Source organism: Odocoileus virginianus, chromosome 6 (assembly GCF_023699985.2).
Source record: "Odocoileus virginianus isolate 20LAN1187 ecotype Illinois chromosome 6, Ovbor_1.2, whole genome shotgun sequence".
Lineage (NCBI taxonomy): Eukaryota > Metazoa > Chordata > Mammalia > Artiodactyla > Cervidae > Odocoileus > Odocoileus virginianus.
In genome coordinates this window covers 59,035,115-59,107,203 of record NC_069679.1, presented here as the reverse complement: position 1 = coordinate 59,107,203, position 72,089 = coordinate 59,035,115, and the positions used below count along the sequence as shown (strand labels likewise).

The 72,089-nt window shown below is 40.4% G+C and overlaps 1 protein-coding gene across 2 annotated transcripts; it reads left to right on the top strand.

Annotated features, from left to right (window-relative positions):
- The first annotated feature begins 33,302 nt into the window (after positions 1 to 33,302).
- On the top strand, positions 33,303 to 54,648 carry LOC110137373 (potassium channel subfamily K member 16-like). 2 transcript variants are annotated; one of them, XM_070469418.1, is made up of 6 exons: positions 33,303 to 33,388; positions 37,484 to 37,655; positions 47,276 to 47,390; positions 49,038 to 49,204; positions 50,843 to 51,011; positions 54,060 to 54,648. In XM_070469418.1, the coding sequence occupies exons 2-6, from the start codon at positions 37,521 to 37,523 to the stop codon at positions 54,269 to 54,271; spliced, it is 798 nt and encodes a 265-aa protein (XP_070325519.1). In that variant the 5' UTR covers positions 33,303 to 33,388; positions 37,484 to 37,520; the 3' UTR covers positions 54,272 to 54,648. The 2 variants fall into 2 exon arrangements, with proteins under 2 accessions (XP_070325519.1, XP_070325518.1); XM_070469417.1 differs by having other exon boundaries at positions 33,306 to 33,388; positions 37,477 to 37,655; positions 54,060 to 54,647.
- Positions 54,649 to 72,089: the final 17,441 nt, after the last annotated feature.

Sequence of the window (72,089 nt, the reverse complement as noted above, 5' to 3'; positions counted from 1 at the left end):
AAGAATACTGGAGTGGGTTGCCATTCCTTTCTCCAGGGGATCTTTCTGACTCGGATCAAACCCAGGTCTCCTGCAATGCAGGAAGATTTATTACATCTGAGCCACTAGGGAAGCCCATAGAATTTATGTGAGATTATTATATTAACTATAATAATTTGGGGCACTAAGTCTAAACAGAGAAAATCATAATAAATTTCTATTTTATAAAGTTCCTTTAAACGGTTACTAGCACCATGGGGATGGATGAAAATTGGAAAGAGAAAAAACAACCAGATACTAGACAAAATCTAAAGATCAAAGGCCAGTCACTTTTCTCCCACTTCTGGGTGCTGCCTTGTGTGGTGTTAGCTTTCTTTCAAGGCTAAATCTTTTTGCAGCCTCAGAATAGCTCCCAGTGGTTTCCGAGGCTACATGCCTCTTTTCCACAATGAAAAAGGAGGGTAGGTTTGTTATTTTCTCAGAGAAAGGGGAGGCTTTTCCCTCTGAAGTCCATGGTAAAAGCTCTTCCTTCATTGTCTGGTGTTGGGCCAAATGCCTATCTCTGAGTTAAAATTTGGTAAACCTCGTTTGAGTAAACTGCAGGAGTTGGTGATGAACAGGGAGGCCTGACATGCTGCAGTCCATGGGGCTGCAAAGAGTCGGAACAGACACAACTGAGCGACTGAACCGAACTGAACTGAACTCTCAGTTTTTTTCAGCTGACATGTATGGATGTGAGGGTTGGGCTATAAAGAAGGCTGAGCACCGAAGAATCGATGCTTTTGAACTGTGGTGTTGGAGAAGACTCTGGAGAGCCCCTTGGACAGTGAGGAGATCAAACTGGTCAATCCTAAAGGAAATCAATCCTGAATATTCATTAGAAGGACTGATGCTGAAGCTGAAGCTCCAATATTTTGGCCACCTGATGCGAAGAGCTAATTCACTGTAAAAGACCCTAATGCTGGGAAAGATTGAAGGCAGGAGGAGAAGGGGATGACAGAGACAAGATGGTTGCATGGCATCACCAACTCAGTGGACTTGTGTTTGAGCAAGCTCTGGGAGATGGTGAAGGACAGAGAAGCCTGGCGTGCTGCAGTCCATGGGGTTGCAAAGAGTCAGACAGGACTGAGTGACTGAACAACAACAACGGAATGGGATTATGGTGCTTAATCTGAACCATGTACAAGGCACATAAATGTTAAGAATGAAATCCAGTTCTCTATCGCACAGTAGTTGTGAGCCTGAAGCTTGAATATCTTGATTCAATACTGATTCAATTATCAAAACAAAGGAGTCTTAGACTTTCCTGGTGGTCCAGTGGTTAAGAATCCACCTGCCAATTCATGGGACATGGGTTTGATCTCTGGTTCGGGAAGATTCCGCATGCCTCAGGGCAACTATGCCCATGAGTCACAACTACTGAGCCTGCAGGTCCTAGAGCCCAGGTGTGTGAAGAGTTCAAGAATCCCATGTGTAAACAGAGACACAGATGTACAGAACAGACTTTTGGACTTTGTGGGAGAAGGCGAGGGTGGGATGTTTAGAGAGAACAGCATCAAAACATGTATATTATCAAGGGTGAAACAGATCACCAGCCCAGGTTGGATGCATGAGACAAGTGCTTGGGGCTGGTGCACTGGGAAGACCCAGAGGGATCGGGTGGAGAGGGAGGTGGGAGGGGGGATCGGGATGGGGAATACATGCAAATCCATGGCTGATTCATGTCAATGTATGGCAAAAACCACTACAATATTGTAAAGTAATTAGCCTCCAACTAATAAAAATAAATGAAAAAAAAAAAAAAAGAATCCCATGTGTGCTGTGGCATACTATGAGAGAGATCCCTATGTAGGCTATTCAGGAGGTGAGGGGGTTCCTAGCATGGGTGAAGAACTTGACTTTGGAAGGGAGGCATGCCTCCTCCATTTTAATGGGAGGAGAAGAAAATGAGTTTGATCATGTAAAGTTGGGGAGTTCTCTCCTGGTGATTTATATTTTATCTAAACAAGGAGGTAACTGCTATTGAGAGATGAGGGAGAAAGGGATTTAGAGGTTTGAGGAGCTTGAACAAGGTTTGAGAAGATGAGAATGAGATGAGCAGAGAAACTGAGTAGGATTCTTGGGCTATGGTGCCTTTCTCTTCAAGAAACTAGAGACCCTGAATTTATAAAGGGGCAGATTTTCCTGGTTATATGATTTTTTCAGCAATATTCATTTGCCCATGTTCAGGAATGGGAAAATCGAAGAGTTAGTCATCCCAGGTCGTTTAGTTAGGGACTAATGAACAGAGAAGGCAATGGCACCCCACTCCAGTACTCTTGCCTGGAAAATCACATGGATGGAGGAGCCTGGTAGGCTGCAGTCCATGGGGTCACTAGGAGTCGGACACGACTGAGCGACTTCACTTTCACTTTTCACTTTCATGCATTGGAGAAGGAAATGGCAACCCACTCCAGGGTTCTTGCCCGGAGAATCCCAGGGATGGGGGAGCCTGGTGGGCTGCCATCTATGGGGTCGCACAGAGTCGGACACGACTGAAGTGACTTAGCTTAGCAATGAAAGGATGAAGGGTCAGTAGGATTAGGGGAATAAATAAGAAGAAGGATCGAAATGAAGGACCCTGGAATCTAAGCTTGATGTTCAGAAAGTGAAAAGATGGAGGAGAAACTAGAGAGCCATTTGACGGAGGTCTCAGAGGTTAAAAAATAGTTGCAGTGGCAGTGATTTATGAGCAAGCAGGAAGGATGGGCAAGAGGATAAGAGGAAAGTAAAAATGCTTAAGTGAGATGGTGGCAAAGGTTCATTGGAGATGTGGAAAGTTAGAAAACACCCGGTTGCTACAGGGGCATCTTTGGATGCTGAAGTCCCTCAAGAGGATGGGAGGAGACAGAGACAAAGATTTCACATGCCTGTGACTAAGACTGACTCTGAATAGCGTAACAATAAAGGAAGGATCAGACTCCAAACTACAGAGGACTGAATTTTCATCCCATCATGGTCACTATCTAAGTAACTTTGGGCAAAAAGCTTAATGCCTCCAGGTGTTCATTTGCTCATAGAACATTAAGGAGTGATGACCCCTAAAGTTCCTTCCAGATGTAAATATATTACTGTTCCAAGATTTCATTATAACAGTCTGCTGGGATTGAGCGAATCATACTCTTCTCTGAAGTTCTGAGCAGATTAAGAAATCAATATAGGAATAAGAAACCAAAATAAGCATGATTACTGGTAAAGCTAGACTGGAGAATGTAGCTTGGACCAGGAGCCAAGAGATCATTTTTACCTAGTGCCTTGAATTGCACTTTCCCACCTGGTCCTGGCAGAGCAACTGGGCAAACATTGGCCTTTGCCTGTAAGGACAGGTCCTTTCTTCCCCAGAGGGCTCACAGCATGGAGGGGAGGTGGGCACCAGCAGGGCGAACAAGAGACCACACGTGGACAATGGTTGCTGCCCAACAGGGGGCAGGTCTGTTCATTAGTTTTGATCACTTTCCTCCCTGGAAAGAATGAATATAGGAAACGAAGGTGAAAGGTTTCTTTCCAATGCCACAAATTCAGTGCAATTGTCTCTTTTATCATCTGAGATAGGAACCAGGGAAAAGAAGAAAATGTTTTCCCCTTTGTAACACATGGATTAACAACCAAAATTATAGTTTTAAGTTTCCTCTATGCAGTTGTACATATGTATAATAAATATGCAGGGTTAACATGGAAAAAAAAGTTTCTTGAATGATGCTAGGGTTCCAAGAACATTCTTCTATAGTTTTCCAAATGTTCCATGTGGAACTTGGAGTCAAGTCAGACTTATGAGGTTTCTAAGCAACATAACCAGAGACAGTAAATAGGGCTTGAGTCATTATAAAATAAATAACTCTCCTGTCTTCCTAGCTTTACCCAGGTCAGCTGAGGTGTGGATTTCATTTCTGTGACCCACTCTGGTGATATTAACAACTGCAATAAGCATGATAAAAAGCAGGCTGCAAGCCAGTGAGAAAAATATAATGAATGTTCAGTCACAGCTCTTGGGCCACCACTTCCCTTACATGGTATTCTGTTGAGCTGACAACCTTGCTACTCCTGATTCTGAGATTTTAGTAGGGGGGCACTGGAAAACAAGTAGCTGAATGGGCCACAAATCCCAGAACAATGGTAGCTACCTCCGTACAATGTGGGGTGCAGCCCAGGCCCTGTCTTGCTCATAGAAGTCAGAAGGCTCTTTCAAGGTGACCACAGAGGGCTGTCAGGAAAGTTCTATTTTTCCTTCACACTTCTTCCCTATTGATATTTCTAGAAGTCCACCATCAGACGCTTATATAGGAGTGTTGACGGGAAGTTAAAACACTGTTGGAGGAACTCTAGCTTCAATTTGAATTTGTTATGTGGGAGAAGTTATATACTAAGTTGTTAATTTCTAAAACTTGAGTGTGAATTCACCTTGGCAATTCAAATGGGTATATCTTTCCTTTTCTCCTTTGCCTTTTGCTTCTCTTCTTTTCACAGCTATTTGTAAGGCTTCCTCAGACAACTATTTTGCCTTTTTGCATTTTTTTTCCTTGGGGATGGTCTTGATCACTGTCTCCTGTACAATGTCACAAACCTCCATCCATAGTTCTTCAGGCATTCTGTCTATCAGATTTAATCCCTTGAATCTATTTGTCACTTTCACTGACAATAATCTCTGGAGAAGGAAATGGCATCCCACTCCAGTTCTCTTGCCTGGAAAATCCCATGGACGGAGGAGCCTGGTAGGCTACAGTCCATGGGGTAACAAAGAGTCGGACATGACTGAGTGACTTTACTTTCACTTTCACTGTATAATTATAAGGGATTTGATTTAGGTCATACCTGAATGGTCTAGTGGTTTTCCATACTTTCTTCAATTTAAGTCTGAATTTGACAACAAGTAGTTCATGATCTGAGCCACAGTCAGCTCCCTGTCTTGTGTTTGCTGACTGTACAGAGCTTCTCCATCTTTGGCTGCAAAGAACATAACCAATCTGATGTCAGTGTTGACCATGTGGTGATGTCCATGTGTATAGTCTTCTCTTGTGTTGTTGGAAGAGGGTGTTTGCTATTACCAGTGTGTTCTCTTGGCAAAACTCTGTTAGCCTTTGTCCTGCTTCATTCTGTTCTCCAAGGCCAAACTTGCCTGTTACTTCAGGCATTTCGTGATTTCCTACGCATTCCAGTCCCCTATAACGAAAAGTACATCTTTTTTGGGTGTTAGTTCTAGAAGATTTTGTAGGTCTTCAGAGAACCCTTCAACTTCTTCAGCATTACTGGTTGGGGCATAGACTTGGATTATTGTGATGTTGAATGGTTTACCTTGGAAACAAACAGAGATCTTTCTGTTGTTATTGAGACTGCACCCAAGTACTACATTTTGAACTCTTTTGTTGACTGTGATGGCTATTCCAATTCTTCTAAGGTATTCTTGCCCACAGTAGTAAATATAATGGTCATCTGAGTTAAATTCACCCATTCCAGTCTATTTCAGTTCTCTGACTCCTAAAATGTCAATGTTCACTCTTGCCATGTTCTGTTTGACCACTTCCTATTTGCCTTGATACATGGACCTAACATCATTCCAGGTTCCTATGTAATATTGCTCTTTACAGCATCAGACTTACTTCCATCACCAGTCGCATCCACAACTGGGTGTTCTTATTTTGGCTTGGTCTCTTCATTCTTACTGGGGTGATTTCTCCACTGATCTTCAGTAGCAACAGTGACTCAAGCCCTGTTTACTGTCTCTGGTTATGTTGCTTAGAAACCTCATAGAATAGCAAGAAAAGATAAGAAAGCCTTCCTCAGCAATCAATGCAAAGAAATAGAGGAAAACAATAGAATAGGAAAGACTAGAGGTCTCTTCAAGAAAATTAAAGATACCAAGGGAACATTTCATGCAAAGGTGGGCACAATTAAGGATAGAAATGATATGGACCTAACAGAAGCAGAAGATATTAAGAACAGGTGGCAAGAATACACAGAGTAAAGTGAAGTCTCTCAGTCGTGTCTGACTCTTTGCGACCCCATGGACTGTAGCCTATCAGGCTTCTCCGTCCATGGGATTTTCCAGGCAAGGGTACTGGAGTGGGTTGCTAAAGAACTATACAAAAAAGATCTTCATGACCCAGATAATCATGATGGTGTGACCACTCACCTAGAGTCAGACATCCTGGAATATGAAGTCAAGTGGGCCTTAGGAAGCATTACTATGAACAAAGCTAGTGGAGGTGATGGAATTCAAGTTGAGCTATTTCAAATCCTAAAAGATAATGCTGTGAAAGTGCTGTACTCAATTTGCTGGCAAATTTGGAAAACTCAGCAATGACCCCAGGAATGGGAAAAGTCAGTTTTCATTCCAATCCCAAAGAAAGGCAATGCCAAATAATGTTCAAACTACCACACAGTTGCACTCATCTCACATGCTAGCAAAGTAATGCTCAAAATTGTCTAAGTCAGGTTTCAATAGAAGTGAACTGTGAACTTCCAGATGTTTAAGCTGGATTTAGAAAAGGCAGAGGAACCAGAGATCAAATTGCCAACATCTGTTGGATTATTGAGAAAGCAACAGAGTTCCAGAAATACATCTACTGCTGTTTATTGACTATGCCAAAGCCTTTGACTTCCACAATAAACTGTGGAGAATTCTTCAAGAGATGGAAATACCAGACCACCTGTCCTGCCTCCTAAGAAATCTGAATGCAGGTTAAGAAGCAACAGTTAGAACTGGACATGGAACAACAGACTGGTTCCAAATCGGGAAAGAAGTATGTAAAGGCTGTATATTGTCACCCTGCTTATTTAACTTATATGCAGAGTACATCATTTGAAATATTGGACTGGATGAAGCACAAGCTGGAATCAAGATTGCTGGGAGAAATATCAATAACCTCAGATATGCAGATGACACCACCCTGAAAGCAGAAAGCAAAGAAAAACTAAAAAGCCTCTTGATGAAAGTTGAAAGAGGAGAATGAAAAAGTTGGCTTAAAACTCAACTTTCAGAAAATGAAGATCATGGCATCTGGTTCCATCACTTCATGGCAAATAGATGGGGAAACAGTGGAAATAGTGAGAGACTTTATATTTTGGGGCTCCAAAATCACTACGGATGGTGACTGCAGCCATGAAATTAAAGGATGCTTGCCCCTTGGAAGAAAAGCTATGACCAACCTAGACAGCTTATTAAAAAGCAGAGACATTACTTTGCCAACAAAGGCATCTAGTCAAAGCTTTGGTTTTTCCAGTAGTCATGTATGGATGTGAGAGTTGGACTATAAAGAAAGCTGAGTGCCGAGGAATTGATGCTTTTGAACTGTGGTATTGCAGAAGACTCTTGAGAGTCCCTTGGACTGCAAGGAGATCCAACCAGTCCATCTTAAAGGAAATCAGTCCTGAATATTCATTGGAAGGACTGATGCTGAAGCTGAAACTCCATTACTTTGGCCACCCGTTGTGAAGAACTGATTCATTGGAAAAGAGTCTGATTCTGGGAAAGACTGAAGGCAGAGGAGAAGGGGATGGCAGAGGATGAGATGGTTGAATGGCATCACCAACTCAATGTACATGAGTTTGAGTAAGCTCTGGGAGTTGGTGATGGACAGGGAAGCTTGGTGTGCTGCAGTCCATGGGGTCACAAAGAGTCGGACACGACTGAGCCACTGAACTGAACTGAACTGAACCTTGGCAAATCCCATCCCATAGGGTAACTAGCCAAGAGCAGGCTACCTAAGAAAGGGGGAGGAAAAGATTTATTTTGAGCAGCTGGGGCATGGGAATGGTTGAGGGGAATGAGGATCAGGGCTAAGGAATGACAGTCCTGGGGTGGGGGAAGCCCCAGGGAAACCAGGAGATGGGTGCTGTGTAGGCTGAGTTGCTTCAGTTGTGTCTGACTCTCCGAGAACCCATGGACTATATAGCCCACCAGGCTCCTCCGCCCATGGGATTCTCCAGGCAAGAATACTGGAGTGGATTATCATGCCCTCCTCCAGGGGATCTTCCCGACCCAGGGATCGAAGCCATATCTCTTATATCTTCTGCATTGGAAGGTGGTTCTTTAACACTAGTGCCACCTGGGAAGTCCCAGAAGATGGGTACCAACCAGATAAGGGAAGTGGTGCTGGTTGAGCAGACAGGAGGACATCAGTGATGGCCTCTACTTTTCTCAGTCTCTGTGTAAAGTCAGCAGAGCTCACTGCAAAGGCCCAGCAGACCGCCGCGCCCACCTGTGTCAGGGATGGACAGTTGGCAACGCTGCTCTGTCTGCCAGCAGCTGGCCCCACCTCTCCATCAGTGCTGGCCTCAGCACTGCTCAGGGGCTCAGATTAAACACACACACACACACAGACTCACAGAGCAATTACCACGAGAACAGGTGAAACAGAAATAACAATGATCTCAGTTTAAGTCGTATTGTAAACTAGAAGCTACCTCAGATACCAGGCAGCAGATATGCCAACAGACATTGACTGAGTGATTCCAGAACCAAATCACTAAGTCACTAAATTCATTAAAATCAATGTGTGGCCCCTCTTGGGACTCCGTTCTGATCATAACTTGGGGAAGCTTCCTCTTTGATCTTGTTCTAAAAAGTGAAGTGCTGCCACATGGAGAGAACAGAGAGGCTTGGGACACTGGAAAACTCCAGGTAAATGGAGCTCAAGGAATTAGAATTCTCAAGGAATTATCGAAAAAATTGGATAATTTTTTTGGTAGTTTTCAAAGAAACTAAAAAGGAACCTTGATACATGGATTAGAACATTTCGAAAAACATTCCCAGGGCAAGTAAAAATCTGGTGTGAATGAGTAGATGACTGTGCAACAGAATTTCTGTGGCGTTGGAGGCATGAACCCCATTTTCCCTCAAGACTCCTCTCCAGGCGATGTTCTTGGCTCTGCAGAGAGACCGAGGCAGCAGCAGGGCCAGGCCAGTCCTGCGAGTGCACTGGGACACGACTCAGAGGCCAGAATTTGAGATTCGAGATTTATTGCTAATTGTATTATATATCACATATAATATTAAATTCCTTAAAATGAAAAGGAATTTTAAAAATTCATCATGCTCTGCTTACTGAGGAAGGAAAGTGGTTCCCTGGGTCTAATGATTTTATAAAGTATTCTCCAGCTTTTTATATAAAGTCATGAGAGACAGAGAGGGAAAGAGAAAGAATTCACTATCATTTTCTTTTTTTTTTTTTCAACAAATCAGTTCTTTAAAAAAAAATAATTGTATATATTTATTTATTTTTGGCCGTGCTGCACCTCTTCATTCTGGCACAGGGCTTTTGTCTAGTTGTGGCGAGCAGGGGCTACTCTCAGTTGCGATGCATGGGCTTCCCACTGCGGTGGCTTCTCCTGTTGCAAAGCACAGGCTCTAGGGCTTCAGTAGTTGCGGTTTGTGGCACACGGGCTTACTTGCTCCGTGGCATGTGGAATCCTCCAGGACCAGGGACTGAACCCATATCTTGTGAATTGAAAATCAGATTATCACTGAGCCACAAGGGAAGCCTCTGCTAGTATTTTCTAAAACTTCCTTCAGTTAACCCTGAAGTAACCATGATATTCTATTCTCCAATATTGGAGAATTCTCCAATATTCTATTCTCCAAGCACTTCAGCTAATTGTGGTTTTACTGTACAAATCAAACACAATTTCTTTTGTTCCACTTAGCCTGGCTGCCTCACATGCAGGATATATTCATTTCTAGGACACTAGGAAGTCTCAGGAGACTACGTGGGCAGGCTGCAGAGAAAATTGGTGGTGTTGAATTTCGATGTTACTAAATTTTCTGAGTTATTTAATCTCATCTCTGAAATAGGCAAATCATCACTTTCTTTGGATGACTCATACAGGAAATCAAACCACTTTGCTTCACTTCAGTTTGTATTTTCCTCAATTTAATTATCTTAGTCACATGGAGTCCTACTCACAGACCAGTCTCTGTTGTGTGTGTGTTGTTCAGTTGTGTCTGATTCTTTGCGACCCCATGGACTGTAGCCTGCCAGACTCCTCTGTCCATGGGATTCTCCAGGCAAGAATACTAGAGTGGGTAGCCATTCCCTTCTCCGGGGGATCCTCCTGACCCAGGGATCAAACCCACGTCTCCAGCATTGCAGGCAGATTCTTTACCATCTGAATCACCAGGGAAGCCCGGTCTCTGTCGCAGTATTTAATTAACATGGTCATTGACAAGAAAGGTCCCGGATGTGCTGTAGAGTTTTCTGTTAGATTCCAGGTTTCCTGGAGGACACAGATGGGTTTGAACCAAGTATTTGGGGTTGATTTCCATTTCTTTTTATTTTGACAACTTTGTACACTTATTTATACATACTTAAAGTTTATTAGGGAAATAGGAAGAGGACCTCCAGATACTGGCACACATTGTGGTAGCTTAATTAGATGGAATATTTATTTATGCTTCTCCCCCTGAATTGTTTATCTCCCAGATTTGATGTTACTTAGACCTACTGGAAGTCCAGCCTAGAAATCTTTGTAGTGTAGAAAGCATAAACACCAAAAACTTTTCCTATTTTTCACAAAACTTCAAGTCCATTAATAAGATGATGCTGGGTGTCCAGAAAGAGAGAAGAAAGAGAATGTTCTTGAGAGAGCATGGGGAGACTACTGGGGATTAGGAAGGAGCAGGAAGGAGTCCTGGGGACGGGCAAGGATGAAGGACTGGGTATCTTGCACATTCCTCTCTGCCCATCTGTGGTAGAGTTGCAAGGGGACTGGTATGTGACTTCCAAAAAGGGGTATGGGGAAGCGGCCTCAACTGGGTACGGCTGTGCACCCAGGGGAGGCAGGCCCCAGAGGGCAGGCCAAGATTTAAGGCCCTGCATATGGCCCAGCAATCCCACTCCTGGGCGTATATCCCAAAGGAAACTGTAATTCAAAAATGCACACGCACCCCAATGTTCATTGAAACACTATTTACAATAGCCAGGACATGGAAGCAACCTAAATGTCCATCAACAGATGGATTAGAAGATGTGGTACCTATAACAATGGAGTATTATTTAGCCATAAAAAGGAACAAAATTGGGTCATTTGTAGAGACATGGATGGACCTAGAGTCTGTTATACAGAGTGGAATAAGTCAGAAAAACAAGTATCAGATATTAACACATGTATGTGGAGTCTAGAAAAATGGTATAGGTGAAACTATTTGCAGGACGGGAATAGAGATGCAGACATAGAGAACGAATGTGTGGACATGTTGGGGGGAGGGGAGATGGAGGGGGAGATGAATTGGGAGATTGGGATTGACATATATACCCTACCTTGTGTGAAAGAGATCACTAGCGGGAACCTGCTGTGTAATGCAGACTACACACGCTGCACTCACCTCAGTGCTCTGTGATGACCAAGAGCGGTGGGATGTGGGAGGTGGAAGGGCGGTTCAGGAGGGACGGGATATATACATACGTATAACTGACTCACTTCATTGTAGAGCAGAAACCAACACACCACTGTAAAGCAACCGAACCCCAGTTTAAAAAAGTAAAAACAATTACAGACTTTGCACTGTTGAGACAGGTTGTGGAAAAGGCGAAGGGCGAAGGGATCTCCCTGCTAGTCCCCCTTTCACTCCTGGGCCCTGGCTCTTCTCGCCTCCCGCGGCCCTCCTCTATGGAGAACCTTCTACTCACAGGCATCTTCCTCTGCCTTAATGCCCAGCTCAGGTCTCATCTCTGCTAGGTCTGTTCCATCCACTTACCCTGCTCCTCCTCAGAACTGCTCCCACACTTACAGACTGCCCCGCAGAGAAGCAGCTGATGATCAGTGCTTCGATCAGTGACTGAAGCACTGATTCAATGATCGATCAGTCCCAAAGTCTCTCACTCCTTCATTGAACAGGTACTGAACTCCTGGTGTGCATGTCTGTTCTAGGTACTCAGGAGACCACTGTGTCCAGCAAGATCAGCACCTTGCCTTCATGGTACTCACATTCCAGAGGGGAAGAGACAGAATGACCACTCCTGCTCTGAGTGTATGTCATGCTCTTGCCTTCGTCTAATGAAAAGTCACAAGGAGAAGAGTCACAGACACTTAGGCAAGCACAGTGCTCAGGCCACTCTTCAAGGAGAAGTGGTACATTGCAAGCCCTTCGGAACACACTGGAATATCTGGGCATTCTAGGTAATTAAGGACGATGGTCTACAGATGTCAGGTAGGATCTATAAGCCCTGAATCTCAGGCACCGTGAGATCTCAGACATATTTTTTTTTCTGTCTTAAAATCTATATTTTCTTATTGTCATTAAAGACACATGCATGTAGATACTGACTTTTGATATGCTTCTGGTGACCTTACAGTTGAGTTTAGAATTCTCCTACAACTCAGTAGAAAGGCTGGTAGTATTTCCAAGGTGCTCATAGAGCAGACACCTCACAAGGAGTGTCTTTATTTCTCCAACCTGAATGTATCCAGTGGCTAAAGGACTTTTTTTTCACTCAGGATTTAGGAGTTGGCATATCCATTATGGTTAAATATTTTCCCAGGCCTTAGTAAGATACTGGTTTGAAAATTTGGCTTTCCTGCCAATAGAGACAGAAAACACAGAAGTAAATTAAAAGTGGGTGGTCTTTTTCAAATTACTTGCATTGTCAAAAAAAAAAAAAAAAATTTCCCCACAATATTGAAAGCCAAGCATGTCCCTGGAGAGAGGTGTCTTGGATCTGCAAGGAATAGTGAAGAGAGAGCAGCAAATTGATGGTTCCTAAGAAAAGCAATTATCTTATATTCTGTATTAGAATCACTAGTTCAGACCACTACTTAGGAACCAGTGCTCCTGCTGATTATCATTTTATGAGGCAGAGACATCAGCTGTGGAATTGGAAATTGTCTTACTCATTTTCTTACAATGATGTGCCAATAGTAAAGAAAAGTCTGGAAGAAGCAGGGTATTTAGAAAGAGATATTTATAATCATTTACATGGAAAAAAAAATTATGGGTCTCAAATAGACCCTTGAGGGATACCAGATGTTACCAGCAATTGAGAGGAAACCTGGCTGGCTGTGTATGTGAAATAGATCTCCCCTTGTCAATGCCATTCTTGGCAACTGAGGATTCAGAAAGGAAAATTAGGGCTTTCGGAGCTTTGCCTACAAGTTGGCATGTTGTATTTTGTGTTAAAAAAGGGAGAGGGAACTAAAGTATAAAAAAAACTCTCTTTTCCACTGTGCCAGCATTTTATATGGCAGAAAGTTTCCTGCTAAGGAAATAAAGCTAAGATGGACATCCCATTCCAAAAAAAGAAAAAATCAACTGTGTAAGTCTAACTGCAAAAAAAAAAAAAAAAAGATTTCTATCCTTTCTTGAAAAGCTGAACCCAAACAAACTGCATCCTTCATTGTCAGATACCAGATGAAAAGATCGTAGTAGAATGGCAAGGATCATTGTACAATGCCAATTTTATTCCAACTTTACAAAATATGTGATGTTTTGCAGCCACATTTTGGGATCTTCATGTTTCCTTTGACTCTATGTAAATGAAACCATATTAGAGAATTCATGGGACCCTCATTTTTAGAGTGTTATCCTGTCATATGTTTTTAGGTTTTCTCCGTGACATGAGCATTTGACTTGAAGGGGTACACTTTTCAGAATTTTGTTTCTCCAATTAAATATATATGTGTGTATGTGTATATATATATATATTCTTGAAGATTTCATTCCTTGATAGAGACAGAAATGGAGGTATTACAGGTTTCTGTTTAAGCAGAACGAATGATAGGGTTGATGCAGTAGAGTCCAAGAAAGGCCAGCCCTTCTGGAATATGCCACCCCTGTCCCAGCAAAATAATTTCTTGGGAGATCTTGTCACGCTTCTGTCTCTGTTGGACAGCATGACTGTGTCATAATCTTAGTAGATTTCCCACAGATGCTCCTCTTGTTTCAGCCAAAAGCCATCATTTAATTTTGCTCTGTTAATGACTGAGAACTAATTTCCAAAAACTGAACTAGACAATAATAAAAACTAGACCAAGGCCAGATGATACTAACTGAAAACAGTATGAGTCACAGAATACGAGGTGATTTAAGTTTTGTGAATTTATCGACCCCCAAATAAAAAAGAAACACATCATTTGCTTGGGGAAGAAGAGGCAGAAGGAGAAAATTTTGCATTGCTGAAATTATTTCCTACTATGAAGTAGTGGCTTTCAACTATTTGGGGACTGCTAACATCCAACAAATAAGGCAACTTCCAAGACAGTCTGTTTAATAGCCGAACTTACTGTCTCCAAAACATAATAAAACCATTTATTTCTACATGCTGCTCAATACATGTTCACAGCAGCTAATAAAATAACCATCTGGGCAAACAATAAAATGCTTGTGTGTGACAAAGTTTTCTCCAGGGACCTGTTTGGTCATTTGAACTTTGTCCCTACCTGACACTGCTAATAAGTCTTCCATCCCTGTATTGTGTGTTTGTGGGTCAAGGTGGATGCTCACCTGGTTATTAAGGCCAAGTGTCACTATAGGTCATACTAAATTAAGAAATTATATTTTATTTTAAATCTTTCCTTCAAATCACTATTTGTGACCAATATGAGAAAATCTGTGATTCGCCCCCCCAATTTCAAATTTTTTCTTTTTAAAAAAAGTTCATTTATTTTTTAATTGAAGGATAATTGCTTTACAGAATTTTGCTGTTTTCTGTCAAACCTCAACATGAATCATCCATAGTATACCTATACCCGCTCCCTCTTGATCCTCCCTCCCATCTTGCTTCTAAGCAATTGGTCAAAAGTAAATTGTACACATCTATAAAACTATTAAATTATTCTTTCTCTGTCATTTGTGGTCTCTTTTTGTGAAGTCTTGCTTTTATGAACAGGTTGTAACATAGGCACAGGGCAGACTCCGAACTGGATTCCATTGTTCATTATGTCCTACAGGCAGGGCTAGAAGACAGGCCAAAATTAAATAAATAATTAAATAAAACAATGATCTCCAAACCAGCTGGCAAGACATAACTTATGGAATCTGTACAAAAAGTTTCACTGTCCTAAAAACCAGTCAGGTGAGAGCATCTGTCTCCTTCTGCACTTCCTGGTTACCATTCTTTAAATCTTAAAAGCCACTTTATCCCATCTGCCTGATGATGCTGCAGGACTAAACTGATGGGTCTGAAGCTGGGGCCTGTGAAGGAAAGCTGTGCCTGGGAAACTGACCTCGTATTTCCTCATCTCACAGTGAACACTGGAAAACGTGCTGGGGCTGTTTGCATCTGTTACTTGCTCCTGGAGAAAAGGTTGTGTTCAGAGCAGCTGGAAGCAGGTAGAGAATGGTGGGGCTTCCCAGGGGGCTCAGACTGTAAAGAATTTGCCTGCAATGCAGAAGACCTGGGTTTGATCCCTGGGTTGGGAAGATCTTGGAGAAGAGAATGGCTACCCACTCTAGTATTCCTGCCTGGAGAATCCCATGGACCTACAGTCCGTGGGGTCATGAAGACGCAGTGAGGAGTCAGTCCTCGTCCAAGGTAAGGAGCAGCAGCTGCGCTTTGCTGGAGCGGCCGTGAAGAGATACCCCACATCCAAGGTAAGAGAAACCCAAGTAAGATGGTAGGTGATGCAAGAGGGCATCAAAGGGCAGGCATGCTGAAACCATAATCACAGAAAACTAGCCAATCTGATCACAGGACCACAGTCTTGTCTAATGAAACTAAGCCATGCCGTGTGGGGCCACCCAAGACGGACGGGTCATGGGGGAGAGGTCTGACAGAAGGTGGTCCACTGGAGAAGGGGATGGCAAACCACTTCAGCATTCTTGCCATGAGGACCCCATGAACAGTATGAAAAGGCAAAATAATAGGATATTGAAAGAGGAACTCCCCAGGTCGGTAGGTGCCCAATATGGTACTAGAGATCAGTGGAGAAATAACTTCAGAAAGAATGAAGGGATGGAGCCAAAGCAAAAACAATACCCAGTTGTGGATGGGACTGGTGATAGAAGCAAGGTCTGATGCTGTAAAGAGCAATATTGCATAGGAACCTAGAATGTTAGGTCCATAAATCAAGGCAAATTGGAAGTGGTCAAACAGATGGCAAGAGTGAATGTCGACATTGTAGGAATCAAAGAACTAAGATGGACTAGAATGGGTGAATTTAACTCAGATGACCATTATATCTACTACTGTGGGAAGGAATCCCTTAGAAGAAATGGAGTAGCCATCATGGTCAACAAGAGAGTCTGAAATGCAGTACTTGGATGCAATCTCAAAAATGACAGAATGATCTCTGTTTGTTTCCAAGGCAAACTATTCAATATCACGGTAATCCAACCCCATGCCCCAACCAGTAATGCTGAAGAAGCTGAAGTTGAACGGTTCTATGAAGACCTACAAGACCTTCTAGAACTAACACCAAAAAAAAAGACGTCCTTTTCATTATAGGGGACTGGAATGCAAAACTAGGAAGTCAAGAAATACCTGGAGTAACAGGCAAATTTGGCTTTGGAGTACGGAATGAAGCAGGGCAAAATCTAATAGAGTTTTGCCAAGAGAACACACTGGTCATAGCAAACACCTTCTTCCAACAGCACAAGAGAAGACTCTACACACGGACATCACCAGATGGTCAATACCGAAATCAGATTAATTATATTCTTTGCAGCCAAAGATGAAAAAGCTCTATACAGTCAGCAAAAACAAGATCAGGAACTAACTGTGGCTCAGATCATGAATTCCTTATTGCCAAATTCAGACTTAAATTGAAGAAAGTAGGGAAAATCACTATACTGTTCAGGTATGACCTAAATCAAATCCCTTATGACTATACAGTGGAAGTGAGAAATAGATTTAAGGGACTAGATCTGATAGACAGAGTGCCGGATGAACTATGGACAGAGGTTCGTGACATTGTGCAGGAGACAGGGATCAAGACCATCCCCATGGAAAAGAAATGCCAAAAGGCAAAATGGTTGTCTGAGGAGGCCTTACGAATAGCTGTGAAAACAAGAGAAGTGAAAAGCAAAGGAGAAAATGAAAGATATTCCCATTTGAATGCAGAGTTCCAAAGAATAGCCAGGAGAGATAAGAAAGCCTTCCTCAGTGATCAAGGCAAAGAAATAGAGGAAAACAACAGAATGGGAAAGACTAGAGATCTCTTCAAGAAAATTAGAGATACCAAAGGAACATTTCATGCAAAGATCGGTTCAATAAAGGACAGAAATGGTATGAACCTAACAGAAGCAGAAGATATTAAGAAGAGGTGGCAAGAATATGCAGAAGAACTGTACAAAAAATATGACCCAGATAATCATGATGGTGTGATCACTTACCTAGAGTCAGACCTCCTGGAATGTGAAGTCAGGTGGGCCTTAGAAAGCATCACTCCGAACAAAGCTAGTGGAGGTGATGGAACCCCAGTTGAGCTATTCAAATCCTGAAAGATGATGCTGTGAAAGTGCTGCGCTCAACCTGCCAGCAAATTTGGAAAACTCATGAGTGGTCACAGGACTGGAAAAGGTGGATCATCGAAAAAGCAAGAGAGTTCGGGAAAAACATCTATTTCTGCTTTACTGACTAAGCCGAAGCCTTCGACTGTGTGGATCACAATAAACTGTGGAAAATTCTGAAAGAGATGGGAATACCAGACCACCTGACCCACCTCATGAGAAACCTATATGCAGGTCAGGAAGCAATAGTTAGAACTGGACATGGACCAATATACTGGTTCCAAATAGGAAAAGGAGTATGTCAAGGCTGTATATTGTCACCCTGCTTATTTAACTTCTATGCAGAGTACATCATGAGAAACACTGGCTGGAAGAAGCACAAGGTGGAATCAAGATTGCCAGGAGAAATATCAATAACCTCAGATATGCAGATGACACCACCCTTATGGCAGAAAGTGAAGAAGAACTAAAAAGCCTCTCGATGAAAGTGAAACAGGAGAGTGAAAATGTTGGCTTAAAGCTCAACATTCAGAAAACTAAGATCATGGCATCTGGTCCCATCACTTCATGGGAAATAGATGGGGAAACAGTGGAAACAGTGGCTGACTTTATTTTTCTGGGCTCCAAAATCATTGCAGATGGTGACTGCAGCCATGAAATTAAAAGACGCTTACTCCTTGGAAGGAAAGTTATGACCAAGCTAGACAGAATATTAAAAAGCAGAGACATTACTTTGCCAACAAAGGTCCATCTGGTCCAGGCTATGATTTTTCCAGTGGTCATGTATGGATGTGAAAGTTGGACTGTGAAGAAAGCTGAGTGCCGAAAAATTGATGCTTTTGAACTGTGGTGTTGGAGAAGACTCTTGACAGTCCCTTGGACTGCAAGGAGATCCAGCCAGTCCATCCTAAAGGAGATCAGTCTTGGGTATTCATTGGAAGGACTGATGCTGAAGCTGAAACTCAGTACTTTGGGCACCTCATGCGAAGAGTTGACTCATTGGAGAAGATCCTGATGCTGGGAGGGATTGGGGGCAGGAGGAGAAGGGGACGACAGAGGATGAGATGGTTGGATGCCATCACTGACTCGATGGACATGGGTTTGAGTAAACTCTGGGAGTTGGTGATGGACAGGGAGGCCTGGCATGCTGCAATTCATTGGGTCGCAAAGAGTCGGACACGACTGAGTAACTGAACTGACTGACTGAATGTGACAGCTGGGACCATGATAGTGAACAGGAGTCTGGGAAATTTCCCTTACAGATGCTTTCTTTTCTTACTGTAAGAAAAAAGCAACCAAAGTCATATACATATTCAGAGTTAAGATGAGAATTTTCATGAATTAAAAGATAGTTTTGTGATTTAGGACATCAGAAACCTGGCAGAAGAATACTCTAATTTATTAGACTTGTCTCCCTGTGTTAGAGAAACAGTTGAGCCAATGTTAGTTTGAACAACTCATCTCTTCCTGAGTCTTAAAATGAAATATATAGGAAAGAGAGATAATGCCCCTGCTTGTTCTGATATAATAGCTTTGAACTAGGATAAAAAGCTATCAATTTTGGTGGACAGAAACCTGGGGAGACACTAAATGATGCAAGCTCTGGATACGCTGGGGCTGTTGCAGTCTGTATTACCTTTATCCTACTTGGATGAAATTCTGAGCAAACTTTTCCGTCTAGATCATTCTTAGTTGAAAAGTTTGTGGACTTATGCAGGTGACCTATGACCCAGGAGGAGAAAAACACATTCATTCTGAAGGGAAACATCTGAATCCATGAAAGTCTTTCTCTGAAACAAGAGTGAGAGGGTTTGGAGGGGTGGGGAATGTTACTGGAAATGGCTGTAGCTTTCATTTTGTTCTAAAAAGAATAAAATTAGAATCATTTCCCTTCTTAAATGTTGATGGTAGAAAGACCTTAAAACAGTTGAATTATTCAGTGGGTCTAAAGAAAACTAAAACAAGCTGGATGCATCATAATTCACCCAGCCAGTTCTTTACAGATAGACATGTAGGCTATTTCTGCCTCTTTTTAGTTTCTTGGTCTACAAACACCCTTGTACATATATCTTGTCACATTTATTTGATTACACCCTTATGGTGATTGGGCTTCCCTTGTGGCCCAGCTGGTAAAGAATCCATCTGCAATGCAGGAGACCTGGGTTCGATCCCCGCGTTGGGAAGATCCCCTGGAGAAGGGAACGGCTACCCACTCCAGTGTTTTGGCCTTGAGAATTCCATGGACTGTATAGTCCACGGGATTGCAAAGAGTTGGACATGACTGAGTGACTTTAACTTTCGCTTTACGGTAATTGCCTTAAAATACAATTGTTGAGCATGAGTTTATACAACTTTAAGGTTTTTGATAAGTTGTCTGCCAAAAGATAATAACTGATGCCACCACAAAAGCATATGAGGATAGTTATTTTCTTAATAACACTGTAACCAATATTGCATATTACCATTATAATGAAATACAGTTTAAAAAATTTGTCTAATCCGAAATGTGAAAAATGATATATCCCTTTCTTAAGATTAGTTCTGAGAACAAAGATCATTATTATATTAGCATTTATTTAGGACTTACTGTGTGGCCAACCACTGTGATTATCTAGCATCTTATTTTCTCAGAATCGTGCAATGCAGTAGGTGCTATTAATTCATAAATCTCTGTTTGTGTCTTTTGCCTATTTGGGAAAGGGTGTAGAAATATGCTATAAACAGTAAGGAAATCAACCCTTTCCTTATAATCTCCTTTTCTGGGGGATGTGTCTTCACTGGTATTTCTATTGGCCAAAATAATTGATAAATCAGAAAGCATGAGGAAACCCTGAAATCAGATACAAACAGAAACGAATGGACCTCAGCATATGTCAAAATGATAACCACACAGAACAGAAATAATTAATCCAAGTGACTTTCGAATATAGTGCTTTGACATACACCCTTAGTGGAATATATTCCAAGGACAAAAAGGACTATAAAGAAATATTAAACATTACTTAATAGTAGTGGAGGTAGTGAGGCAGTCATTCTGAAATTATTTGTGCATTCTTTAGAATTGAGCGAATGAGGATAGATAGATAAACAGACTGATACTGATATTACTGGGAATCAGGCTCTTACCGAAAGATTAAGGTGGTACAAACATAGAGTGGGTCAAGGAGATGAAGGATCTTGTGGTATTTGATTGGAATTGGAAATGTGAGTATGATTCACATGTAGCACCTGCCTCTAAGCAACCTCCAGACTTGTAAACAAGCTCCACCAGGAATCTGGCTGCACAAATAAATTGTATGGTCCCCAAGAAATGCCTATTCTTCCATGCCATTCAGATGTGGCTGCAGGGGTTGGTGGGAAAGAAATTGCACCTCCCTGAACTAGAAGTCCTAGACACTAGGGAGTTCCTCTTGGAGCCAAATCAGGGACTTGGTTCATCACCAGGACAGGTATCTTCAGGATCTCCAACCAAAAGGACTTAATTACTGCTGTGGAAATGATGATCATGCTGTGTTCCCTCTATCTTCCTTTTCTGTTCCAAATCTATCACTCTGGGTAGGAATAGAACTTTTCTTAGACTCTAGGTGATCAGACAAAAAGGAGGAACATAATGGAGAGAACTTCCCTTTGCAGGTGGTTCAGCGGGTAAAGCGTTTGCCTGCAATGTGGAAGACCTGGGTTCGATCCCTTGGTTGGGAAGATCCCCTGGAGAAGGAAATGGCAACCCACACCAGTACTCCTGCCTGGAAAATCCCATGGACAGAGAAACCTGGTAGGCTATAGTCCATGGGATCCCAAAGAGTCAGACAAGACTTTGTGATATGTCTGAGTGACTTCACTTTCACTTTCCCATTGCCAAGAGATCCTGGACTATGAACTTGATAATATCTTGGATGGGACTTTAGATATCTTGGATGGGGATTTGGATAAACTGAGTGTAGCAGTGCATTCATGGATTTTTTGAAGGAGGTGGCCATTATCTTCATTACCTCCACCATAGTTTGGCCTCAGGTCAAATAATAGGGAGGGAACACAGCCCCACTCATCAACAGAAAACTTGATTAAAGAGTTGCCCAGCATGGCTCCACCCATCAGAACAAGACCCAGTTTCTCTCTCAGTCAGTCTCTCTCATCAGGAAGCTTCCATAAGCCTCCTATCCTTCTCCATCAGAGGGCAGACAGACTGAAAACCACAATCACAGAAAACTAACCGTCTGATCACATGGACCACAGCCTTGTCTAACTCAATGAAACCATGAACCATGCCATGTAGGGCCACCCAAGATGATCGGTTCATGGGAGAGATTTCTGACAAAATCTGCTCTACTGGAGAAAGAAATGACAAACCACTTCAGCATTCTTGCCTTGAGAACACCATGACAGTATGAAAAGGCAAAAAGATAGGACACTGAAAGATGAACTCCCCAGATCAGTAGATGCCCAATATACTACTGGAGGTCAGTGGAGAACTAACTCCAGGAAGAATGAACAAACAGAGCCAAAGCAAAAACAACATCCAGTTGTGGATGTGACTGGTGATGGAAGTAAAGTCCGATGCTATAAAGAATAATATTGCATAGGAACCTGGAATGTTAGATCCAGGTATAAACACAAATTGGAAGTGGTCAAGCAGGAGATGGAAAGACTGAACATCAACATTTTAGGAATCAGTGAACTAAAATGGACAGGAATGGGTGAATTTAACTCAGATGAACATTATATCTACTACTGTGGGCAGGAATCCCTTAGAAGAAATGGAGTAGCCATCATAGTCAACAAGAGTCCGAAATGCAGTACTTGGATGCAATCTCAAAAACAACAGAATCATCTCTGTTCATTTCCAAGGCAAGTCATTCAATATCACAGTAATCCAAGTCTATGCCCCAACCAATAATGCTGATGAAGCTGAAGTTTAACTGTTCTATGAAGACGTACAAGACCTTCTAGAACTAACACCAAAAAAAGATGTCCTTTTCATTATAGAGGACTGGAATGCAAAAGTAGGAAGTCAAGAAATACCTGGAGTAACACGCAAGTTTGGCCTTGGTGTACAAAATGAAGCAGGTCAAAGGCTAATAGAGTTTTGCTAAGAGAATGCATTGGTCAGAGCAAACACCCTCTTCCAAAAACACAAGAGAAGACTCTACACATGACATCACCAGATGGTCAATACCGAAATCAGGTTGATTATATTCTTTTCAGCCAAAGATGGAGAAGCTCTATACAGTCAGCAAAAACAAGACCAGGAGCTGACTGTGGCTCAGATGATGAACTCCTTATTGCCAAATTCAGACTTGAATTGAATTGAAGAAAGTATGGAAAACCACTAGACAATTCAGGTATGATCTAAATCAAATCCCTTATGATTATACAGTGGAAGTGACAAATATTTTCAAGGAATTAGATCTGATAGACAGAGTGCCTGAAGAACTATGGACAAGGGTTTGTGACACTGTACAGAAAGCAGTGATCAAGGCCATCCCCAAGAAAAAGAAATGCCAAAAGGCAAAATGGTTGTCTGAGGAGGCCTTACAAACAGCTGAGAAAAGAAGAGAAGCAAAAGGCAAAGGGGAAAAGGAAAGCTATACCCATTTAAGTGCAGAGTTCCAAAGAATAGCAAGGAGAGATAAGAGAGCCTTCCTCAGCAATCAATGCAAAGAAACAGAGGAAAACAACAGAATGGGAAAGACTAGAGATCTCTTCAAGAAAATTAGAGATACCAAGGGAATATTTCGTACATAGATGGGCACAACAATGGACAGAAATAGTATGGACCTAACAGAAGCAGAAGATATTAAGAGATGGCAAGAACACACAGAAGAACTATACAAAAAAGATCTTCACAACCCAGATAATCACGATGGTGTGATCACTCACCTAGAGCCAGACATCCTGGAATGCGAAGTCAAATGGGCCTTAGGAAGCATCACTACAAACAAAGCTAGTAGAGTTGATGGAATCCCAGTTGAGCTATTTCAAATCCTGAAAGATGATGCTGTGTAAGTGTTGCACTCAACATGCCAGCAAACTTGGAAAACTCAGCACTGACCCCAGGAATTGAAAAGGTCAGTTTTCATTCCAATCCCAAAGAAAGGTGATGCAGAAGAATGCTCAAACTACCACACAATTGCACTCATCTCACATGCTAGTAAAGTAATGCTCTAGAATCTCCAGGCCAGGGTTCAACAGTACATGAATCATGAAATTCCAGATGCTCAAGCTGGATTTAGAAAAGGCAGAGGAACAAGAGATCAAATTGCCAACATCCGCTAGATCATCAAAAAAGCAAGAGAGTTCCAGAAAAACATCTACTTCTGCTTTATTGACTATGCCAAATACTTTGTGTGGATCACAACAAACTGTGGAAAGTTCTTTAAGAGATGGAAATACATGACCACCTGACCTGCCTACTGAGAAATCTATATGCAGGTAGGTCAAGAAGCAACAGTTAGAACTGGACATGGAACAACAGACTGGTTCCAAATCGGGAAAGGAGTACGTCAAGGCTGTACATTGCCACCCTGCTTATTTATCTTATTTTCAGAGTACATCATGAGAAATGCTGGACTATAAACCCAGTCATTAAATTCAGTTCAGTTCAGTTCAGTTCAGACACCATGGACTGCAGCACGCTGGGCTTCTCTGTCCATCACCAACTCCTGGAGTTTACTCAAACTCATGTCCATCAAGTCGGTGATGCCATCCAACCATCTCATCCTCTGTCATCCCTTTCTCCTGTCTTCAATCTTTCCCAGCAGCAGGGTCTTTTCAAATGAGTCAGTTCTTCCCATCAGGTGGCCAAAGTATTGGAGTTTCAGCTTCAGCATCAGTCCTTCCAATGAATATTCAGGACTGATTTCCTTTATGATGGACTGGTTGGATCTCCTTGCAGCCCAAGGGACTCTCAAGAGTCTTCTCCAACACCACAGTTCAAAAGCATCAATCCTTTGGCACTCAGCTTTCTTTATAGTTCAACTCTCACATCCATATATGACTACTGGAAGAACCATAACTTTGACAAGATGGAACTCTGTAGGCAAAGTAATGTCTCTGCTTTTTAATAAGCTGTCTAGGTTGGTCATAACTTTTCTTCCAAGGAGCAAACATCTTTTAATTTCATGGCTGCAGTCACTATCTGCAGTGATTCTGGAACCCCCAAAGATAAAGTCTCTCACTATTTCCATTGTTTCCCTATCTATTTGCCATGAAGTGATGGGACCAGATGCCATGATCTTAGTTTTCTGAATGTTGAGTTTTAAACCAACTTTTCCACTCTCCTCTTCCACTTTCATCAAAATGCTCTTTAGTTCTTGTTCACTGTCTACCATCAGGGTGGTGTCATCTGCATATCTGAGCTTATTGTTATTTCTCCCAGGATTCTTGATTCCAGCTTGTGGTTCATCCACAAATTCAGAGCTACAAGTTTAGCATTCTTTTAGAAAGCTCAAGAACTTATTTTTTAAAGCAAAGAAACAGCATTGGAATACACATATTAAATAGAAATAATTAAACATGATAGCATACATGTAACTAATTGAACTGGAACTTCCCTGCTTCATTGTTGTTTAGTTTCTAAGTCATGTCCAGCTCTTTGGCCACCCCATGGACTATAGCCCACCAGGTGCCTCTGTTCATGGCATTTCCCAGGCAAGAATACTGGAGTGGATTGCTAATTCCTTCTCCAGAGGATCTTCCCAACCCAGGAATCAAACCTGTCTTCTAAATTGCAGGTGAATTCTTTACTGTTCAGTCACCAGGGAAGCCCATTCCCCTCTCAGTCTTGAGATTTAAAAATCAACCTTTTCTGCTATATCTTGAACAAATTGATATTATTCTAACTGTATATATAACACAGCTATTTAGCATCAGGTTGGGTCAGCTTCACTTTTTTGCCAAAGAACTTTGGACAATCTTTTAGTTCCAACTGAGAATTCCTGCAACTTCTTAGCTAGATTTTTTTTTCAAGAGCTTTGTTATTTTCTCAAATAGCAAAAATAAATTCATCAAATTCCAATTAATTTATTTCCTTGGGTCTCAAGTTCCTGCCTAAAAGAGAACAACTAAAATTATCACTGGAACATCAGTTTTTGAGGATTGATAATCTTTACAATCACATCAAATATACTGAAGTATGAATGTGTACTTCCCATTCACAAAGGAGTAGAAAAATATAGTCAGACAGACAATTCAAACTAAACACGAGGCTTTCTTGGCCAAGGGTAGGGTGCAATGTGTGTGTGTGTGTGTGTGTGTGTGTGTGTGTGTGTGTGTGTGATCAATTCAAATACAGAAAGAAGACAATCAAATTGGGAGCCTTGTCAATGATTCCACAGTGTACAGACCAAAGGTATAATTTCTAACCATTAGGAGGTCCACTTGAGAAGTTGAGTCAGAACTGGCAGACAGGTACACTGATCTAGAGAATCGAGAACTTGGGCACCAGTTATCGCACAGATGTGACCCTAATTCCTAGCTGACTTCACAGAGCATGATTGGCCATCATGTGGTAAAATAACACTCAACATTGTACATTTACATTTAATTTTCACCCTATTCATCTTTTTTCCCTAGGACTATGTCTAGCAGCTCTAGGTATTAAAACATGGGTGGCACGATCCTGGACCTGAGTTACACAGATGACAGCCCACATAAAACTTTCAAAGGGCCTCTTATCCTGGAGATTGGCATCAGGAGACATAGCAGTGAGAATTCTATCCTAGGGCTCATTGCCTTAGTCACAGTCCCTTTGAGGCAATACCAAAACATAGGGATGCATTTAAATACAAATGTAAGAAAAATAAATGACCCAATCAAAAAATGGGCCAAAGAACTAAACAGACATTTCTCCAAGGAAGACATACAGATGGCTAAAAAACACATGAAAGGATGCTCAACATCACTCATTACCAGAGAAATGCAAATCAAAACCACAACAAGGTACCATTACACGCCAGTCAGGATGGCTGCTATCCAAAAGTCTACAAGCAATAAATGCTGGAGAGGGTGTGGAGAAAAGGGAACCCTTTTACACTGTTGGTGGGAATGCAAACTAGTACAGCCGCTATGGAAAACAGTGTGGAGATTTCGTAAAAAGCTGGAAATAGAACTGCCATATGACCCAGCAATCCCACTTCTGGGCATACACACCAAGGAAACCAGATCTGAAAGAGACACATGCACCCCAATGTTCATTGCAGCACTGTTTATAACAGTCAGGACATGGAAGCAACCTAGATGCCCATCCGCAGACGAATGGATAGGAAGCTGTGGTACATATACACCATGGAATATTACTCAGCCATTAAAAAGAATTCATTTGAATCAGTTCTAATGAGATGGATGAAACTGGAGCCCATTATACAGAGTGAAGTAAGCCAGAAAGATAAAGAGCATTACAGTATACTAACACATATATATGGAATTTAGAAAGATGGTAATGATAACCCTATATGCAAAACAGAAAAAGAGACACAGATGTATAGAACAGACTTTTGGACTCTGTGGGAAAAGGCGAGGGTGGGATGTTTCAAGAGAACAGCATCGAAACATGTATATTATCTAGGGTGAAACAGATCACCAGCCCAGATTGGATGCATGAGACAAGTGCTCGGGCCTGGTGCACTGGGAAGACCCACAGGGATAGGGTGGAGAGGGAGGTGGGAGGGGGGATCGGGATGGGGAACACATGTATATCCATGGCTGATTCATGTCAATGTATGACAAAAACCACTACAATATTGTAAAGTAATTAGCCTCCAACTAATAAAAAAAAATAAAAATTAAAAAATTAAAAAAACAAACAAACAAATAAATAAATACAAATGTAAATATAAAATAAGCACAATTTTTATACCCTTCCTTTTCTATCTTACAGACACATATACCTTTCCATGTCATACAGATTTATCACATTTTAAAAAGTCTGCTAGGTACAGAACAGACTTTTGGACTCTGTGGGAGAAGGCGAGGGTGGGATGTTTTGAGAGAACAGCATTGAAACATGTATATTATCTAGGGTGAAACAGATCACCAGCCCAGGTTGGATGCATGAGACAAGTGCTCGGGCCTGGTGCACTGGGAAGACCCAGAGGGATCAGGTGGAGAGGGAGGTGGGAGGGGGGATCGGGATGCAGAACTCATGTAAATCCATGGCTGATTCATGTCAATGTATGACAAAAACCACTACAATACTGTAAAGTAATTAGTCTCCAACTAATAAAAATAAATGAAAAAAAAAAAAAAAAAGTCTGCTAGATCCCATTTACTAACCAATGCTTTACGGATTAGGCTGTTTTAATTTTTCACCATTATTAGCAATGTTCCTGGTAAGATCACTCTTTTCTAAGCTTTAATTCTTTGATCAAAATATGAGAGATAGCCACAGATCGGGTCTCTCTATATGGATGCAGACATGACATGGCACAACTCCAGGGGCTGCCATTCATGCTAGACTAGTGTCTTTGTAGATGGTTGGCAATGTTGGCGGAGTTATTCACCAGCTCCCTATATATCATTGCTTTCTGACTGCTTTCAGGGACATTAATTCTTGGAAACTTCTGCCTTGTCATGCTTGATGGCTGGGCCTGCTCCGAAAGCCAGACAAAATCCTCAGGATTTTACTAGAGAGAGATACATGTTTGGAGAAATTGTAATATTTGCCCCATGGAACATCCAGGCCTAGATTTTTCAGCTATGTGATCTCATAAACTTCTTAGTTTTGTCTGAGAAAATCTGAGTTTGGCTTATGTCACTTTTAAATAAGTGAATCCTGACTAATCCATATAGCAGATATATACTGCTTACTTGAATATAATATACATAATGATAAATAATCACTAAGTATCACCATAAATTATTAAGAGAAATATCAAGACAGATAAAAGACCCACATTACACATAATAATTACTGTAATTAGTAATAATTACCACTTATTAATAGTTAAATTCAATGGTCATCTACTGTACATCAGTTCCTAATACCAATTACATGGTATTAAAAATAGTTATTTATTGGTTCATTAATTTGAGGAAGAATTTTTAAAAATATTAACAGACCTTATTTTTAAAGCAGTTTTACGTTTTCAGAAATACTGAGCAGCAAGTACCAAGATTCTGATATACCTCTTTCCCACCCTTGGCCACATATATGGTTCTCCCTATTATTAACATCTTGCACTTATTGTGGTACATTTGTTAGAGTTGATGAGCCAATAGTGATGGATAATTATTATTAACTACAGTTCATAGTTTACATTAGGGTTCACTCTGTGTTATACATGCCATGGGTTTTGATCAATGTATGATGACATATATACACTAATACAGTATCATAGAGAATAGTTTCACTGCTCTAAAAAATCTCCTGTGCTCCTATACATCCCTGTCTCCCTCCAACCAAACCTCTGGCAACGACTGATATTTTTAAAATTTTTAAATTAACCGATGGTTATTTTTTTTTAAACCTTCATAACAATGAAGTTTACCATTTTAACCATTTTTAAGTGTAAAATTCAGTAGCATTAAGAACTGGATTAAGCACAAACTGGAATCAAGATTGCCAGGAGAAATATCAATAACCTCAGATATGCAGATGACACCACCCTGATGACAGAAAGTGAAGAACTAAAGAGCCTCTTGATGAAAGTGAAAGAGGAGCGTGAAAAAGTTGGTTTAACTCGACATTCAGAAAGCTAAGATCATGGCCTCTGGTCCCTATTTCATGGGAAATAGATGGGGAAACAGTGGCAACAGTGTTAAACTTTATTTTCTGGGCTCCAAAATCACTGCAGATTGTGACTGCAGCCATGAAATTAAAAGACGCCTACTCCTTGGAAGGAAAGTTATGACCAACCTAGACAGCATATTAGAAAGCAGAGACATTACTTTGTCAACAAAGGTCTGTCTAGTCAAGGCTATGGTTTTTCCAGTGGTCATGTATGGATGTGAGAGTTGGACTATAAAGAAAGCTGAGCGAAGAAGAATTGATGTTTTTGAATTGTGCTGGAGAAGACTCTTTTTGTTTTGGAGAAGACTCTTGAGAGTCTCTTGGACTGCAAGGAGATCTAACCAGTCCATCCTAAAGGAAATCAGTTCTGAATATTCACTGGAAGGACTGACGCTGAAGCTGAAATTCCAATCCTTTGGCCACCTGATGGGAAGAGCTGACTCATTTGAAAAGACTCTGATGCTGGGAAAGATTGAAGGCAGGAGGAGAAGGGGATGACAGAGGATGAGATGGTTGGATGGTATCACCGACTCGATGCACATGAGTTTGGGTAAATCCCGGGGGTTTGGTGATGGACAGGGAGACCTGGTGTGCTGCGGTGCACGGGGGTCGCAAAGAGACGGACACGACTGAGCAACTGAACTGAACTGAACTGAAGGACATTCACAATGCTATATGATCACCATCACTCTCAATTTCCAAAAAATTTTCATCAACCCAAATAGAAACTGTATACCCATTAAACAATAATACTCTATTTCTCCCATCCTATCCCTGCACCTGGTAACTTCTATTCTATTAATATTTTCTGTCTTTATCAATTTCTCTATTTTAGATACTTCATATAAGTAGAATCATACAATATTTTTCCTTTTGTACCTGGCTTGTTTTACTTGGCACATGCATTCAAAGTTCAGCCATGTGGTAGCATGTACCAGAAATTTTTTTATAACTGTGTGATATTCCATTGTATGTGTATATCACATTTTGTTTATCCACACATTTGTTGATATACCCTTCAGTTGTTTCTCCTTTTTGACAGTTGCAAAAAAAATGCTGCTTTTGAACACTGATGTGCAAGCATCTGTTTAAGTTGTTGCTACTTAGTCGTGTCTGACTTTTTTGTGACCCCATCGACTGTAGCCTGCCAGGTTCCTCTACCCACGGAATTTCCCTGGCAAGAATACTGGAGTGGGTTGCCATTTCCTTCTCCAGGGGATACTCCTGACCCAAGGATTGAAGCCATGTCTCCTGCATTGGCAGGCAGATTCCTTACCACTGAGCCACCTGGGAAACCCCATCCATTTGAGTCCCTGCTTTCAATTCCTTTGGGTTTTCACCTAGGAGTGAAATTGTTGGATCATATGGTAATTCTATGTTTAAATTACTTTCCACAGTAGCTGTACCATTTCACATTCCCACCAGCAATGCACAAGAGATCTAATTTTTCTACATCCTCACCAACACTTGTCTATACGATTCCATATCCATTAGAATGGCTATTAATAGCCATTCTAATGGATATGGAATCGTATCTCATTGTGATTTTGATTTGCATTTCTCTGATGACTAATGATGTTGAATATCTTTTTATGTGCTTTCTAGCCATTTGTATACCTTCCTTGGAGAAGCATCAAATTCATTGTCCATTTTTAAATTAGAGTTTTTGTTTTTTGGTTGTTGAACATTGGTCTTTTGTTGTCTCTATTGTTTTGTGTTTTCCAGAATGTCATACAGTTGGAATTATATAGTATGTAGTCTTTTCAGATTGGCTTCTTTCACTTAGCAATATATGAATATAGTTCCCCTATGTCTTAAATGGCTTGATAACTAATTTCTTTGTAATGCTGAATAACATTCCATTGTATATGTTTATCACAGTTTGATACATGAACCTATTGGTCGATTCTAAGTTTTGGCAATTATGAGTGAAAGTGAAAGTCGCTCAGTCATGTCTAACTCTTTGTGACCCCATGGACTATGCAGTTTACAGAATTCTCCAGGCCAGAATACTGGCATGGGTAGCCATTCCCCTCTCCAGTGAACCTTCCTCACCTAGGAATTGAACCACAGTCTCCTGCATTGCAGGTGGATTCTTTACAAGCTGAGATACCAGGGAAGCCCAGTAAATCTGTAATAAACACTTGTGTGCAGGTTTTTGTATGGACACAAGTTTTCAGTTAACTTAGTTAAATAGCAAGGAACATAACTGCTGGATCATATGGTAAGAGTCTGTTTATATGTATATGAAAATGCCAAATTGTCTTCCAAAGTGGTGATCATTTTGCACTCCCACCAGTAATGTATGAGTGTTCCTATTGCTCCACATCCTTACCAGCATTTGGTATTGTCAGCGACCATTCTAATAGGTATGTAAGCGGTATCTCATAGTTGTTTTAATTTTCAATTCTCTAATGACACATGATGAAAATTCTTTTCTATGCTTACTTGTTATCTGTATAGCTTTGGTGAGGTGTTTGGGTCTTTGGCTCATTTTAAATTGTTTTAAATTGAGTTGTTCATTTTCTTATTTTTGAGTTTTAAGAATTCTTTATATATTTCAGTTACTAGTCCTTTAACAGATATGTGTTTTGCAAAGATTTTCTCTTAAGTGTAGCTTGCCTTTTCATTCTCTTAACAGTGTCTTTTGGAGAATACAAGTTTTTCATTATAGTGAAGTCCAACTTAATTTTTTTCATGGGTTGTATATAAAAAGTCATCACCAAACCCAAGGTCAAATAGATTTTCTCACAATCTCTTTTTTTAAAATTGAGGTAATATTGCTTTATAACATTAGGTAAGTTTCATCCATACATTATATTTTGACTTCTGTATACGCTATTGTATGTTTATTACCAGAAATTCAGTTTCCACTTGTTACCATACAGTTAACCCTCTTTACCTGTTTCCCTCTCCTTCTTCTTCCCTCTGGTAACCACTACTCTGTTCTCTGTATCTATTATTTTTTGTTTTGGCTGTGTTTCATGACTTGCAGGATCTTAGTGTCCCAATCAGGGATCGAACCTGGGTCATAGCACTCAAAGAAACCACTAAGTCCTAGTCACTGGACCACCAAGGAATTCCCTCTATGTGTTGTTTTTGTTCCTTTATCTTGTTTTTATATCTATACATGAATGAAATCACACAATATTTGTCTTTCTGTATCTTACTTTACTTGGCAAAATACCCTTAAAGTCCATCCATGTTTTTTCAAATGGCAAGATTTCATCCTTTTTTTCTGGCTGAGTAGTATTATATTGTGTGTGTGTATGTTTGTGCTAGGCTTAGTTGCTCAGTCATGTCCAACTCTGTGCAACCCCATGGACTGCAGCCTGCCAGTCTCCTCTGTTCGTGGGGATTCTCCAGGCAAGAATACTGGAGTGGGTTGCCATGCCCTCCTCCAGGGGATCTTCCCAACCCAGGCATTGAACCCAGATCTCCTGTATTGTAGGTGGATTCTTTACCGACTGAGCTACCAGAGAAGGCATGTATGTGTGTGTGTGTGTGTGTATATATAAATAGTAGATATATATGGACATCTTTATATAGACATGTATATATATATGTCTTTACCCATATAGAGACACATATATGACTTTATATATTTATCCATTTATCTGTTGGTGGGCATTTAGGTAGCGTCCATGTCTTGTGAGTCAAGATTTTTAACTGTATTATTTTGTTTAATATATATAGCATTTTACTTGGCAAGAGAGAGATTAAGGTTGCCAAATAACTGAACTTGAGACAGGGAGGTTACTCTGGGTGGTGAGAGTAGGCAAAATTTCACAAGGGTTCTTATATGTGAAAGACGGAGGCAGTAAAGTTAGTATCAGAGGGAAATTCAAAGATGCCAGACTGCTCACTTTGAGGATGGAGAGAGAGGCATGAGCCAAGGAATGCAGACAGCCTCCATAAATTGGAAAGGCAAGGAAACAGATTTTCCCCCTAGTAATGCAGTCCTGTCAAAACACTGACTTCACCTCATGAGACCCAGTTTGAATTTATGACCTCCAAACTTGTAATCATATATTTGTGCTAATTAAACCACTGAGGTTGAGGCAAATTGTCACAGTGGTCATGGGTAACTAGTACACTGTGACTGAGGGGAGGGGGACTCTTTATAAAACTAGCCCCTCCCAAGGTTCCAGAGAGAATTATGATGCTGACATGAGATTACTCAAAGATTCTAAATCACCACTCTGATGCTGAAGGAGTATTGTCTAAGCACACCATGAAACACGAAGATAAAGAAAAATCTTCAAAAGGTAGGACTGCTTTAAGGAATTCTACTTGACTGGAGGACTTTCCGGGTGGCACTAGAGGTAAAAGAACACGCCTACCAATTCAGGAGACACAAAAGACATGGGTTCGATCCGTGGGCTGGGAAGATCCCCTGAAGGAGGGCATGGCAACCCACACCAGTATTCTTGCCTGGAGAATCCCAAAGACAGAGGAGCCTGGCAGGCTACAGTCCATAGGGGCACAAAGAGTTGGACATGACTGAAGCAACTCAGCACTTGCACACACGCATTTGAGTGGAAGCTTAGCCTGACAAGCTCTAGCTTATTCTTGGTGAAGACTTCCTGGGGGGTTGTTTTCTCTAATGGTGTAATAAGTGATTTTTGACATTCAGTTCAGTTCAGTTCAGTTGCTCAGCCATGTCCGACTCTTTGCCACCCCATGGACTGCAGCAGGCCAGGCTTCCCTGTCCATCACCAACTCCCAGAGCTTACTCAAACTCATGTCCATTGAGTTGGTGATGCCATCAACCACCTCATCTTCTGTCGTCCCCTTCTCCTCCTGCCTTCAATCTTTCCCAGTATTAGGATCTTTTCAAATGAGTCAGTTCTTTGCTGACATATGTGTTGGACTTTCAGCTTCAACATCAGTCCTTCCAATGAATACTCAGGACTCATTTCCTTTAGGATGGACTCTTTGGACCTCCTTGCAGTCTCAAGAGTTTTCTCCAACACCACAGTTCAAAAGGGTCAACTCTTTGGTGCTCAGCTTCCTTTATAGTACAACTCTCACATCCATACCTGACTACTGGAAAAACCATAGCTTTGGCTAGATGGACTTTGCTGGCAAACTGATGTCTCTGCTTTTTAATATGCTGCCTAAACTGGTCATAGCTTTTCTCCCAAGGAGCAAGCATCTTTTAATTTCATGGCTGTAGTTACCATCTGCAGTGATTTTGCAGCCCAGAAAAATAAAGTCTCTCACTATTTTCATTGTTTCCCCAATTATTGGTCATGAAGTGATGGGACCAGATGCCATAATCTTAGTTTTCTGAATGTTAAGTTTTAAGCCAACATTTTCACTCTGCTTTTTCACTTTCATCAAGAGGCTCTTTAGTTCTCCACTTTCTGCCATCAGGGTGTGTCACCTGCTTATCTGACGTTATTGATATTTCTCCTGGCAATCTTGATTCCAGCTTGTGCTTCATCCAGCCTGGCATTTTGCATGACGTACTCTGCATAAATGTTAAATAAGCAGGGTGATAGTATACAGCCTTGATGTACTCCTTTCCCAATTTGGAACCAGTCTGTTGTTTCATGTCCAGTTCTAACTGTTGCTTCTTGACCTGCATACAGATTTTTCAGGAGGCAGGTAAGGTCGTCTGGTATTCCCATCTCTTGAAGAACTTTCCACAGTTTGTTGTGATCCAGAGAGCCAAAGACTTTGTCATAGTCAACAAAGCACTGTTTTTCTGGAACTCTCTTGCTTTTTCAATCATCCAGTGGATGATGGAAATTTGACCACTTGTTCCTCTGCCTTTTCTAAATCCAGCTTGAATATCTGGAAGTTCACAGTTCGTGCACTGTTGAGGATTGGCTTGGAGGATTTTGAGCATTACTTTGCTAGTATGTGAGATGAGTGCAGTTGTGCGGTAGTTTGAGCATTCTTTGGCATTGCCTTTCTATGGGATTGAAATGAAAACTGACCTTTCCCATTCCTGGGGCCACTGCTGAGTTTTCCAAATTTGCTGGCATATTGAGTGCAGCACTTTCACAGCATCATCTTTTAGGATTTGAAATAGCTCAACTGGAATTCCATCACCTTTACCTGCTTTGTTTGTAGTGATGCTTCCTAAGGCCCACTTGACTTCACATACCAGGACATCTGGCTCTAGGTGAGTGATCACACTTTTGTGATTTTCTGGATTGTAAAAATCTTTTTTGTATAGTTTTTCTGTGTATTCTTGCCAACTCTTCTTAATATCTTCTGCTTCTGTTAGGTTCATACCATTTCTGTTCTTTATCGTGCCCATCTGTGCATAAAATGTTCCCTTGGCATCTCTAATTTTCTTGAAGAGATCTCTAGTCTTTCCCCTTCTATTGTTTTCCTCTATATCTTTGCATTGATCACTGAGGAAGGCTTTTCTTATCTCTCCTTGCTATTCTTTGGAACTCTGCACTCAAATGGGTATATCTTTCCTTCTCTCCTTTGCCTTTACCTTCTCTTCTTTTCTCAGCTATTTGTAAGGCCTCCTCAGACGACCATTTTGCCTTTTGCATTTCCTTTTCTTGGGGATGGTCTTGATCAATGCCTCCTGTACACTGTCATGAACCTCAATCCATAGCTCTTCAGACAACTCTGTCTTTCAGATCTAAACCCTTGAATCTATTTGTTACTTCCACTGTATAATCATAAGGGATTTGATTTAGGTCATACCTGAATGGTCTAGTGGTTTTCCCTACTTTCTTCAATTTAAGTCTGAATTTGGCAATAAGGAGTTCATCAACTGAGTCACAGTTAGCTCCTGGTCTTGTTTTTGCTGACTGTGTAGAAATTCTGCATCTCTGACTGCAAAGAATATAATCAATCTGATTTCGGTATTGACCATCTGGTGATGTCCATGTGTAGAGTCTTCTTTTTTTTGTTGGAAGAGGGTTTTGTTATGACCAGTGCGTTCTCTTGCTAAAACTCTGTTAGCCTTTGACCTGCTTTGTTTTGTACTCCTAGGCCAAATTTTAATTGTACTCCAGGTATCTCTTCACTTCCTACTTTTGCATTTCAGTCTCCTACGTAAAGGACATCTTTTTTGGTGTTGGTTCTAGAAGGTCTTGTAGGTCTTCCCAGAACAGTTCAACTTCAGCTTCAGCATTACTGGTCGGGGCATAGACTTGGACATTACTGAATCCATTTTCATATTTCATACTCTCATGGTAGACCTTAGAATTAATTTATAATGTAAAATATGAACAAAAATGAATCTGATAGATGCTACTTAGCACAGGTCCCTTTCTCTTGAAATCTAATAATATTCTTTAGTTTAAACATAGACCGGTAAACAATAACATCATGCCAAAATCTGGAAGAAAATTAAAGTTCCCACTTTTATTGTTTTAACATAAGTTGAACTATCTGTACACAGAGAGATTAAATTTACTGTCCTTTGAAGAATATTTATTCTATGTATCTATCATCTATTTCTACATGAGTGCACTTAATATTTTAAAGTATTTACTCCAGCTGGTATACTGACTTCAGTATTTAATACTTAAGGAAGTGTTTTTAACTGTTAAGACTATGACATTTTGATAATATAAGGTTACTTTTTAGTTTATAAATCAAACAATAACAAAATTATCCCAAAGTTCTGGGGGCTTATACTATTGAGATATGATTCAGTTTCTGATGGAAGAGATTGGTAGGGAGGTAGGTTTAATCTGACAGGACTACTAAATAAAAATGAAGGATATTTACAAGGAATTTCTCTGAGAAGCAAGACAATCATTTGGCTGAATTGTTTTTAATATTAAGAGCCAGAACTCATTGAGATAATGGTTATCTTTCTACTTAATAGGTAGTTTTTATTCCTTCCAACTGACCAGCACAAAGAGGAACAGAAAATGAGGATTAGAAAAAGAGATGTCTGGATAAATAATTCACCCAAATCCATCTGGATTGGGCAAACTAAGTAATAATACATATTTTCAAACATACAATAATTATTTCCCTAAGAATAAGCTGTATTGGACTTATCTGCCTCTAACCTCCAGCATATGAGTGATTAAATTGTGGTATTGGAAAAACTCCCTTCCCTTACTCTTGTTAACTAACATCCCCAGAAACAGAAATTTTCCCAAGATTTTTCACAGTTCAGGATATTTCATGTCAGGATAAAACTGGAGTTCCAATTTCATTTTTCTGTGATTATTTTGGGATTGTTTACTTTTGTATATTTGTTTCAATATAAGATTGCTATCTTTCTTTATTGGGAAGAGACCTTTTTCGTTTGTTTGGTTTTGTTTTGTGGAGAAGACATTTTTTATTAAAGCAATCTGACCTCCTGTGTTTCTCATTACACTGGTCTTTAGCTTTTTAATACAGCCGGTTGCTTCTTAAGCTTCTAGGTATGTGCAGCTCATTGGTTTTATATGCTACTGCTTGATGGGAGCAAATATATTTCAAGTTTTGGAGACAGACATTCAGGAAGAGTTGAAACTTTCCTTTTTGGATGCTGAAAGAAATTTAATGGAGACCTATGGCAGCATAACTTCAGAAGAACTTGAGACCTTTTTGCAGGTAAGAGATAAAAGGAGAGTGATAAATTTGCTAATTGTGTTTAAGAGAGATGTAGATAGAAGACTTTAAAGAAAGCCTTCCTCTGTGTTTTACCTAAATAGCACTAGTTTTCTGTCATCTGGAGATGGAAAAAAAAGACAAGCATTTTTATTAATAAGAGATATAAAGAAAACAGAACAGTATAAGAATGTAAAGGGATAAGACCAATACAGATGAGAGGAAAAATTACAGAGCAGATATCACAAGGCTATAGGAACTATATTGACTATGCCAAAGCCTTTGACTATGTGGATCACAATAAACTGTGGAAAATTCTGAAAGAGATGGGAATACCAGACTACCTGACCTGCCTCTTGAGAAACCTGTATGCAGGTCAGGAAGCAACAGTTAGAACTGGACATGGAACAACAGACTGGTTCCAAATAGGAAAAGGAGTACGTCAAGGCTGTATATTGTCACCCTGCTTATTTAACCTATATGCAGAGTACATTAGGAGAAGGAAATGGCAACCCACTCTAGTATTCTTGCCTGGAGAATCCCGTGGACAGGGGAGCCTGGTGGGCTGCTGTCCATAGGGTTGCACAGAATCAGACACGACTGAAGCAAATTAGCATGCATACATGCATTGGAGAAGGAAATGGCAACCCACTCCAGTATTCTTGCCTGGAGAATTCCAAGGGCAGAGGAGCCTGGTGGGCTGCCATCTATGGGGTCACACAGAGTCAGATATGACTGAAGCAACTTAGCAGCAGGAGCAGCAGCAGCAGCAGAGAACATCATGAGAAATGCTGGGCTGGAGGAAGCACAAGCTGGAATCAAGATTGCCGGGAGAAATATCAACCTCAGATATGCAGATGACACCACCCTTATGGCAGAATGTGAAGAACTAAAGAGCCTCTTGATGAAAGTGAAAGAGCGGAGTGAAAAAGTTGGCTTAAAGCTCAACATTGAGAAAACTAAGATCGTGGTATCCAGTCCCATCACTTCATGGCAAATACATGGGGAAACAGTGGAAACAGTGTCAGACTTTATTTTTCTGGGCTCCAAAATCACTGCAGATGGTGATTGCAGCCATGAAATTAAAAGACCCTTACTCCTTGGAAGGAAAGTTATGACCAACCTAGACAGCATATTAAAAAGCAGAGATACTACTTTGCCAACAAAGGTCTGCCTAGTCAAGGCTATGGTTTTTCCATAGTGGTCATGTATGGATGTGAGGGTTGGACTATAAAGAAAGTTGAGTGCCGAGGATTTGATGCTTTTGAACTGTGGTGTTGAAGAAGACTCTTGACAGTCCCTTGGACTGCAAGGAGATCCAACCAGTCCATCCTAAAGGAGATCAGTCCTGGGTGTTCATTGGAAGGACTGATGTTGAAGCTGAAACTCCAATACTTTGGCCACCTGATGCAAAGAGCTGAGTCACTGGAGAAACCCTGATGCTGGGAGGGATTGGGGGCAGGAGGAGAAGGGGACGACAGAGGATGAAATGGTTGGATGGCATCACGGACTCAATGGACGTGGGTTTGGGTGGACTCCAGGAGCTGGTGATGGACAGGGAGGCCTGGTGTGCTATGGTTCATGGGGTCGCAGAGTTGGACACAACTGAGCGACTGAACTGACTGATAGGAACTATATAAGATGTGCTGAAATGCTGAAGATCAGGAGAGAAAAACTAGTGTTGGGACTAACTCTATCACTGATAACAATTATAAAACAAAGCACAAATTACAGAGAGAACAGAAAACAGTGGTGTAAACAAAGCAGGCAGAGCCCAAAAGGAGATGGCCATCTAAAGAAAGCACGTGAGGGACTTCCCTGGTGGCCCAACAGTTGAGACTTCATCTTCCAACACAGCAGGTGTGGGTTCCATCCCTGGTTGGGGAGCTAAGCTCCTACTTGCCTCCTGGCTGACAAACCAGAACATGAACAACAGCAACAATACTGTAACAAATTCAATAGAGATTTTAAAATGATCCATATTTTTAAAATCCTTTAAAAAATAAAATAAAGCACGTGAGCTGAGTTCCACGTTTACCTGTCCTTTGCTCTGTGGGCACTCCCCTATTCACCCAGCCTGGTGAGGGGCAACGAGCCCTAGCAGAAAGCTGCAGTTTTACAGGGTTGACACATCGAGAAGTCAGAGCTCCAGGACGCTTAACAGCAGTTGGAATTTGAGGAGAAAATCACCAAGAGGAGATATCTTCAGAGTGAGAAAGCCCCCAAATTCTAAATCTGCTATGAATTCCTCTCAAACCATTGGTCCACTTCTAAATTGTGCGTGTTCAGACCAAGACCTCAGAAAAATAAATGAAAGCAGCATCTGTGATTCTGAAGAACCATGCAGAGACTTTAGCAGGGGTCTGAGGCTGGAGAGACAGAAATGAGAATTCAAGGCTCAGCAAGTTAGAGGGATTCAGTAAATGTCCAGGCCCACTGAGATACCAGAAACAACACACCTTGGAAGTAACCCTGAAACTACAGCAAGCCCTAACAAAGTTTGAAAATAACTCTCAGCAGGGCAAGGGTGATCTGTTGGTGTTCTATCTGCCTGCAAAATAAAACCCAGAACCATCTATTAGGCAACATAGCAACATCCAGAGTCTCTACAAGTTTTCATGTACAATGGCCAGAATCCGATTAAAAATTAGGAAGTATAATTAAATGTAGAAACAACTGACTGGAAACTAAGTGAAACTACTACAGTCATTAAAAGAGACTCATCTGTAATTTGATATGAAGTTGTGATCTAAAGACTTTAAAATGTGTGGTTAATAATTTAAGAAAATCTAGGAAAGGATAGAGGATTTCAGGAAATGTCTGGAATTCTTAAAAGAGCATCAAAACAATATTAGAGAGATGGAAAACAGATGAGCGGTTACCAGAGGTCAGGGATAGAAGGCGGTGGTGGTACATGCGAATGAAAACAGGGAGCCAAGGAAGACCTAGGGGTTTTGTTGACAGAATAGCTCTAAATATTGATGGTGGTGGTGACTATATAAATCACTTTGTGCTTTTCAACAACAGCAGCTTTAATGAGATTTTACACAATTCACTTATTTAAAGTTTACAATTCAATGGTTTTTAGTATATTCAGTGTTGTGTTAGCATTGTTTTATGCTATTTTTGTCTGTGCTGTCATAGCTATGCAGAGTTTATGTAGAACACTGAAAGAAAACCAACCTTTCTTCCCTCTTCTCCTATCCTCTTTTCCCCTCTCTCCCTCCTCCTTCCTCCCCTCCCTCCTCCTCTCCCTCCTCCCTCCTCCTCTCCCTCCTCCTCTCCCTCCTCCCTCCTCCTCTCCCTCCTTCCTCCCCTCCCTCCTCCTACCTCCCCTCCCTCCTTCCCTTTTCATTTTCTTCTTCCCTTTGCTCCTCCCCAATCCTGCCTCCCTCCTTTCCTCCCTTACTTCCTTTGATAACTATTATGTATATCTGTCTAGCTGATGTTTAATGAATGATGCTGAGTTTGAAGTACCTTTGGGATTTTTGTGTGAAAAGCAGCATTCATCTCCATGCAGATTGCCCTGATTTTTCTTTTGAGCCTTCAGCATGTGTGTGTGTGTGTATGTATATATATATATTTATATATATATATATATATATAAATATTTTCAGGTTCTTCTCCCTTATCAGTTCAGTTCAGTTGCTCAGTCGTGTCCGACTCTCTGCGACCCCATGAATCGCAGCATGCCAGGCCTCCCTGTCCATCACCAACTCCCAGAGTCTACTCAAACCCATGCCCATCAAGTCACTGATGCCCTTATAGGTTATAATTTTAGTGTTATTTTAACGGAATTTTAGGTGAACAGGCAAGAATAAACAGTCCATTCCACTACTTTGATTCACAGATAGCCCTAATGTGGTCTTTATGCCTTTCTTTATGTGTGTGTGTGTTAGTCTCTCGGTCGTGTCTGATTCTTTGTGATCCCATGGACTCTAGCCCACTAGGCTCCTCTGTCCATGACAATTTTCCAGGCAAAAATATTGGAGTGCATCGCCATTTCCTTCTCCAGGGGATCTTCTCAATGCAGGGATTGAACCCAGGTCTCCTGCGTTTCAGGAAGGTTCTTTACCATCTAAGCCACCAGGGAAGATATATACTGTGTACAAATTATTGTGGTGCCTGCCTAAATTTCTGAAGTTATCAGAAATCCATACATTCCTTCCTGTAGATTCACTCAAGGATATGGCCATAATTAAAATTTGACAATCTGTCCTCACCTGAAAAACATTTGCCATGGTCAATTGCTTTCTCCCTCTTGGTAACTTTCTTCATGTGGCTTCCAAGATCTCACATTCTAATTCTGATTTTCCACCTAATTTTTATTAGTTGTTCCTAGTTGTCTTTGCTGGTTCCTTTGAAGGACTTCTGGGCTCAGTCCTCAGACCTTTCCTGTTTCCTATTTCAACTCATTTCCTTTAAATTCCAGTAACTCCTAAATTTATATTTTCAGCTTAAGCCTTTCTCGTAAACTCCAGATTGTATAACCATTTGCCTATTTGAAATCACTTGCCTATTTGAAATATATATACACACAAGATGGTGGAGTAGAAGGATGTGCGCTCATTTTCTCCTGCAAGCACTCCAAATTTACAAAATACTGAACAACCATAGAAAGGAGAATGCTGGATCCCACAAAAAAGATACCCCACATCCAAGGGCAAAGGAAAAGCCCCATCAAGATGGTAGGAGGGGAGAAATCACATTTAGAATCAAACCACATACCCTCCAGAGATGCTGGAGGACTCAAACAAAACCTTGTGTGCACCAGGACCCAGAGACCCCACAGAGACTGAGCCAGAACTGCCTTTGAGTGTCTCCTGCAGAGGTATGGGTCAGCAGTGGCCTGTCTCAGGGGCTCTGGGCACAGCAGACCTGGGTCACATAGCATGTGGCGTAAGCCCTCTTGGAGGAGGTTGCCATAAACCCCACCATAGAGCCGCAGAATAGACGAACCACAAACTGCAGAACAATTATACCAAATAAATTCTTGCACTGTTAAGAAAGTTCTAGGACCCACAACAGATTTCCCAACCTGGGGATCTGGCAAAGGGACTGAGAATCTCCAGGAAATTTGACTTTGGAGGCCAGTGGGATTTTATTACAGAACATACACAAGATTGGGGAAACAGACTCTTGGAGGGCACAAACAAAACCTTGTGTGCACCAGGACCCAGGAGAAAGGAGCAGTGACAACACAAGAGACTGATCCAGACTTGCCTGTGAGTGTCCAGGAGACTCTAGCAGAGGTGTGGGTCAGGGAAGGCCTTGGCAGTGCATGCATGGGACCTTTTGAAGGAGGTTGCCATATCTTCATTACCTCCACTGTAGTTTGGTCTCAGGTCAAACAACAGCCAGGGAACACAACCCTGCCCATCAACAGAAAATTGGATTAAAGATTTGCTGAGCATGGCCTTGCCCATCGACACAAGACCCAGTCCCCCCGCCCTCACCCCCAAGTCAGTCTCTCCCATCAGAAAGCTTCCATAAGCCTCTTATCCTTAACCCTCAGAGAGCAGACAGAATGAAAAGCACAATCACAGAAAGATAATCAAACTGATCACATGGACCACAGCCTTGTCTAACTCAATGAAACTATGAGCCATGCCCTGTAGGGCCACCCATGATGGACAGGTCATGGTGGAGAGTTCTGACAAAATCTGTTCCACTGGAGAAAGGAATCGCAAACCACTTCAGCATTCTTGCCTCGAGAACACCATGAATAGTATGAAAAGGCAGAAATATAGGAGACTGAAAGGTTAATTCCCCAGGCTAGTAGATGCCCAATATACTACTGGAGAAGGGTGGAGAAATAGCTCCAGAAAGAATGAAGAGATGGAGCGAAAGCAAAAATGCCAAGTTGTGTATGTGACTGGTAATGGAAGTAAAATCAGACACTGTAAAGAACAATATTGCATGGGAACCTGGAATGTTAGGACCATGAATCAAGGTAAATTGAAAGTGGTCAAACAGAACATGGCAAGAGTGAACATTGACATTTTAGGAGTCAGCAAACTAAAATGGACTGGAATCGGTGAATTTAATTCAGATGACCATTATACCTACTACTGTGGGCAAGAAATACTAAGAAGAAATGGAGTAGCTATCATAGTCAACAAAAGAGTCTGAAATGCAGTACTTGGATGCAATCTCAAAAACAACAGAATCATCTCTGCTTGTTTCCAAGGCAAACCATTCAATATCACAGTAATCCAAAACTATGCCCCAAACAGTAATGCTGAAGAAGCTGAACTGTTCTGTGAAGACCTACAAGACTTTCTAGAACTAACACCCAAAAAAGATGTCCTTTTCATTATAGGGGACTGGAATGCAAAAGTAGGAAGTCAAGAAACACCTGGAGTAACAGGTAAATGTGGCCTTGGAATATAGAATGAAGCAGGGCAAAGGCTAATAGAGCTTTGCCAAGAGAACACACTGGTAATAGCAAACACCCTCTTCCAACAATACAAGAGAAGACTCTACACATGGACATCACCAGATGGTCAATACCGAAATCAGATTAATTATATTCTTTGCAGCCAAAGATGGAAAAGCTCTATACGATCAGCAAAAACAAGACCAGGAGCTGACTGTGACTCAGAGGATGAACTCCTTATTGTCAAATTCAGACTTAAATTGAAGGAAGTAGGGAAAACCACTAGACCATTCAGGTATGACCTAAATCAAATCCCTTATGATTATACAGTGGAAGTGACAAATAGATTCAAGGGTTTAGATCTGAAAGACAGAGTTATCTGAAGAACTATGGATTAAGGTTCATGACAGTGTACAGGAGGCATTGATCAAGACCATCCCCAAGAAAAGGAAATGCAAAAGGCAAAATGGTTGTCTGAGGAGGTGTTACAAATAGCTGAGAAAAGAAGAGAAGGCAAAGGAGAGAAGGAAAGATATACCCATTTGAATGCAGAGTTCCAAAGAATAGCAAGGAGAGATAAGAAAAGCCTTCCTCAGTGATCAATGTAAAGAAACAGAGGAAAGCAATAGAATGGGAAAGATGAGAGATCTCTTCAAAAAAATTAGAGATGCCAAGGGAATATTTCATGCAAAGATGGGCACAATAAAGAACAGAATGGTATGGACCTAGCAGAGGCAGAGGATATTTGGCAAGAATACACAGAACTATAGAAAAAAGATCTTCATGACCCAGATAATACGATGGTGTGATCCCTCACCTAGAGCCAGACATCCTGGAATGCAAAGCCAAGTGGGCCTTAAGAAGCATCACTATGAACAAAGCTAGCGGAAGTGATGTAATTCCAGTTGAGCTATTTCAAATCCTAAAAGATGATGCTGTGAAAGTGCTGCACTTGATATGCCAGCAAATTTGGAAAACTCAGCAGTGGCTCCAGGAATGGAAAAGGTCAGTTTTCATTTCAGTCCCAAAGAAAGGCAATGCCATAGAATGTTCAGACTACTTCACAATTGCACTCATTTCACATGCTAATCAAGTAGTGCTCAAAATTCTCCAAGCCAGGCTTTAACAGAAAGTGAACCGTGACCTTCCAGATGTTCAAGCTAGATTTAGAAAAGGCAGAGGAACCAGAGATCAAATTGCCAATATTTGTCGGATCATCAAAAAAGCAAGAGAGTTCCAGAAAAACATCTACTTCTGCTTTATTGACTATGCCAAAGCCTTTGACTGTGTGGATCACAACAAACTGTGCTGAATTCTTCAAGAGATGGGCATACCAGATCATGTTACCTGCCTCCTGAGAAATCTGTATGCAGTTCAAGAAGCAACAGTTAGAACTGGACATGGAACAACAGACTGGTTCCAAATCAGGAAAGGAATAGGTCAAGGCTGTATACTGTCACCCTGCCTATTTAACTTATATGCACAGCACATCATGAGAAACGCTGGGCTGGATGAAACACAGGCTGGAATCAAGAATCCCGGGAGAAATATCCGTAACCTCAAATATCTAGATAACACCACCCTGATGGCAAAAAGTGAAAAAGAACTAAAGAGCTTCTTGATGAAAGTGATAGAGGAGAGTGAAAAAGTTGGCTTAAAACTCAACATTCAGAAAACTAAGATCATGGCATCTGGTCCCCTCACTTCATGGAAAATAGATGGGGAAAACAATGGAAATAGTGAGAGACTTTATTTTCTTGGGCTCCTAAATCACTGCAGATGATGTCTGCAGCCATGAAATGAAAAGATGCTTGTTCCTTGGAAGAAAAGCTATGACCAACCTAGACAGCATATTAAAAAGGAGAGACATTACTTTGCAAACCAAGGTCCATCTAGTCAAAGCTACGGTTTTTCCAGCAGTCATGTATGGATGTGAGAGTTGGACTATAAAGAAAGCTGAGCTCCAAAGAGTTGATGCTTTTGAATTGTGGTGTTGGAGAAGACTCCTGAGAGTCCCTTGGACTGGGAGGAGATCCAACCAGCCCATCCTAAAGGAAATCAGTTCTGAATATTCATTGGGAGGACTGATGTTGAAGCTGAAATTCCAATACTTTGGCCACCTGTTGTGAAGAGCTGACACATTTGAAAAGACCCTGATGCTGGGAAAGATTGAAGGCAGGAGGAGGAGAGGACAACAGAGGATGAAAGGGTTGGATGGCATCACTGACTTGATGGACATGAGTTTGAGCAAGTTCTGGGAATTGGTGATTGACAGGGAAGCCTGGCGTGCTGCAGTCCATAGGGCTGCAAAGAGTTGCACACCACTGAGCCACTAAACTGAACTGATTTGAAATCTCCACTTGAATGTATAGCAAACTACTTAGATTGATCGTTTCCAAAAATGGACACTATCATTTTCCTTTCAAAAGAAATATCTGCCACCACCCCTCAACCATCACATGAGAGCTCTCAGAGTCTTCTTTGTCTATGCTCTTTCTAGACTCAGCTTTAGTTTCTCAGAAAATCCTGCTGACTGGGGCTTCAGAAACATGCTCCCCATCACCACTGTTGTTGCTGGTCTCACTAAGCCAGCATCTGGTTGGACTTTTCTGGAGCATCCTGAGTTCTGCAGTATTCTCCTAATAGATCTCTTGGCTTCAACTTTGCTCTCTACATGCCCTTTTAAATACAGCAGCAAAGTAATCCTTTTGGTGTCTTTCTGGTATCTAAGTCAATTTCTCTGTTCATTGCCTTCCAGTGATCCTTTCCGTTGCATTTAGATGAAAATTAAACTTCTTTAATCTTATAGAATCCAGTGCTCCTCCTTTGCTTCCTCTCTTACTTCCTCTTCTATTATTCTGCCCTTAACCTTTCTCTAGCTTGATGTTTCTAGAACATTCCAGAGTCTTACCTTAAGGCTTTTACCCTTGATCTGGTTATTTCCCCTGCTGGGAATGCTCTTTCCTCCAATACTTGTTTGGCTAACTTGCTCACTGCCTTCAAGTCCTTGTTCTATCTTATATTCTTGATTTTTCCCTGACTCTACCCCTCCAACACATCCATTCCACTTTGTTCTCCTTATCTCTTATCACTTCTCAACATGTTATAGGATGATTGTGTTTGTCTACCCCTGCTAGAGTCTAAATTCCACAAAGGTAGATTTTTTTCCTACACTGGTTCAAGGGAAAGGTCAGGCCATATATTTCATCAAATTAATGCTTGTCTTTTTTGTTTGAACTTGTAGATGCTGAGTTTGTCTATAAAACATGGAATAATCCCCACAAGAAATGGAACTATTTATTGTAGTTGGGATTTTAGGAATTCTTTTTCATTTGTGACATCCACGTTAAGCATGATAGGTGAGTAAGGTGCTTTATTTTTAGTTTAATTTAATCTTATTTTTTAAATTTAGGAGATCAGTAATTTAAATTTTTATCATAGCACGGAACTTTGTCTACATGAGTCATAACCCTTCAACCTGCAAATTCAGAGCCTGCTTTTATTTTTAAGATGATGTTTCATCAGTACACGTAGCTTCCCCTTTATTTTTTATCTTTAAATCATTTGTCCCTTCCATAACAAGTTCTGTGTTCCCATTCTCTTTAATGGGTGGTCTTGGCATTTCCACCTAGTCTTCCAACACTATTGATGAGACAAAAAACAAAGCCAGATCCAGCCAGATTTTCTAGGATTTCTGATAAACTATGATGTCTACAATTTCTCTGGAATTTCAGCTATACTGTAGCTAGAGAACTTTGTAACTTAAAAACAAAAAGTTACAAAGTCAGCATAGATTTCTGCTGAAATTCAGACAATTCTAAGACATTTTCTTATCAACCAAGAGCCATTAGGATTAAAAAAAAAAGAAATAAGCATAGCTTAAGATAGCTGTAGCCAAAGACCTTCAGGATATTCCTGGAAAATGCCACCTTAGACTGCAAAGACCTCAGGCACTGTTGTGGAATTTTCCTTCTCATGGAAATAGAGAAGATTAATAAGTGATGACCATTATCCTCAAGTATGGCATACTCAGATCTATTTTCCCTTACTAAAAATAGGATGTGTATTTGCAGTTATGGAGAAGTTCAGTTCAGTTCAGTCACTCAGTCGTGTCCGACTCTTTGTGACCCCATGAATTGCAGCACGCCAGGCCTCCCTGTCCATCACCAACTCCCGGAGTTTATTCAAACTCATGCCCATCGAGTCGGTGATGCCATCCAGCCATCTCATCCTCTGTCATCCCCTTCTCCTCCTGCCTCCAATCCCTCCAAGAATCAGGGTCTTTTCCAATGAGTTAACTCTTTACACGAGGTGGCCAAGTATTGGAGTTTCAACTTCAGTATCAGTCCTTCCAGGACTTATCTCCTTCAGGATGGACTGGTTGGATCTCCTTGCAGTCCAAGGCACTCTCAAGAGTCTTCTCCAACACCACAGTTCAAAAGCATCAATTTTTCAGCGCTCAGCTTTCTTCATAGTCCAACTCTCACATCCATACATGACCACTGGAAAAACCATAGCCTTGACCAGACGGACCTTTGTTGGCAAAGTAATGTCTCTGCTTTTTAATATGCTATCTAGGTTGGTCATAACTTTCCTTCCAAGGAGTAAGCGTCTTTTAATTTCATGGCTGCAGTCACCATCTGCAGTGCCTGCAAATTTCCAGCAAAATGAAATTTGTTTTGAAAGTCTTAGTTGCATATTATATTTCAATAAAAAAAATTGAGATCTTGCATTTTAGGGCTCCACATGAGGTCAGAGTGTTGGGACTGGATGTTACCATGATCCCTGGTTTCTGTCCTGAGGGGAAAATCTATACTTCCAACTTTTCTGGTCATTTCCTTAGGAAAAATTCTTGGATGTAAAATGACTGCATAATATGCTTTCTCTTAAAAGCTGTGTGTGCTGCTGGGAGTATCTCTTGTAAGAAAACACCAACAACAAAACATCAAAAGTGCATCAAAAATAATACTGAGCAGATATTAAATTTGTCTCTCATCATCCATCAGGTTATGGGTTAATTGCACCCAGAACTCCTATGGGCCAGATGTTCTGTGTCTTCTATTCTTTACTGGGGATCCCTCTAACTATCATATTCCTGCAATCTGTGAGTAATGTATTATTACAACCACTTTCAGAATTTGAGAAATATCTTCAGAATATGGAAATGAAAGAGGTAAAGTCTACCAAATGATTTTTTTACATATGCTTAGGTTCATAACCTTAAGTAGAATTAACACACAACACATTACATTCTTGTTAAACACATGCTAAAAGTATACACACACACATATATATGTAGTTATACGTCTGATGTGTGATTGCTCTATTTTTTTATGGAATTCCTAGATCAATAAATGGTATTCAGACCAATATAACTATATAGTGTTTTACTTTTCTTCAGTTGCTTTTCAAAACCTACATAGAGCTAAAGTTGGACCTTGTTATATGCTTACAGACATGTCTAAACAAACTCACCAGAGAGTCACTCGAATGCACCAAATAATACATAAAATTATATCACTGATATAGAATGCTCTGAGCTTATTATCACCATACAAAGTTAAACAAAAGGAGCTATTAACAGTAATTCCACAGAAAATGAAACCTTCAATATCCCCCTTTACTGAAAGCTCTTTAAATGGTTCCAAAATACACATTAAAAGTCAGCTATCTATTTATTCCACTTTCCTCTAATTCTGCTGTATTCTGCTATGGGTACCTTACACAGGTTGGAGTATCTCCAAAGTTGATAAAGAGTGTCTGTTTCCAAATTTTTGGAGAAACAAGATATGCAAAAATTTTATAACATCAACTTTATATCCTACCAAATTTAGAAAGTACCGCTAATCCCACAATTTATAAAATTAGTGTAATCACTGCACTAAGCATATAATATGTGTTAAAATGTAAGGAAATATTTACAAGGTGTTCCAGGAACATAATAATAAAAATATGCAAAGTTCTTAGCACAGGGTCTTTCCAGTATGAGGTACTCTATAAGTAAAAGTTTAAAACATATTATTTCTAATATTGTTTTACTTGTCTGTCTCTCTCCTCTCCCTCCCAAAACTATAACCTCTGTGGGTATCAACTGTCTAATTTTTACCTTGTATCTTGAATATCTCCCATGGTACTAATAGGAAACACTCAAAAAAGGCTTGTTGAATGAATTTTAATTATACCATAAAATACATTTAATCAATTTATATGATGTAGAACTATAAATGGATTATCCAGTTTTTAGATGGGAAAATATTTTCTCTAACAATTTAAGGTGTTGGAATGTCTCTTATCAGAAAAAGATTATTTTATTTGCTCAAAAACCTTAATGTCCTGAGCTTCCATTTGGTGACTGTCCATCCTACACCCTTGCAGAGCCATTTTGCAGCAAGGACCCAGAGCTAGAGGTGAGAGCAAGCAGGTTGCAAAGCAAAAGAACATTTTACTCTAAGACCTAGGGAGAGCAGGAAGACAGTGATTGTTTTACATCAAAGTCACAAAAAGTACAATGCATGAAGAGAGAAAACAGAAGAAATAAAAGATTAGCAACAGAGATTCATAAGAAAGATGATGATTCAGTTGATGGAGCTGGGATGTACTTCTAGATGCAAAGGAAACCTGCAAGTCAGAGTTCAGTAGGACATACTGGGTCAGGAAAGGATATGTAAGAGGAAATGGTAATTGAATCGACTATAGCTCTCTGATTGCTCTTAGGTTGATGTTAACATCTTCCTTCCTTCCTTCCTCCCTCCCTCTTCTCCCTTCCACCCCTCTCTTCTTCTTTCTTTCTTGTTTTCCCTCTTTCTTTTAGACACAAATTAGAACCTGTGAGCTCCTATTTTTCTTGGTAACTGGACTTTCCATTTTCATCCTTCTACCACCATTACTTTTCATGAAAATGGAGGGCTGGACTTACAAGGAAGGATTATATTTTGCATTCATCTCTTTAAGTACCATTGGCTTTGGTGACTACATACTAGGTAAGTCAATTGATGATACTCTTAGTATTGTATTATCATTCATAGCCACAGAATCAAAAAAATTTGAAGTAAATGTATAACCAGAAAGATAGCATATATCTTACAGGGGTTACAGGCCAAAGATGTTTTAAAATTTTCAACCACCTGACAATCCACAGAAAAGTCCCAAATAATTGCTTTCCATCAAACTTTCTCCTTTGTTTGGGCCACAGAGTACATTAATTATGGGAAAATGGAACATAAGAATTCTTACAAAGGTGTTACCACTTACCCAAGCATTTAAAGCTCATGTGTGATGGAAACAGTAGGTACAAAGGATCAATCCTATGCAACACGTGTTTAGTATATTTTCCAGTAGGTAAGTTCACTTTCAAATTGCATATGGAAGAAACAAAGACCCTCCCAGACATTAAATAATCAAGTACATACCTAAATTTTAACTGTAAAATATCCAAGAAGTCTTTTGTTATAAAGGCTTATTCTATATGGCCTTTTTGTGTTTGTAACTTCCTTAAAGGAGCAAAGCAAATCTTCAGGCTATATATTTTGGGAAATTTTTCCACTGTTCTTGGCTCACTTCTGCCCCAAATTAGCATCATCATATCAGGCATCATTCTTATTATTAACATATTTTTTAAACTTAGCCCAAAGAACACAGGTACAGCACTCCAGTATGCATGTATGTGAGGCTTCCCTGGCAGCTCAGCAGTAAAGAATCTGCCTGCAACGCAGGAGTCGCAAAAATGTGGATTCGAACCCTGGGTTGGGAAGATTCCCTGGAAGAGGGCATGGCTACCCACTCCAGTATTCTTGCCTGGAGAATTCCATGGACAGAGGACCCTGGTGGGCTGCAGTTCATGGAGTTACAAAGAGTCAGACACAACTGAGCAACTAACATAAGAAGAGAGATAAATTTAGCAGTCACAGAGTGAAAAATAACTAATAGTTCAGGAAGAATACTTATAAATCTTTCAGCTCTAATGTTTACCTATTTCTGATTAATTTACCAAAAAGGACATGTATAGACATTTGGGGTTTTGTTTTTTAATCACTAGGTCACAGAGTTGAAATAATCTGTAGGAGTCACTTTATTTAGAAAGGCAATACTGAAAAAGAACATAGTATGTGTGGTATATATGGTATTGGATCAGAAATAGAAGCAATTATGCTGAAGAATGCATTGTGATGGCCCTCTTACAATGCCAGTATTTTGGAAAAATCTGGAATGGTGGGGAGTGGGAGAATTATTTGGCTGAGTGATCTTTTTGAGGGGTTGGCACATTTGGATCCCAATCCATCCTGCGAACCCACACTGCCATTTAAGGAATGAATAATTTCACTTTGTGTCTGCAACTTCCCACCTTCCCTGGCAGGTCTACCATGCCCATATACAGCCAGCTCAGGTATGGAAGATGCCACATCTCTCTGCTCACTTATGAAAAGTTTATTCCTCCCTAGAACTTAGCTAACCAAGTTTTCTTGCAGCCATTGCTTTTCTCTGGGACTACTGAAAATGATTTTCATTTTGTTTGTTCTCATTTTCACTATGGAATAGGAAAACTTTTGTATCCTCTCATTACCTAGCTGGGAGGCTTCTCTGGTAGCTCACTGGTAAAGAATTCACCTGCTAATGCAAGAGATGTGGATTCAATCCCTGGGTCATGAAGATCCCCTGGAGGAGGAAATGGCAACCCACTCCAGTATTCTTGTCTGGGAAATCACATGGACACCGGTGGGCTACAGTCCATGGGGTCATAAAAGAGTCGGACATGATTTAGCGATTAAACAATAATTACCTAGCTGGAATGGGGACTTCATAGATGTTTTAGTATAAATTTCAGGGAGTTGAGTAAGGGACTCCAATTAATGGGCCATTAAACTGGAAAACGAAGTCTTTTCAACATTCATCTTGGTCAGTGAAATTATGCTATCTTTCATAAAGTTAAGTTTGCTAAATGTATGCCACAGGTTTACATTTTATTCTCTTCCTCATCCTAAAATAATCTTAAGTGTAGTTAAAATGTGTTCTTTTGCTCAATAGCCATACTTTATCATGTGCTACTTGGCAATTTTTATTGAAGGACATATTTTCTTCATTTGCAAAACCCAGAATGCCACCAAAGTTCATATGATTATTTACATTTTGATATAAAATATTAATTTAAAGGATATTGAGAAAAAAATAGCACAGAGATTAGAGGCATACTGCCAGTGTTTATTGAGGCTCAATATAGTGTGAGATGCTGGGAATGATTGAACGCAGGAGGAGAAGGGGATGACAGAGGATGAGATGGTTGGAAGGCATCACCGACTCAATGGACATGAGTTTGAGTAAACTCCGGGAGTTGGAGACGGACAGGGAGGCCTGGCGTGTTGCTGTCCATGGTGTTGCAAAGAGCCAGACATGACTGATAGTGTGAGATGGTTGTTGGGATTATGCATATACTTTCTTTGGGTTTCTAATTATTTAAAATTGATTTTCACAATAAAAAGATACAAAATATCTGGCATATTTGTAGTCATAAAGAATAAACCAATGGCAGAGTAGGAATATATATTTGTGGGTGATACATTAAACAAAATTTGAGCTTCTAAAGGTTTTTTTTATATCTTATGCTTATTTTTAGAAATTTCTACAGCAAGTAAAAGAAATGATCCGATTAACATACACATATCCCAAACTCTTATGCACATCTGTATCTGTATTCTAATCCATCCTGTAACATGTTCAGAATTCAGCTTAATATAGTTCCACATTTTTCAAACCATACATAGAAGTAGAGCATTTTTTAACCTTCATGTAATAGATATGTTACAAAACATTTACTGTAAATTAAATGTGTAACTATAATTCCATATTCTGTTGAATACGATATTCATTTCAGAAATTCTACTTTTTAGTTTCCAGTTGGTCTTTAATAATTGGTGGTTAGAATTTAAAAGTTGACTTTTTATGGGTATACACTACTGTGATATAGTTTATAAGGAGAAGATTGGAAGCAAAAGTTGTGCTCGAATAATTTAAATGTGATTTCCTTTTGCCTTTAGGTATAAATCCTGCTAATAATTATTCAAGTATTTATGTGGCAATAATAACACTTTGGTGTACCTTTGGTCTTACTTGGATGGCTCTTTTTTTTGATTTGATTTCAAAAAATTTGGAAAAAGCTAAAATAAAACTTACTTCCAATAAGTTATGGCAAAAAGAAAGTCAGTCTTCTTGGATAAGATTGTATTTCTGGCCTTCTCTGCGAAGATAATCAAAGAGTATCTCAAACTTTTTTTTTAAATAGTGGGACAAGGTGATGCAAAAGAGAATAAACATTTTTTTCCAATAACCTGCGATATGGATCACATTCACAGTGAAGCTTTGTAATTAATATTTATTTTGAATTGTATTAAATAACTAGTTGAAAACACACAATTTAAACTGTTCTCATTGAACCTTTCATTTTCAAAGGCTTTCATTATGCAACATGTGATATATACAAAATGACTTACACAATCCACCCAAGTTAAAAAGTATAATAAATTTCCATGAATCCACCATATAACTTGTGAAGTAGAATTAATGACAATACAATTGAAACTACTTGTGTGAACCTCCCCAATACCATCCTCCTGGCTCCTCAGAGGCAACAATTATTTCAACCCATGTTATTTTGTAAAGTAGTTACTCAATTTAGGCTCACACCAGAAGTGCATGTGAGTTTTCATTATTCTGTATTTTCACTTAAACTTGATATTGTCAAATTTAAAAATTTTACCCATATAATGGGTAAAGAATGTGATCTCATTGTAGTTTTGATTTGTTTATTCCTGATTACCATAGAGGCTGAGTACTTTATATTTCTAGCTATTGTTGTTTTCTCTTGTGTAAATTGCCTATTTATGAATTTTGCTCACTTTTTTTTTTACTGGGTTATTTGTATTCTATTTAGTAATTTGCAAGAGTTACTTTATTTTTAATAAACTCTGAATACTAATCTATTTTCAGTTATATTTATTGTAGACATCATATCCACTTTGTTGTTCATCTTTCCACTTTTTATGGCATATTTTGATCAGAAGTTTTTAATTAAAATGTACTTCATCTTTTCTAATACTATTTCCTTTTTTGTTTAAAGATATTTTCTGATTAATATAGTTAACAAAATTAATTGAGAACTTAATCAATGTAAATGACTGCCCTGTAAATGACTGTGAGAAATATGGCATAGTCACTGTCTTAATGGAAATTAAACATCAGCTAATATAAGGTGCAGAATAATGAAAGCCTGTTGTGTGCCATTCACTGTGGCAAATGTTTTGAATAACTAAAACATATTGAGAATTTATATGCAAATTCTTTGCATTCATCACTTTATCTAATCCTGACAAAATCTTAGAAGTGGGTAAGTAATAACATTTCACAAATGAAGCAATAATCTATGATAATTTACCCAAGTCACTCAGCAACTAAGATGCTGAACACAGTTCATTTAACCACTGTAATGCCCCCAAGTCATCTTTCATATATTGTAAGAAAAACATAAAATAATCCAAATCTAGCATTTACATTTTGAAGACTTGTTAAGTACAGAGCATTGATCTATATCTTCTGGTGTTCATGCATTATTTATACAGATAAATGAGTACCATAATTAGAATCAAAATGCTTTGAGATCAAAGAAGGAAAAGCCTAGGTTGAGACTGAAGAAAATTGGGATCAGCATCCACAAGAAGGTAGCTGTGATATGAATCTGTATCACCTGAAGACTCTTGTAGGTGAATCAAGCTGGGATGGTAAAGAGACAGGACTTGACAATGCCCAGAAAATGGAGGGCTGAAAAGATACTGGCAGGGAGGGCAAGAGATGAGGTTGAGGACACAAGCCGGTTTTGTGTATACAAAATGAAGCTGCATCGTGGGTCGAAGGAGGACACATTTGGGACTTAAGACAGTGGACGGATAATGCTGAATTGAAAGAGATTAGCAGAGGAGAAACTCTGAAAGTTTTGTGATGCCTAGAGTCTGTTAATCACAAGGACAAAGTTTCTTGGTGCTTGCTAATGAATTGATGTAGTTATAATAGGGAACAGGAACTTCATTTACACAGGCTCAAAATGTGCACTCAGGTGTGAAAGTCTTAAAAGATGAGTCGCTGCCCAATATTGTGCCAAGAGAAGAAGTCAAGACCTTAATCTTTTGGTATAACTACTTGAGTGAGGAATCTGGCCAGAAAAGATCAACTACAGTTTTGGGATTTCTTCCCCTTGGGTAGGGAGTAGCTTTGGCATAGTGTTATAAATACTTTAGGTAAAGCCCTTATACACCTGTGAAGATTGGGAGTGGGGCTGTCATGTCTAAAGCACAGATACCAACACAAACAGCCAAGGAAAGTTAAAAAAAAAACAGAACAGGGAAATAGTTCCCAAACAAAATTACAAGATCAATAATCAGAAACTAATGAAATGGGCATATATGACTTATCCGACAGAGAATTCAAGATAGCTATTACAAAGATGTGTTCTACAACATCAGAACAAACTGACAAAGTGAAAACTTCAACAGAAATAGAAATCTAAACAAGTACCAAACAGAAATAATGGAGCTAAATAAAATAACAGAAATGAAAAAATTCACTGGAGTTCAACAACAGATTCAACAATAAGCAGATTAAGTATTAAAAAACTTGAAGGTCAGTCACTGGAACTTACCCAGTCAAAGAAGCAAAAAGAAAAAAATAATGAAAAATAATGTAGAAAGCTTAAGGAGAATATGTGACACCATCAAACAGATGAATAGATAAACTATGGGAGTTCTGGAGGCAGAAGAGAGAGAGAAAAAGAGGCAGAAATCTTATTTAAAGAAATAACAGCTGAAGATTTCTTAAACCTGGGAAGGAAATGTACACCCAGATCCATGAAACCCCACAGAATTCGAATATAATGAATCCAAACAAATCTTCACCTGGACATTTAAGAATCAAATTGTCAAAAGTCAAAGACAAAAAAGTTTCTTTGTTGCTTTTTTGAGGCAGTTATCTAATAAAAACATTACCACTGACTTACATCTTAGAAATATGTGGAAGAAATTTGTGAACGTTGTTTGGAAGGATGGGCAAGAGAGATTCAAGAGCAGGACTGTATACAAAGAAAAGTATATTCCAATTTATCCCATTGTTTTGAATTTAGAAAAAGTCATCCTTAATAGGTATATAATCAGTTTTTGTGTGTAATGAGAATGCCTAAGTGTGTGTGTGTTAGTTGCTCAGTTGTGTTCAACTCTTTGCGACCCCATGGACTGCAACCTGCGAGGCTCCTCCATCCACGGAATTCTCCAGGCAAGAACACTGGAGTGAATTGCTATTCCCTTCTCCAGGGGATCTTCCTGACCCAGGGATCAAACCCAGGCCTCCTGCATTGCAGGCAGACTGTTTACTGTCTGAGCCACAACACAAGACCTACTCTCAAACAGAGAATTTTGGAAGCAGCAAGAGAAAAGTAATTTGTCACATACAAGGGAACCTCTATAACATCATCAGCAGTTTCTCAGCAGAAATATTACAGAAAGGACTGAGATGATATATTCAAAGTGCTGAAAGAAAAAAAAAAGCTGTCAACCAAGAATATTATATATACCTGGCAAAATTGTCCTTCAAAAGTAAGTGAGAGATAAAATCTTTCTCAGACCAATAAAAGCTGAGGGAGTTCATCCCCCCTAGATCTGCTTTAGCTCAATAGCAAGTTAAAAACATCCTATTTTCAAAAATGGGCCAAGGACATGAATAAGTATTTCCCTGAAGAAGACAGGCAAATTACCAAAATTGCATATGAAAAGATGCTCAAAATTACTAAATGTAAATTAAAAATCCATATCTGTTAGGATGGTTATTATAAAAAATATAATGTTAGCAAGGATATGGAGAAATTGTGACCTTTTTACACTCTTGGTATGAAAGTGAAATATTACAGCCTTTGTGTAAACTAAAAAGTTTCCTCAAGAAACTGAAAATATAAACATATGATTCTGTAATCTCACCTCTGGATATTTATCCAAAAGAATTGAAATCAGGATCTCAAAGAGATTTTTTACTCCCAAGTTCACTGCAGCATTATTCACAGCAGCAAAGATGTGGAAATAATCTAAATGTCAATTATAGATGGATATATAAAGAAAAGGTGATATGTATAATAGAATATTTTTCAGCCTTAAAAAAAATTCTGCCATATGTGACAATATGAACAAACCTTAATGGCATCATGCTAGGTGAAATAAGTCAGTTACAGAAGGACAGATACCGCATGATTCCACTCATATGAGATATCTAAAGTAGTCAAACACATGGAGGCAGAGAGCAGAATGGTGATCGCCCAAGGCTGGAGCGGGAAACGGTGAGTTGTTATCCAATGGGTATATAAAGATTTAGTTACAGAACATGATTTAATTCTAGGCATCTACTGAACAACATTGAGCCTTTGGTTAACAATATTGCACTTTACACTTAAATTTCTGTTGAGAGTAGATCTCATATTAAATATCTTTACCACCATGATTCCCTAACTAAACTATATATCATTAGAGGCATTTATTTGGGAACCAGAAACTACACCTCTCTCTCTAGTCATTAAGTCGTGTCTGACTCTTGCAACCCCATGGACTGTAGCTTGCCAGGCTCCTCTGTCCTTGGGATTCTCTAGGTAGGAATGCTGAAGTGGGTTGCCATTTCCTCTTCCAGGGGATAATCCTGACCCAGGGATTGAATCTGGTCTCCTGCACTGCAGGCAGATTCTTTACTGAAGCTACATAAAACAACAGAGTTACAAATCAAGCAAACTTTCCAGAATGAAAAATGGAATAAGTAAAACACAGAATAAAGGAAAGAGAGCAAGGTTGAAGAAGACAATACCAATAAATAAAAATCAGTTGTATTTCTATACACTAACAATGAAAAATCTCAAAATCAAATTAAGAAAACAATTTCCTTTACAATTTCAGGAACAAGAATAAAATACTTAGGACCAAATTTAATCGAGAAAGTTCAAGATTTGCACACTGAAAGCTACAAAACATTAATGAAAAAACAAGACCTAAATAAGTAGAGAGATTTATGTTTATATATTGAAGACAATGTTGTAAGATTAAAAAGTCTTAAAATTGATCTACAGATTCAATGTATAAATTTTCTTATGAAAATTTCAACTACTTTTTTGGCAGAAATTAACCAGCTAACAGTAAAATTTATGTGGAAATTTAAGGAACTCAGAGTAGTAAAAACAATCTTGAAAAAGACAGAGTTTGAGGACTCACTATACCTGGATTAAAAAATTACAAAGTTACAGCAATGGTACTCACACAGGATAGATACATAGATCAACAGAAGTGAGAAAGGAGAAATAAACCGACCATAGATGAGTGGATTTGTTTTTTAAAGTTTTGATACACATTTTCTAGAGTAGTTTTAAGTTTACAGAAAAATTGCGCAGAGAATAGAGTACAGAGAGTTTCCAGATACCACTTCTTTCACTGCACAGTTTTCCCTTTTAATAACATCTTGCATTAGTGTGGTACAATTGTTAAAATCAATGAACTTGTATTTATACCTTTTACTAATTAATGTCTGTGGTTTACTTTAGGATTCATTCTTTGAATTGTACCCTCTTCAGTGGTCAATTTTAAGTGATTTGATACTTTCTATATATTCCAAGGGCTTCCCCGGTGGCTCAGAGGTTAAAGCGTCTGCCTACAATTTGAGAGACCCAGGTTCGATCCCTGGGTTGGGAAGATACCCTGGAGAAGGAAATGGTAACCCACTCCAGTATTCTTGCCTGGAGAATTCCATGGACGGAGGAGCCTGGTGGGCTACAGTCCATGGGGTCGCAAAGAGTCGGACACGACTGAGTGACTTCACTTTCTTTCTTTATATATTCCAAACATTTTACATTATTATTTTTGCAGTCTAATACCAAAGACAATTTCCAAGTTAGTATAAAATGATTTAGGACATCTAAAGTATAAATTCTAAAGAGGTGATTTTAAAGACTATGACTACCATAATGAATAAGTTTGCAAACAAAAATGTGAGCAATTTCCAGTGAATATCTCCTTCACGTCCAGGAAGATTCCTTAATTAATATACAAAATCAAATTCTTTTAGTTGGTTTTACAACTTCTTCACCTCTTTCAATAAACAGCCAAAAATTAATGTTCTACATGTCTTTCTTTTGACATGAGACCTAGTAAATTATAATGCTCATAAATATTAATTCATTTGAAATTGATCATTAACTATAAACATTTCAGAATATTTTACACAATTTATCATAGCTTCTAGCTTGATTTCCATATTAGGGAGAAATATATATATATTTATAAAGAAACTATTAATATAAAGAGATTTATTATAAGGAATTGGCTTACAAGACTCTGGAGCCTGATAAGTCCTATCATCTGCTGTCAGCAAGCTAAAGACCCGTAAGAGCCAGTGGCATAGTTTCAGTCTGAGTCAGAAGGTCTAAGAACCTGGAGAGTCAATATCCCAGTTCAAAAACCGTCAAAGAGAGAGAACAAACTCCTCTCCACCCCGCATCTTGTTCTATTCAGGCCTGCAACAGATTGGATCAGGTCCATTCACATTGGGGAAAGCAGGTTGCTTTACTCAGTCTTCATTCAAACATTAATCTCATTCAGAAACCCCTTCACAGGCACACTTACAATAATGTTCAGCTAGGTAAACATTGATGTTATAGGTACCCCATGTGTCAGCCAAGTTGACACATACAATATTACCCATCACTGTTTCCATCTGAAAATGACCTATTAAAAGATCAGTTCATTTCTATAAACTCTTAACATTTCAGTGAAGTTGTATAGAAGCCTCTATTAGTCATTTATAAGAATGTATTCCTGAACTTTATGAGGTAAATATAGTTATTTTCCTCATTTTACTGACAATGGAAATTAAGGATAAGTAGCTTTCCCAGTTGGGCTCCCCTGGTGGCTCAGATGGTAAAGAATTCGCCTGCAATGCAGGAAACCAGGGTTTGATCCCTGGGTCGGGGAGATCCCCTGGAGAAGGGAATGGTTACCCACTCCAGTATTCTGGCCTGGAGAATTCCATGGACAGAAGAGCCTAGCAGACTACAGTCCATGGCATCAGAACAGAGAGAGTCAGCCATGATTAAGTGACACACACATACACACACACCCCTTTCCCAGTTAGCAAATGATAGGATTGTGGTTCAAATTCTGATCTATTTAACATAAGAGATATCACCGTTAATCAAATCACCCAACTGGAATATGGAAGGCACATTTGAGGGCTGTGTATTAGAGGCTGGAAAAGAATTACAAGACTGTGGCAGTGTAGATAAAGATCTTAGAATTATTCTAGTGCTTTTATGAAGGAAAACCAAATGACTAGGTGGCATTTATCTATCTTTTTATTTATCTATCTTTGGTGGGAGAGGTTGGGGTGGTATGAATAAAGAATGCAAGGAGTCAAGAATGACGGAGGTTTCCAGCTTTCCAGCTGGGGGTAACTTCTACTCCAACTACCCACATGATCACATCTGAGTCTCATTAAGTAATACTAAGAACAGATTGCATTTTGTGCAGGATAAGAGACATAAAGGGTTTTGAGATGAGTGTCTTTTATTGGTTCATAGAAACTACACATAGTGCAATTGAGAAGTGGACAGTCTTGGTCGTAACGGATTTTCCTTTCTCTCCCAAGGTGGTAGACAAATAACTGGGTCTTGCCAGGATGCTATCATCAACATACTGAGTTGAGTTTGTAACAGAGGAAACTATGGGAGGGATCAGCATTAAGAAGTACTTCCCCTGGGACTTCCCTGGTGGTCCAGTGGTTAGGAATCTGCCTGCCAACGTAGGAAACATGGGTTTGAGTCTTGGTGTGGGAAGATTCCATGTGCCACAGGGCGTCTAAGGCCCCAAGCCGCAACTACTATAGCACGTGTCCTGGAGGCCTTGCTCTTCAATGAGAGAAGCCACTACAATGAGAAGCCTGTGGGCTGCACTTAGGGAGTAGCCCCCACTAGCTGCAAATAGAGAAAGCCCATGGGCAGCAACGAAGACCCCGCATAGCCAAAAATCAATTAAAATTTAACAAAAGAAGTGCTTCCCTATTTTATTATCTGTACTTGTGGCTGGAAACAGGAGAAGAAACATGGTACCTACTGACATTTGCCAGTCCTATAATTAATGCTGATTGAAAAATTTACTGACTTTCTTTTGAGATATTCATTAATTGTTACTATGTTAATACAACAAAAAAACTTTTTTTTTTCTTTCTAAAGAAAGCATATCCTCATTATTGGGAGTATGAAATCATTGAGACACATTGAAGCAGGCTAAGTAGCCAAGAACCCCACACTGGCCAAGATGCTCTGGATAAAGTTCATTACTTAACAAAACCAGCTTACAAAAGCAAAGCACCTCCTTCTAGTTTATTAAATGTTATCTGCAACGATGCCTTTAACTTTGAGGTATTTTGACTTATCAGTGAAGGCCTGCCAGTACCTTAGAGAAAGTACTAGATGAGAAGGCTGAGTTTGGAAGGGCATCCTTAAATCAAAATTTAGAACTTTCTTGGCTAAATGTTCCAGTACATTTTAAATTCAGTTATAGAGCTGTGCAACTAGGGCATTTTTTAAAGGGCTTTAGAGACATGGGCCCCTTCTATTTTTGGAGGCTCTTAATTTATTAAAGAAATTAAAAATGCCAAAATAGTTAAAATACTTGAAGAATAATGTGTCTACAGTTAATAACTTAATACTTTTAATACAGAAATATACTGCAACATAATTATGCCATTTAAAAGATAATTACATTTCCCAAAGTTATATATTCATAATTCATGATGGAGCTGGATTCTCATTTATGGGACACAGCATAAAAATGTAGGATGAAGGTCACTGTCTTTCTGTGTTCAGTGTACCCCATTTGGAGACCAATATTTGAGGCCCTTCACAAATGTGGATCTCAAATAAATGGTCCGAGATCTTCATTTGAACAGAGCTGGGCCAACTTACTTGACCCAAGAAAATACTTCACAAATAGACCTCAGACTAAGTTGGCAAGTGATGATACTATTTGTGAGACATTCCTGTCCCCTCTCATCAATTATCCTTCTGAGAAACATTTTTAGTAGCATATTTTCAGTGTTTATCAAACCAGTTCAGTCAGTTCAGTCACTCAGTCATGTCTGACTCTTTGCAACCCCATGGACTGCATCACGCCAGGCCTCCCTGTCCATCACCAACTCCTGGAGCTTGCTCAAACTCATACCCATTGAGTTGGTGATGCCATCCAACCACCTCACCCTCTGTTGCTCCCTTCTCCTCCTGCCTTCAATCTTTCCCAGCATCAGCATCTTTTCCAATAAGTCAATTCTATACATCAGATGGCCAAAGTATTGGAATTTCAGCTTCAGCATTAGTCCTTCCAATGAATATTCAGAACTGATTTCCTGGTTGGCTCTCCTTGCAGTCCAAGGGACTCTCAAGAGTCTTCTCGAACACCAAGGTTCAAAGGCATCAATTTTTTGGTGCTAAGCTTTCTTTATATAGTCCAATTCTTACATCCATACATGACTACAGGAAAAACCATAATTTTGACTAGATGGACATCTGTCAGCAAAGTAATGTCTCTGCTTTTTAAATATGCTGTCTAGGTTGGTCATAGCTTTTCTTCCAAGGAGCAAGCGTCTTAGAATTCCATGGCTGCACTCACCATCTACACTGATTTTAGAGCCCCCCAAAATAAAGTCTGTCACTGTTTCCATTATTTTCCCATCTATTTGCCATGAAGTGATGGGACCAGATGCCATGATCCTAGCTTTCTGAATGTTGAGTTAAGCCAACTTTTTCAATTTCCTCTTTCACTTTCATCAAGACGCTTTTTAGTTCTTCTTTATTTTCTGCCACAAGGGTGGTGTCATCTGCTTATCTGAAGTTATTGATATTTCCCTGGGCAATCTTGATTCCAGCTTGTGCTTCATCCAGCCCAGCGTTTCTCAAGCTGTACTCTGCATATAAGTTAAATAAGCAGGGTGACAATATACAGCCTTGATGTACTCCTTTCCCAATTTGGAACCAGTCTGTTGTTCCATGTCCAGTTCTAACTGTTGCTTCTTGACCTGCATACATATTGCTCAGGAGGCAGGTCAGGTGGTCTGGTATTCCCATCTCTTGAAGAATTTTCCACAGCTTATTGTGATCCACACAGTCAAAGGCTTTGGCATAGTCAATAAAGCAGAAGTAGATGTTTTTCTGGAACTCTCTAGCTTTTTCAATGATCCAACGGATGTTGGCAATTTGATCTCTGTTTCTCTGCCTTTTCTAAATCCAGCTTGAACATCTGGAAGTTTATGGTTCACATACTGTTGAAGCTTGGCCTGAAGAATTTTGAGCATTACTTTGCTAGTATGTGAGATGAGTGCAATTGTGCAGTATAAAAAAGATTATTTGGCATAGCCTTTCTTTGGAACTGGAATGAAAACTGACCTTCTCCAGTCCAGTGGCCACCGCTGAGTTTTCCAAATTTTCTGGCATATTGAGTGCAGCACTTCCACAGCATCATCTTTTAGGATTTGAAAATAGCTCAACTGGAATTCCATCACCTCCACTAGCTTTGTTTGTAGTGAGGTCCACTTGACTTCACATTCCAGAATGTTTGGTTCTAAGTGAGTGACACCATTGTGGTTATCCAGGTCATTGAGATCTTTTTTGTATAGGAAGTCAAGAGATACATGCAGTAACCTTTTATACCTGCAGATACCTTTTATATATTCTTGCCACCTCTTATTAATATCTTCTGCCTCTCTTAGGTCCATACCATTTCTGTCCTTTATTGTGCCCACCTTTGCATGAAATGTTCCCTTGGTATCTCTGATTTTCTTGAAGAGATCTCTAGTCTTCCCCATTCTATTGTTTTCCTTGATTTCTTTGCATTGATCACTGAGGAAGGCTTTTCTTATCTCTCCTTGCTATTCTTTGGAACTCTGCATTCAAACAGGAGTATCTTCCCTTTTCTCCTTCGCCTTTCACTTCTTTTCTCAGTTATTTGTAACACCTCCTCAGACAACCATTTTTCCTTTTTGCATTTCTTTTTCTTGGGGATGGTCTTGATCATTGCCTCCTATACAATGTCATGAGCCTCCATCCATAGTTTTTCAGGGACTCTGTCGATTAGACATAATCCTTTGAATCTATTTGTCACTTCTACTGTACAATCATAAGGGATTTGATTTAGGTCATAACTGAATGATCTAGTGGTTTTCCCTACTTTCTTAAATTTAAGTCTGAATTTGCCAGTAAGGAGTTCATCATCTGAGCCACGGTCAGCTCCTGGTCTTGCTTTTGCTGACTGTATAGAGCTTCTCCATCTTTGCAAAGAATATAGTCAATCTGATTTTGGTATTGACCATCTGGTGATGTCCATGTGTAGAGTCTTCTCTTGGTTGTTGGAAGAGGGTGTTTGCTATGACCAGTGTGTTCTCTTGGCAAAACTCTGTTAACCTTTGACCTGTTTCATTTTGTACTCCAAGGCCAAATTTGCCTGTTACTCCAGGTAGCTCTTGACTTCATTATTTTTGCATTCCAGTCCCCTATGATGAAAACAACATCTTTTTTTGGTGTTAATTCTAGAAGGTCTTGTAGGTCTTCACAGAACAGTTCAACTTTAGCTTCTTCAGCTTTACTGTTTGGGGCACAGACTTGGATTACTGTGATATTGAATGGTTTGCCATGGAAACGAGCAGAGATAATTCTGTCATTTTTGAGACTGCACCCAAGTACTGCATTTTGGACTCTTTTGTTGACTATAAGGGCTACTCCCTTTCTTCTAAGGGATTCTTGCCCACAGTAGTAGATATAATGGCCATCAGAGTTAAATTCACCCATTCCAGTCCATTTTAGTTCACTGATTCCTAAAATGTTGATGTTCATTCTTACTATTTGACCACTTCCAATTTACCTTGATTCATGGACCTAACATTCCAGACTCCTATGCAATATTGCTTTTTACAGCATTGGACTTTACTTCCATCACCAGTCACATCCACAACTGGGCATTGTTTTTGTTTTGGCTCCTCTCCATTCTTTCTGGAGTTATTTCTCCACTCTTCTCCAGTAGCATGTGGGCACCTACTGACCTGGGGAGTTCATCTTTTGGTTTATATCTTTTTGCCTTTTCATATTGGTCATGGCATTCTCAAGGCAAGAATGCTGAAGTGGTTTGCCATTCCCTTCTCCAGTGGAACAGATTTTGTCAGAACTCTCCACCATGACCTGTCCATCTTGGGTGGCCCTACATGGCATGGCTCATAGTTTCATTGAGTCAGACAAGGCTGTGGTCCACATGATCAGTTTGATTAGTTTTCTGTGACTGTGGTTTTCATTCTTTCTGCCCTCTGAAGGATAAGGATAAGAGGCTTATGGAAGCTTCCTGATGTGAAAGACTGGCTTTGGGGATACTGGGTCTTTTTCTGATGGGTGGCCCATGCTGGGTATATCTTTAATCCAATTTTCTGCTGATGGGTCGGGCTGTGTTCCCTCCCTGTTGTTTGATCTGAAAGCAAACTATGGTGGAGGTAATGAAGATAATGGTGACCTCCTTCAAAAGGTCCTACGCACACACTGCCACACTCAGTACCCTTGACCCTGCAGCAGGGCATCACTGACCCATGCTTCCACCAGGGACTCCCCTACACTCACAGGGAAGTCTGGGTCAGTTTCTTGTGGGGCCACTGTTCCTTTCTCCTATGTCCTGGTGCGCACAAGGTTTTGTTTGTGCCCTCCAAGAGTCTGTTTCCCCAGTCCGATGTAAGTTCTGGAGACTCGATGCTGGGGTTAATGGCGACCTCCTCCAAGAGGGCTTATGCAGCAACCAGGTCAGCTGCACCCAGAGCCCCTGCCCCTGCGGCAGGCCACTCCTGATCCATTCCTCTGCAGGAAACACTCAAACACTCAAAGGCAGGTCTGGCTCAGTCTCTGTGGGGTCTCCTGGTGCACACAAGGTTTTGTTTGAGCCTTCCGAGATTCTCTGGCAGGTATGGGGTTTGATTCTAAATGTGATTGCACCCCTCCTACCATCTTGCTGGGGCTTCTCCTTTGCCCTTAGACATGAGGTATCTTTTTTTGATGGTATCCAACATTCTCCTTTGATGGTTTTTCAGCAATGAGTTATAAATTTGGAGTTCTCACAGGAGATGAGCACATGTCCTTCTACTCCACCATCTTGTAGGTTTATCAAACCAGTCAATCCTAAAGGAAATCAGTCCTGAATATTCATTGGAAGGACGGATGCTGAAGCTGAAACTCCAATACCTTGGCCACCTGATGCGAAAAACTGACTCACTGAAGGCAGAGAGGAGAAGGGGATGACACGCTTGGACAGCATTACTAGTCGATGCACATGAGTTTGAGCAAGCTCCAGGAGTTGGTGATGGACAGGAAGCCTGGCTTGCTGCAGTCCATGGAGTGGCAAAGAGTCAGACACAGCTGAGTGACTGAACTGAACTTTCAGTGTTTATAACTAAAAAGTCTCTTGATGAAAGTGAAAGAGGAGAGTGAAAACGTTGGCTTAAAGCCCAATATTCAGAAAACTAAGATCATGGCATCTGGTTCCATCACTTCATGGCAAATAGATGGAGAGACAGTGGAAACAGTGTCAGACTTTGTTTTTTGGGGCTCCAAAATCACTGCAGATGGTGATTGCAGCTACGAAATTAAAAGATGCTTACTCCTTGGAAGGAAAGTTATGACCAACCTAGATAGCATATTAAAAAGCAGAGACATTACATTGCCAACAAAGGTCCATCTAGTCAAGGCTATGGTTTCTCCAGTGGTCATGTATGGATGTGAGAGTTGGACTGTGAGGAAAGCTGAGCATCGAAAAATTGATGCTTTTGAACTATGGTGTTGGAGAAGACTCTTGAGAGTCCCTTGGACTGCAAGGAGACCCAACCAGTCCATCCTAAAGAAGGTCAGTCCTGGGTGTTCATTGGCAGGACTGATGCTGAAGCTGAAACTCCAAAACTTTGGCCACCTCATGCGAAGAGATGACTCATTGGAAAAGACCCTGATGCTGGGAGGGATTGGGGGCAGGAGGAAAAGGGGATGACAGAGGGTGAGATGGCTGGATGGCATCACTGACTTGATGGACATGAGTCTGAGTAAACTCCAGGAGTTGGTGATGGACAGGGAGGCCTGGCGTGCTACGATTCATGGGGTCGCAAAGAGTCGGACATGACTGAGCTACTGAACTGAACTGAACTGAGAAAGTTGTATAATTCAGCTCTTTGTGGGAATGATCCAGAGAGCTTTATTTTTCACAGGAATTTCTTTTGGTTGGTAACAGAATCCCAGCTGCAGAACCTCTGCAACAGGGCCACCTGGGTTCTGGAGTCACATAGTTGTGGGGTCAAGTTCAGCTCTGCCATGACTTGTTAAGTGACCTTGAGAAATTACCAACCTCCCTGAACCTGAATCTCAACTGTAAAATGGGGATAGTTAATAGTCCTATTTCACAGGGTGGTCTGAAGATGAAATAATGACTTGTTGCAAATAAACGACACTCCCTAACATCCAACTGGTACTCAAGAAATGTTAGCCACAGTTACTGTTATTCATTTTCCAAGTAACAGAGCTCCATACAGAAGACACCAAAAAAAATTCAAAACAAACTTTTTCATTAGTTTTTTATATTTTAAATATTTCAGATGTTTTAGTTATTTAAAAAAATTTAATATTTGCATCCATTATCATTTTTTGACTGTCAATACATCGCCAAATTATTTATTTATTTAAACTTATTTTAAAGAGGACTAGAGATACCAAGTGCTCTGATGAAATCTGTAATTTTGGTACTACTCATGTAGTACCAAACTTGGTCTCCAGATGTCAGTATGAACTCAACTGATTGAGGCAGTTAGTCTCAAAGAGGATGGTTACAGGCTCCTGTACTCTTAGGCATTAAATAGTATTGCAAATATACAATAACCATTCTTCAATTTTAGAAGTATAATGGACAGATCATCTTCTTTGAATTCAGAATACACTGTATCATAAAACTGGTAATTAAAAATACACATCAATCTGAAAGTGCATGAATCTGAAAGTACTACTATAAGAAAGTTGGACACGGCTCAGACAGTAAGGAATCCACCTGCAATGCAGAAGACCTGGGTTCAGTCCCTGGGTCGGGAAGATCCCCTGGAGGAGGAATCCAGTATTCTTGCCTGGAGAATCCCACGGACAGAGGAGCCTGGCGGTCTATAGTCCCTGGGGTCTTAAAGAGTCGGACACGACTGAAGCGACTTGGCACAGATGCATGTACTAAGGGATGGGCTCTTTGTCCATGGGAAGTAGCAGCTACTACAACCCTAAAGGAAGCTGAAAAGTAAATGTTTGGCCAGCCAGTCACTAAATGGACTTCACACCAGAGCCAGGGTTTAGTAAGTTCTGAGGGAGCAGAATGGCTACGTCCTCGAAGGTTGATTCAAGTTCAGGCTATGCTTTTAGAAAACCCAGTGGTTACTATAAAGCCTATCGCACACTAAATCCTTCCACTCTGCTATCCACAGAAATGGAGCCCCTGACGTGTAACTGTGCAGAAATCATAAACGCAATCTAGGCCAGCAGCCCTGACCTGGAAAGTGAGCTTCTCCCAAATGCCAGAGAGAAATGGTTGACAGACTAGAGCAGTTTTATCAGACAGGGGGAGAGGCTGGCAGGAGACATAGTAACCTCACAGACCTATGTCATAGAAACAAGAAGTCTACCCCCAGGGACTTTTGCCCAAAGGGCAAAGCTGATGGCCTTCACCCGAGCCTTAAAAATCAGGACAGGGAAGATCTTAAATGTTTACACAAGACTTCCAGCAGGCGTATGCCATTCTACACACACATGAGGCTATTTGAAAGAAAAGAGATAAGTTTACTATACAGAATAAACAGATGAAACATGGTTTAAGCATCCTGATGCTCTTAGAAGCAGCACAGCTCCAAACCTGTTTTTGTAACGGCAGTGATTCATTACAGGGGTCACCAAAAGGAGGATGGGGAGCTAAGAAAGGGAAACAACAGGCTTCCCAGGTGGCGCTAGTGGTTAAAAAACCCTGCTTGCAAATGCAGAAAGGGAAACAACAAGGTGTACAAAACTGTCAAAAAGGTGGCCCTAGAACTAGGAACTTGGCTGCTACTACTCACACCTCGAAAGCCAGATCCATCCAATTATTCCCCAGTCCACACAAAGGAAGGATTAGACAAAGCCCAAAGAGGCGGCTTCTGCAGAGACTGAGGAGGCCAGATGTGGCTAGTTAATGAATGTGGGGAATATTGATCTCCCCAAACTGTAGTCTGTCCAGCCATCAGGGAGGCTCATCAGGGAGCTCACCACGGAAGGGAAGCCCTGTGTAACTGGTGAGTTGAGGTCATGGGAACTCCTGGCATGAAAAGTACGGGCAGACAGTTGAAATATGCCTCATCTACACAATGAACAACCCCAACACCAGACCCCCATAGGCCCTCAGAGAATTCTCATTCAGACCAGAGGGACATACGCTGGGGAAGACTGGTGGATTGATTTCACATGCCAAGGATACCAGGCAATTTCAGTTATCTCTTGGCGCTAGTAGACAAATTTGAGTGGACAGAAGCATTCCTTGCTAGAACTGGAGTGGCAGCTGAAGTGGCTGAGGTTTTACTAAGACATATTTCCCAGTCTGAGGTTCCCAGGATCCCTACAAGGAGGAATGGTCCAGCATTGGTGTCTCAAGTGAAAAGGGGATAATGAGTGCCATGAGTATAAAATGGACTTGGTGCTCAGCCTGGAGACTTCAGTTGCTGGGGAAAGATCCAGTCAGACCTTGAAATGGACCATCACCAAGCAATGTCAGGAAACTCAATAAAATTGAATTCAGTTGCTTCCCATTGCCCTGTTCTGCATGCGGTAACTCCTTATGGTAGACCCATTCCCTAAGCCTGAGAAAAGGGACATTTTAATTCCCTAGAAACGGAACAACTCAAATATACCCTTCAGTTAGGAGCCATCACAAAAGCCCTCATGGAATATGGTAACCAGGTATGGCCCACACCCTCTGACCTGGCCGTGCACCCATTCCAGCTAGGGAACTGGGTGAACCTGAAAACCTGGAAAACCAGCAGCCCATGAGATCAGCTCACTCCTAAGAGGATGAACCCTACTTGGTGACCCCAATCACACGTTCTACCCTGGAATTACAGGGGTCACTCCGTGGGTACAACATACTTGAGTGAAGAGACCCCCAGCCCCAACCTCTAGAAAGACGATCTGGGGCAACCCCTCCCACCCCACCCCACCCCACCGACTATTGCTGCTTCAAACTTCTCTCTGACCTGGAGCTTCTCTTCCGAAAACAACAAAAATGTGACCAGGGCTACTGAGGCCAGGGCAGTGATCCTTGAGAGCAGGGCACACTGGTGCCTTCAGACAAAAGATGCCTTCATTTTTAGGAGAAATTTGACAATGTGACCATTATTTTCTTGCTGATACATGGGCCAAGCATCTAAACTTGTCTGTGTCCTTCGTCTTCAGAAAGTGAGCCAACGGTGGCTCTCAGGGATAAAACAGCTTGGGCTGAGGCCTGAGGACCCTCGCACACATCTGAAGGTGGCTGGGGAGAAGCTCTGCTCCTCTGCTCGGGGTTCTGACGCCATTCAAATGCAGCAGGAAGACAGACCTGCGCCCCACAGCGCCCACAAGAGGCAGAGGAGGGACTTGTCACCAGCAAAGCCCATTAACAATTCTCAGGAAGTAGTCTGGAAAATAAAATGAAATCTACCCTTTTTTTCTCTTTTCCTTGGTGCTACCTCTAGCTTCACTTGCTCATGGGGTGCTGTGTGTGCAGAGGCCTCGTACCTGGCGCTTCAGACCAGAGCTCTTGCTGTGATCTGGCTCTGCTCCCGGGTGAGAACTGAAGCTCTCTGCACCGCACTGCGAGCTGGAGCATGGACAGCTCAGCTGTGCTCACCTGTGGGAATTCCGCCCCCTTCTCCTGCTGATGAGACCCCTAGGAAGCCCCCCTCCCACCACC

Excerpts from the sequence above, each read along its gene's own strand:
- LOC110137373 (XM_070469417.1), top strand. The coding sequence starts at position 33,355 with ATGAAACACGAAGATAAAGAAAAATCTTCAAAAG. Across the intron at positions 33,389-37,476 it reads TAAAGAAAAATCTTCAAAAG|CTTCTAGGTATGTGCAGCTC; the intron begins GTAGGACTGCTT and ends TTGCTTCTTAAG. Across the intron at positions 49,205-50,842 it reads AGAATATGGAAATGAAAGAG|ACACAAATTAGAACCTGTGA; the intron begins GTAAAGTCTACC and ends TCTTTCTTTTAG.